Source organism: Oncorhynchus tshawytscha, linkage group LG22, assembly GCF_018296145.1.
Source record: "Oncorhynchus tshawytscha isolate Ot180627B linkage group LG22, Otsh_v2.0, whole genome shotgun sequence".
In the NCBI taxonomy this organism is placed as follows: Eukaryota; Metazoa; Chordata; class Actinopteri; order Salmoniformes; family Salmonidae; genus Oncorhynchus; species Oncorhynchus tshawytscha.
Window position 1 is genome coordinate 39,564,739 of NC_056450.1, and position 72,089 is coordinate 39,636,827.

Genomic DNA, 72,089 nt, shown 5'->3' on the forward strand with positions numbered 1-72,089 from the left:
CTCCCCATAGAAATACATTGCCTGCTCCTCTAAAGTCAACCTGAAGCCTATGTGGGTTATGAATGCCTTATGAACCTGTCTTCGATGACAGTCCATCAAGCCACTATGAGGTCTACCTGTGTTGATTCTAAGCTTCCTGGAGCAACCGGAAGTGGTTAAAATCACCCTAAAAGTGTTTTTCCATACCCAAAAATTGTGCATTCAACCCTGTGTAAATCAGTCAGTTCTTAACGTAAAGACTTAAAACTCAGGATTCTGTAAAAGCATACCCCAATGAGGATATGTCTTTACTTTTTGGTTCCTGTGCCAACCGGAAGTGCCATAATTGGTGTCACAGGGGCTGTTTCGAATGGGTTAAAGAAGTCAGATCTTTCCAACACTTCTAATGTGCGTTTAGGCAACCCTCAGGAACTGTAAATCAGTCATGTCTCCCATAAAATTTCCAAGAAAAACTAAATCACACACACACACACAGCTTGGAAGGAGGGACACATTGGGGTGTGTAGAGAGAGACCGTGCTTGCAATAGTTAACTTTGTTCGAACTATTAAAGAACCGTCAGACCTAGAGTTCTGAAACTTTAGAAACCTGTTCTAGAGCTCAGGTCGATAGTGTGTGGTGAATTATGTGGCTCTAGAAGGTTCTCGGACTGAGAAACAGCCTTGTACATTTGCAATAACTTAAATTCATTTTTACATCATGAAAATGCCGACATTTAGAAATGTCCCAGAGTCGTATATGGACCGTCTCGGCCCATATAGACGGACCCCAACGTTTCTGTCCGATAGCTCATTCAAGGACCCCGTAGCAAGTCATGGAAAAAAGTGGATTTTCAGCACCAATTAAGGTCTTGCTCAGGCACCAAATGACCTATCGAGTCGAAACTTGGGATTCGGGGTTTACGTTTTTATTATGGTTTGAACAGAAGGCGTTGTAAATTTTGGGCCAGCTCTGAAGTATGTGATAGTTGGCTTATAAACAAGTTGAAAAAGTGGGTGTGGTGTCAGTTTGTATCAGTTTGGTGTCAGAATGATATCTAATTGACTGATGGACGGTGACTTGCTGGGGACTTTTGTCCATTTGCAATATGTTTAAACAGTGAGTTACCATCACCAAAGTGACATTCTGAAATCAACCCCAACGAGCAATGGAGAGGAACCAGAATCACTGCCCAGCCATCAGGCCAGTTCATCGGGCCAGTCAATATCGCATTCCTGCAGTATTTTTGAGCATGACAAATTTGTGATGGTAAATACCCATTGAAACATTTTGCAAATGCATTTGCAATATGATTCAACAGTGAAAAAACATTACCAAATGGACATGATGAAATCAACACAACGAGTGATGGAGAGGAACCACTATCACTGCCCGGCCATCCCGAGTTCATCAGGCCAGTCAATGTTGCATCTCTGCTGTTGGAGGTCCTGACGAACCATGACCAGCTAAAGCGTCCGGAGTAAAAAGTTGAATGAAAAAAAAAAGTTGAGGGAAAAACCCAAAATATAAACTGTTATTAGAAAGTAAAAACCATAAAGTTGTCAGGTAGCAAAGTAAGGTTGTCAACAAAACGCACAGCAACACTTAAACAGTCTGCAATTTGTGACAGGAAATGGCGTCACACATAACATCCTGATTTGGCATTTTTAAATCTTTCATATTGCATTTGGACATTTTTTATGGCATTTGGCCCCCAAAAAAGTGACTTTTGACTTCCTATGAAATCATATTGCAAATGGACAAAACATATGCCTTATGCACAAGTTTAAAAAAAAAAAATAATAATAAAAATGATAATAAAATTGGATAAAAGTATATTCATACAGTTCTTACACATGTGTAATTGACAAAAAAAGAGAATTTCGAAAAAAAAGAAGCACTTTAAGGGGGTGATAAGTTTTTGAAAAAAAATTCAGTTTTTAAAATTTTACTTTTGGATGTTGACTTGTGTTATATTTGCAATATGAAAACCACGGTGGAGCGCACTCGCCATCTGTAGGATTTTTAAAGTGTTACACTTGGCATTTGCCATATGGCATTTGCTATCAACTTTGAATGAAATGACGCCGAATTGAGTGGTATTGGACACCGTGTATATGGTTTGTCCAGTGCCAATGACTTCCCATTCATTTTTGTATATTTCAGGGGGGTGTTCCCTTACACTCAGTTAGTATTTGGTAGCATTGCCTTTAAATTGTTGAAATTCGGTCAAATGTTTCGGGTAGCCATCCACAAGCTTCCCACAATAAGTTGGGTGAATTTTGGCCCATTCCTCCCGACAGAGCTGGTGTAACTGAGTCAGGTTTGTAGGCCTCCTTGCTCGCACATGTTTTTTTCAGTTCTGCCCAGAAATTCTCTATGGGATTGAGGTCAGAGCTTTGTGATGGCCACTCCAATACCTTGACTTTGTTGTACTTAAGCCATTTTGCAACAACTTTGGAAGTATGCTTGGGGTCATTGTCCATTTGGAAGACCCATTTGCGACCAAGCTTTAACTTCCTGACTGATGTCTTGAGACGTTGCTTTAATATATCCACATAATTTTCCTACCTCATGATGCCATCTATTTTGTGAAGTGCACTAGTCCCTCCTGTCCTGCAGCAAAGCACCCCCACAACATGATGATGCCACCCCCGTGCTTCACGGTTGGGATGGTGTTCTTTGGCTTGCAAGCCTCCCCCTTTTTCCTCCAAACATAACGATGGTCATTATGGCCAAACAGTTCTATTTTTGTTTCATCAGACAAGAGGACTTTAATAGAATGTGCAGTTGCAAACCGTAAACTGTTTTTTTTTGGAGCAGTGGCTTCTTCTTTGCTTATCGGCCTTTCAGGTTATGTTGATATAGGACTCGTTTTACTGTGGATATAGATACTTTTGTACCTGGATCCTCCAGCATCTTCACAAGGTCCTTTGCTGTTGTTCTGGGATTGATTTGCACTTTTCACACCAAAGTACATTCATCTCTAGGAGACGCGTCTCCTTCCTGAGTGGTATGATGGCTGCGTGGTCCCATGGTGTTCATACTTGCATACTATTGTTTGAACAGCTGAATGTGGTGCGTCTGGAAATTGCTCCCAAGGATGAACCAGACTTGTCGATGTCTACATTTTTTATTCTGAGGTCTTGGCTGATTTCTTTTGATTTTCCCATGATGTCCTCAAAAGAGGCACTGAGTTTGAAGATAGGCCTTGAAATACATCCACAGGCACACCTCCAATTGACTCAAATTGATCTCTGCATGTATGGTTCCCACTGTGAAGCACGGAGGTGTGAATGTGTGATGGTGCTTTGCTGGTGACACTGTCAGTGATTTATTTTGAATTGAAGGCACATTTAGGCAGGGTAGCCTAGTGGTTGGAGTGTTGGACTAGTAACCGGAAGGTTGCAAGTTTGAATCCCCGAGCTGACAAGGTACGAATCTGTCGTTCTACCCCTGAACAAGGCATTTATTAATAGGCCGTCATTGAAAATAAGAATTTGTTCTTAACTGACTTGCATAGTTAAATAATGGTAAAAGCTTGTTGAGAGAATGCCAAGAGTGTGCAAAGCTATCATTTAGGCGAAGAGTGGCTACTTTGAAAAATAAAAGCTATTTCTTGATTTTGGTTACTACATGATTCCATGTGTTATTTCATAGCTTTGATGTCTTCCCTATTATTGTAGAAAATAGTAAAAATACAGAAAACCCTTGAATGAGTAGGTGTGTCCAACCTTTTGACTGGTTCTGTATAAATCTGTATGTTGCCTGTTTTGCATGTTGTTTTGACATTTATACGTGTCACATCAGTTTACAAACAATGTAAAAATAGAAGAAATCATTGAGATAAGAACTTACTCTTTTTGCTTTCTTGGGTAGACAGCTCCAAAATGCAGGTGTTTCAGGCTAGCTCAGTGCTTTCTGTGGTGTTGAGGCAGTGCAGCTCTGCTGTTGGGACAGATTTAAATAGGCCCTAATAGTTTGTGGGCACCGTTTGTCACCTTTATAGTGCTATTAATGTATTGTTTAGTGTTGTGTTGTTGTGTAGTGGCTTTGCTGGCATGCATCTAAAACATTTTGTGGGAGTTTCCCCCATCAAGATTTACATGCTAAACCTCCACTGTTCAAAATACTCTACACTGGCGAGTTTCTCTATAACTAGCCAACTCTGGTATTTAGCCAGCTTGTCCACGTCAGTGCAGCAGCATGCTTGACTAGGCCAATATCTCCCCTCACACACATGCCCTGGTAGTTCACTGTGATGATACAGTGGATAGTAATCTGTGCTGTGAACACGTCCCAGTGTCAGGTTGGTTAGCCCATCATTGCGTCTCTACACTTTAAATGCCCTGGTAGCTCTCCATGATCGTGTAGTGGTCAGTACTCTGCATTGTGTCTGCAGAAACCCTGGTTTGAATCCGTGTCACGGTATTGCGCTACAAAATGTAATGGCAAAATGACCGTAGTTTGAACGAGTTAAAACTTAAAACGTCCTTTGTAAGCCAAGAAAACTCTGCCTTTTTCCTCCAGCTCATGGTAGAATTAGATTAATCGATTCATCTGCTAGTTAGTCATTCGAGGGTGTCAGTATGGATTCTAATATTAGGAAAAACAAGTTATATTTTATTTTGATGTACAGAGATATGGGTTAAATAAATCATTTGATTCAAAACATAAGGGACACATTCTGCCCCTGTTACGGTTCTCTTGTGGTGAAGGATAGTCGGACCAAAATGCAGCGTGTAGATTGCAATCCATGTTTAATCAAACAAACGTAACACGAATACACACAACACTACAAAACAATAAACGTAATGAAAACCGAAACAGCCTATACTTGTGTCAACTAACACAGCGACAGGAACAAAGACACTAAGGACAATCACCCACGACAAACTCAAAGAATATGGCTGCCTAAATATGGTTCCCAATCAGAGACAACGATAAACACCTGCCTCTGATTGAGAACCACTCCAGACAGCCATAGACTTTGCTAGATAACCCCACAAGCTACAATCCCAATACACACACACCAAAACCCCAAGACAAAACACACCACTATACAAAAACCCCATGCCACACCCTGGCCTGACCCAATACATGAAGAAAAACACAAAATACTTAGACCAGGGCGTGACAGCCCCCAGCTGTGCCCTGGACACCATATGTGAATTGATTTCCCCCCATCTAATGTCAGAGCTCGTACTGTTATGTGACCTAAACTGGGACATCCTTAACACCCCGGCCGTCCTACAATCTAAGCTAGATGCCCTCAATCTCACACATATTATCAAGGAACCTACCAGGTACAACCCCAAATCCGTAAACACGGGTAATCTCAAAGATACCAACCTAACAAACCTGCCATCCAAACACATATCGGCTGTCTTCAACCAGGATCTCAGCAATTACTGCCTCATTGTCTGCATCAATAATGGGTCTGCGGTTAAATGACCACCCATCATCACTGTCAAATGCTCCCTAAAACACTTCAGCGAGCAGGCCTTTCTAATCGACCTCGCTCGGGTATCCTGGAAGGATATTGACCTCGTTCCGTCAGTAGAGGATGCCTGGTTGCTCTTTAAAAGTGCTTTCTTCACCATCATTAAATAAGCATTCCCCATTCAAAAAATGTAGAACCAGGAACAGATATAGCCCGTGGTTCACTCCAGACCTGACTGCCCTTGACCAGCACAAAAACATCCTGTGGCGTGCTGCATTAGCATCGAATAGCCCCCGCAATGTAGAACTTTTCAGGGAAGTAAGGAACCAATATACACAGGCAGTTAGCAAAGCAAAGGCTAGCTTTATCAAACAGAAATTTGCATCCTGCAGCACAAACTCCAAAAAATTCTGGGACACTGTAAATTCCATGGAGAATAATAGAACCACCTCCCAGCTGCCCACTTCACTGAGGCTAGGAAACACTGTCACCACCGATAAATCCAAGATAATTGAGAATTTCAATAAGCATTTTTCTACGGCTGGTCATGCTTTCCATCTGGCCACCCCTACCCCGGTCAACAGCCTCTCTTTTGTATCGTCTGAGATCCCCAAAGATTGGAAAGCTGCCGCGGTCATCCCCCTCTTCAAAGGGGGTGACAGTCGACGCAAACTGTTAAAGACCTATATCTATCCTACCCTGCCTTTCTAAAGTCTTCGAAAGCCAAGTTAACAAACAGATCATTGACCATTTCGAATCCCACCGGACCTTCTCCGCTATGCTACCTGGTTTCCGAGCTGGTCATGGGTGCACCTCAGCCATGCTCAAGGTCCTAAATGAAATCATAACCGCCATCGATAAGAGACAAAGCTGTGCAGCTGTATTCATCGACCTGGCCAAGGCATTTGACTCTGTCAATCACCGTATTCTTATTGGCAGACTCAACAGCCTTGGTTTCTCAAATGACTGCCTCGCCTGGTTCACCAACTACTTTGCAGACAGAGTTCAGTGTGTCAAATCGGAGGGCCTGTTGTCCGGACCTCTGGCAGTCTCTATGGGGGTACCACAGGGTTAAATTCTCGGGCCGACTCTTTTCTCTGTATACATCAACGATGTCTCTCTTGCTGCTGGTGATTCTCTGATCCACCTCTATGCAGATGACACCATTCTGTATACATCTGGCCCCTTCTTTGGTCACTGTGTTAACTAACCTCCAAACGAGCTTCAATGCCATATAACACACCTTCCATGGCATCCAACTGTTCTTAAACGCTAGAAAAACCAAATGCATGCTTTTCAACCATTCGCTGCCCACAGCCGCCCGCCCGACTAGCATCACTACTCTGGACGGTTCTGACCTAGAATATGTGGACAACTACAAATACCTAGGTGTCTGGCTAGACTGTAAACTCTCCTTCCAGACTCATATCAACCATATCCACTCCAAAATCAAATCTAGAATCGGCTTTCTATTCACCACAAAGCCTCCTTCACTCACGCCACCAAACTTACCCTAGTAAAACTGACTATTCTACCGATCCTCGACTTCGGCTATGTCATCTACAAAACAGCTTCCAATACTGGATGCAGTCTATCACAGTGCCATCCGTTTTGTTAACAAAGCCCCTTATACCACCCAACACTGCGACCTGTATGCTCTAGTCTGCTGGCCCTCGCTAAGTAATTCGTCTCGAGACCCGCTGGCTCCTGGTCATCTAAGTCTATGCTAGGTAAAGCTCTGCCTTATCTCAGCTCACTGGTCACGATAACAACACCCACCTGTAGTATGTGTTCCAGCAGGTATATCTCACTGGTCATCCCGAAGGCAAAAACCTGCGTTGGCCGCCTTTCCTTCCAGTTCTCTGCTGCCAGTGACTGGAACGAATTGCTAAAATCGCTGAAGCTGGAGACTTACATTTCCCTCACTAATTTTAAACATCAGCTATCTGAGCAGCTAACTGATCACTGCAGCTGTACATAGTCCACCCAATCTACCTACCTCATCCCCATATTGGTTTTCTTTACTTTTCTGCTCTTTTGCACACCAGTATCACTACTTGCACATCATCATCTGCTCATCTATCACTCCAGTGTTAATCTGCTATAATATAATTAATTCACTACTATGGCCTATTTATTGCCTTACCTCCTCACACCATTTGCACATACTGTATATAGACTATCTTTTTTCTATTGTGTTATTGACTGTACGCTCGTTTATTCCATGTGTAACTCTGTGTTGTTGTTTGTGTCACGCTGCTTTGTTTTATCTTGGCCAGGTCGCAGGTGTAAATGAGAACTTGTTCTCAACTTGCTTACCTGGATAAATAAAGGTGAAAGAAATTTAATTAAAAAAGAGAGGGCACAACACTGTGATCATAGATATTCATATTTAGGGTCTTAAAGCACATAGTTCAAGAATAGGGCAATACAAATCATGACTACACTACCAATGATGCAGCTGTTGCATTGCTTGCACAGTACAGAGTAGCATCTCATGTAAGTAAAATAAAACCCTTGTATCTACATTCAATAATGAAGTTTGAATGATTCAGGTTTTAGGTGTTACTTGACTAAATCTGAGTGTTAGTTTTAATTGGACACTTGATAAAGTTAACAGACCCTGTTCTATATTAGACAGTGTCATAATATATTAATACATACCTGTAAATACTAAAGCCTGTCTGAAAGAATATTAGACTATATTATAATATATTAGTACATACCTGTGAATAGTGCAGCCTGTCTTAAAGAATATTGTTATATATTAATTCATTTCAATCTTTATTCTTTCAGATATTTCAAAGCAGCAACTTTGTTTGGAGAGATTAGTTTTAGCACCATAAACAACCTCATATTCTGATGTAGCATCTATTACATTCATACTCATCATTAAAGGGAAGGTTATCATATTCTAATGTAGCATCTGTAACATTCATACACAACAATATGTTTCATTACACATAAGTCACCAAGTTGATCAGGAAGAAACAGCAGGAGGTAGAGTGGGAGGTGCTGGGAGTAGGAGAGGGACTCCATGGTGTTGATCAGGAAGAAACAGCAGGAGGTAGAGTGAGAGGTGCTGGGAGTAGGAGAGGGACTCCATGGTGTTGATCAGGAAGAAACAGCAGGATGTAGAGTGGGAGGTGCTGGGAGTAGGAGAGGGACTCCATGGTGTTGATCAGGAAGAAACAGCAGGAGGTGGAGTGGGGAGGTCCTGGGAGTGGGAAAGGGACTCCATGGTGACTGAGGTTCCTAGCTGTGGAGGAAGGAATGGGTGTGACAGATTCCAGGCGAATAAAGATGGAAAGATCAGAGGAGGGTGGAGGACAAGGAGGAGTTAGGAGCAATTCAAGAATGCTTCATTCTCAGTGACCTGAGGATTGTGGAGCGATTTGGTCGCCCTAGACCAGAGCTACCGTCCTCTATTTTTTTCATTCCAATCCCAATCTAGTCCACCTGATTCTAATCCAATCAAATCAAATTTTATTTGTCACATAAACATGGTTAGCAGATGTTAATGCGAGTGTAGCGAATTGCTTGTGATTCTAGTTCCGACCATGCAGTAATATCTAACAATTAATCTAACAATTTCACAACACCTACCTGATACACACACAAGTGTAAAGGAATGAATAAGTACATATATGTACTTATGAATATGTACATAAAAATATATATGGATGATATATGGATGAGCGATGGCTGAACGGCATAGGCAAGATGCAGTAGATGGTATAATCAGGTTAGTTACAACTGGGGCTGGAGTGAAAACCAACAGGAGGGTAGCTCTCCAGGAACAGCGTTGAAGAGCCCTGCCTTAGACTGATGTGTTGCTCGATCTCTAGTTCCTACCATGAATCATTATATCCCTTAGTTATTGTTTGATCCTTTTATCTTGTTCTTTAATTTCCTGTTGGTGATTTGAATGTCTGAATCAGATCTGAGTTTGAGTTGGAGGTTTCTTAAATTTATCTGTACAAATTTGTATTTCAGGTGACGTACACACACACTTAACATGGCAACCAGACTGCAGTTGATTGGTGGTGGAGGAGGCAGTTCATTTGAATTCCATGGCATGGACAACGGTGCAACCCTCAAGAGGATCGGAGTGGCGGTGGAAGGCTGGCGGGTCAAAGCTGTGCGGGCGGAGCTAGTGGACAGGCGTGTTGCGACCTTTGGAAATTCACACACTTTCAATGAGTTTGAGTTCAAACTCGGTGAGTGCATCACCAAGCTGTCTCTGTGGGGTAACGGTGTCGGCACACGTCTGGGTGCCATCAAGTTCACGACGAGTCAGAACCGTCAGTTCTTTGAAAAAATTACCAGCTGGCCACTGAAGACTGAGTACACCATAGATGTCGAGTCTGGAATCTGCCTGGGACTGTAGGGCAGGTCTGGCTCAGACATCGACTGCATGGGCTTCCTCTTCATCAACACCATCAAGTCGTCCGTGATGACTGACATGAAGTATCCCACCCTGTCCCTCTTCAAACCCCAGGTGTGTGTAGACAGCTCAGGAAAACTCTACCGATGCTCTAACATTAAGGGGGCTGTCTACTTTAAAACATGTAATCCAATATGGGGGTTGACATTCATCAGGCATCTCATTTCTAGGACAGTCACACACACATACAGACACATTAGTTACTATTGTTGGCTTACTACAAATCAATTGATCAGTTCCTCACTGATGATTAGTTCTAAAATTGTCTTTGTCTTGTCTGAACAATTTGTATCTTTGTGTCTGTGTTGATTTTAGGTGACTCCAGAATATGTGAAATCCGTGTCCCACCACAATGACACCTCATTGGTTCAAGAAGAGTCCATTACATACAGCAAGACCCTGACCAAGACTTACTCCTGGTCTGTCAGCAACAAGATAGAATCCACCTTGAATGTGTCGGTCAAAGTGGGGATCCCATATCTGGTCGAGGTGTCATCAGGGTTCAGCTTGACCGTGGGAGTGGAGCAATCCACCAGCCTGCAGAAGACAGAGACCATAACAGAATCAGGGACCATCAACGTGAAGATCCCACCAGGGAAGACCATGGATGTTGAGATCACAATGGTGAAAGCAAATTTCGACCTTGACTACAGGGCCATAGTGAAAGTCACCTGCATGAATGGCAGTCAGCTGTTCTTCCCATCCACTGGTGTGACTTACACTTCAGTGAGGATATCCACAAAGGAGACATGATACCAGTGCATGACATCATGAAGAGTATGCACAGTGATAGAACGTGACACCATTACTGATTATTTGTGTGCCTTCTCTGTTATTATGATCATCTTTGAGTCATTCTAATTGAACCATGTTGACTCAGCTCTTTATTTCTGTCTCAGCAGAGGGTATAACAACAGGTGGGTCATTCCTACAATCCGGTGCCTTTTGTGTAAATTATTGAGCAACATTCACTACGAAATATTTTCTTACATGCTTAGACCCCATTTACCATGAAAAATAATGTTATGTAACTGTAATACATTTAATTTGTCTTGTGTGTCAGTAACCTTTCGCCATATCCCCAGTTAAGTTTATTCAACTTCCATTGGATATACTATTCATAAAACTCACAAATATTGTAATTATCATTACATTGAGTTGTTTCTCTTTCTAACTAATTTTTAATCATGATTAATTTATTATTTAATATAAGAATCATCTAATATGTTTGTTAGTACACATGCAGTCACTCTCACACGCACATAGTTTTTTTCTCTGGCTGCACATTTAACATGCTGGTTGAAATGAAGTAAAATGGATTTAAGTTATCCTGCATTGAAGTCCTCGGCCACTTGGAGCGCCGCCTCTGGATGAGTGTTTTCCTGTTTGCTTATGGCCCTATACAGCTCATTGAGTGCGGTGTTAGTTCCAGCATCGGTCTGTGGTGGTAAATAGACAGCTCTAGGCGAGGAGGGAAGGCTTGAGAGCTATAGAGCCTTTCTACCAGTGTCAAGAAGAGACGGAACATTTAGAAAACGCTGACGTCATTTTCAGTTTATAACCTGTGGTAAAATGTGTATGAACTCAGTACTCTCTTGAATAAAGGCTGTTACTTGACTTTTAAGACCGGACTCTGTATATTCCTATAAAATAAGGGTCTTAGAAATTCTTATGAATTGACAGAGTGTTTAATTTTAATTGGGTATTAAAACAGAGGAATTCAATTCCTTCAACAATGCTACATCAGAATATGAGGTTGTTTATGGTGCTGAAACTCACCTCCCCAAACAAAGTCGCTGCTTTGAAATATCTAAAAGAATAAAGATTGAAGTGAATTAATATACAACAATATTCTTTAAGACAGGCTGAACTATTTCCATGTATGTACTAATATATTATATTATAGGGCAATATTCTTTAAGACAGGCTAAAGTATTCACAGGTATGCATTCATATATTATAACGTAGAACAATATTCTTTAAGACAGGCTGCAGTATCCAGAGGTATGCATTCATATATTATAACATAGGACAATATTCTTTAAGACAGGCAGCAGTATTCACAGGTATGTATTAATTTATTATGACACTGTCTAATATAGAACAGGGTCTGTCAACCTTAAAGTGTCTGTCCAATTAAATCTTCTACTCAGATTTAGTCAAGTAACACCTAAAACCTGAATCATTCAAACTTCATTATTGAATGTAGATACAAACTTTACCTCGATTTCAAATGTTTTCAGAAAAGTAAAGTATTTTCTTTTACCTAAATGTGATGATACTGTGAGATGCTAGGGTTAGGGGAGAGGGTATGATGTTGCTACCTAGGGTTAGGGGGAGAGGGTATGATGTGAGATGCTACTCTGTAGTGTGCTAGGGTTAGGGGAGAGGGTATGATGTGAGATGCTACTCTGTAGTGTGCTAGGGTTAGGGGAGAGGGTATGATGTGAGATGCTACTCTGTAGTGTGCTAGGGTTAGGGGAGAGGGTATGATGTGAGATGCTACTCTGTATTGTGCTAGCAATGCAACAGCTGCATCATTGGTAGTGTAGTCATGATCTGAATTGCTCTATTCTTGAACTATGTGCTTTATGACCCTAAATAGGAATATCTATGATCACAAGGTTGTGCATGCTCTTTTTTTATTTGATTTATTTCACCTTTATTTAACCAGGAAAGCTAGTTGAGAGCAAGTTCTCATTTACAACTGCAACCTGGCCAAGATAAAGCAAAGCAGTGCGACATGAACAACAACACAGAGTTACACATGGAATAAACAAGCATAAAGTCAATAACACAATAGAAAAAATAAAGTCTATATAAAGTTTGTGCAAATGGCGTGAGGAGGTAAGGCAATAAAAAGCCCATAGTAGCGAAGTAATTACAATTTAGCAGATTAACACTGGAGTGATCGATGAGCAGATGACAATGTGCAAGTAGTGATATGGGTGGGAAAAAGAGCAGAAGAGTAAATAAAAACAATATGAGGATGAGGTAGGTAGATTGGGTGGACTATGTACAGCTGCAGCGATCGGTTAGCTGCTCAGATAGCTGATATCTAAAGCTAGTTAGCGAGATATGAGTCTCCAGCTCCAGCGATTTTTACAATTCATTCCAGTCACTGGCAGGCAAGGCGGCCAAAAGAGGTGTTGGCTTTGGGGATGACCAGTGAGATATACCTGCTGAAGCGCGTGCTACTGGTGGGTGGTTTTATCGTGACCAGTGAGCTGAGATAAGGCGGTAAGGCTTTACCTAGGATAGACTTATAGATGACCTGGAGCCAGCGGGTCTGGCGACGAATATGTAGCGAGGGCCAGCCGACTAGAGCATGCAAGTCACAGTGGTGGGTGGTATAGGGGGCTTTGGTGACAAAATGGATGGCACTGTGATAGACTGCATCCAGCTTGCTGAGTAGAGTATTGGAAGGTATTTTGTAGATGACATCGCCGAAGTCGAGGTTCGGTAGGATAGTCAGTTTTACGAGGGTAAGTTTGGCGGCGTGAGTGAAGGAGGCTTTGTTGCAAAATAGAATGCTGATTCTAGATTTGATTTTGGATTGGAGATGTTTGATATGTGAGTCTGAAAGGAGAGTTTACAGTCTTGCCAGACAACTAGGTATTTGTAGATGTCCACATATTGTAGGTCAGAACAGTCCAGAGTAGTGATGCTAGTCGGGCGGGCGGGTGCTGGCAGTGAAAAGGAAAGCTTGGTATAAAGCACTAGACTCAACAGTCTACTATATAGGAACAACTAAACATCATACTGTCATACCACATCTGCATATCTGAGTCAAATTAATCCCTGTGATATTATGGTATAAATACAACATGAACACGCAACAATAAATATGAATAGCTAGAGAAACCTGTGTTTAGTCACTGACCTGAACACATATTACACAGGATCAGCAGAGCTAGCTAGAGAAACCTGTGTTTAGTCACTCACCTGAACACATATTACACAGGATCAGCAGAGTTAGCTAGAGAAACCTGTGTTTAGTCACTCACTTGAACACATATTACACAGGATCAGCAGAGCTATCTAGAGAAACCTGTGTTTAGTCACTCACCTGAACACATATTACACAGGATCAGCAGAGCTAGCTAGAGAAACCTGTGTTTAGTCACTCACCTGAACACATATTACACAGGATCAGCAGAGCTAGCTAGAGAAACCTGTGTTTAGTCACTCACCTGAACACAACACATTACACAGGATCAGCAGAGTTAGCTAGAGAAACCTGTGTTTAGTCACTCACCTGAACACATATTACACAGGATCAGCAGAGCTAGCAGAAACCTGTGTTTAGTCACTCACCTGAACACATTACACAGGATCAGCAGAGTTAGCTAGAGAAACCTGTGTTGAGTCACTCACCTGAACACATTACACAGTATCAGCAGGGCAGGTCAACGTCCACCACGTGAAAACAAAAACAATAGCAGGCCAAAGTGAACAATGTGAATACAAAACACCATGTCATATATACCGATCAACTACAAATAATGACCAGTAAGTCAACATCATTTAGGAACCGCTTGTTCCATGAAATGTGCAGTTTATCAGTAATAACATTGTTCAACATTCTTTTTTACACTTAGCAAGATGAGTAGTTTAAGATTTGATTTTACTAACATACAACGCTAATGCCGGCCTCAGATTCAAAGATGGAAATAGATTATCTAATTTAAGTAAGCTTTCATGTTAAAGCTGCATTAGGTAAGATTTTTTTTAAACATTTGGTGAAATTGTCATCACGCATTGTCAGCTATCAGTATGTAAAATATTTTGAGAGAAGATCCAGCACCGGCCTTCAAGCCATCGCTGGTCCACTTTTCATTTTCCATTTGTTTTGTCTTTGTCCTACACATCGGCAGGGTAGACTAGTGGTTAGAGTGTCGGACTAGTAACCGAAAGGTTGCAAGTTTGAATCCCCGAGCTGACAAGGTACAAATTTGTTGTTCTGCCCCTGAATAGGCAGTTAACCCACTGTTCCTAGGCTGTCATTGATTATGAGAATTTGTTCTTAACTGACTTGCCTCGTAAAATAAAGGTATATTTAAAATTACATTAAACATCAGGTTTCAATCCCCCAATTACTTGTTCATTATTTAACTCTCCTTTCCCAGTAGTATGTATGTTTATATGTAGTAACGTCCGTTAATGTGGGCTCTCTTTATTGTATCGCATTTGTATATTTTGAGTAAAGTACCTTAATTTACTCATATCTGCTGTCCTGCGCAATACTCCCCTACACCAGCTACACACAGACCGTATTACACTGCCCCTCGCTCTGCAATCACTCTGAAAAAGTGTTCCATCCAATCGTGTCCCTACTAGAGATGTACCTAATGTGCACAAATATTTCGATTTAAACAGATACATGTATGTGATGAATTACATCAACTTCATTATTTGGGATTCATTAACAGTTATAACAGTTATGTCTGCAAGTGAGAGAGTTGAGTCCCTCCCCTCCTGTTCAGCTGCGGCAGGGTCTATCTCTGACACCAGAGGAGCAGATGTTGGAGACAGATAAATGTTTGTTTGTTGGTAACATGCCTGTTTATGCATTCACTATACATTATGGAAAATAAAGTTGGTTAAGTGACTGAACAAAGCCTGTTATTTGCCCGAGATAGCAACAGTCACCTACTTTGAACATTTCAGAACTCAACGCTAGATGTGTCAATCAGTGTATTCAAGGTTAAGAGACAGCTTGATGTAAAGCACTACATCCAACAGTCTACTCACCTCACATTAAATCAAATTAAATCAAATCAAATTTATTTATATAGCCCTTCGTACATCAGCTGATATCTCAAAGTGCTGTACAGAAACCCAGCCTAAAACCCCAAACAGCAAGCAATGCAGGTGTAAATTAAACATCATACTAACATCATACTTTTGAATTCAAAACAGTATAATAGGAGGCCAATGTCAACCATGTGAAAACAAGGCAATTGTAAACATGTTGTCCCCCACGAATAATGCAATACCCCTAGTTATTTGACGATGGCCCCGGAGGGGAGGGCTGCCGTCTTATCGGCTTTCAAAACACCATGCTGTTTTGTTTGTTTTTACATTATGTTGCTGCTCTTATTTGTTATTATTATCTCTTACTTTCTTTTTTTTACATATTTTCTTACAACTGCACTGTTGGTTAAGGGCGCGTGAGTAAGAATTTCACTATAAGGTCTACTACACCTGTTGTATCGGCGCATCTGACAAATAACATTTGATTTGATATGGGACAATTTAGATATTGCGTGTGACTAACAAATTGCAGTTAATTGCTATAGCTCCCACCTTGGACCAATCAGTGTAATTTTGTAAATGATGGATCTCTATGGCAATAAGGATCATTCACCTAAGTTTTGTCACAATCAGCCCAGTGCTCTCAGAGATATCTTGCTTTACTAACGTACAAAGAGACATACGAACGGACAGACAGAGAATGATCTGTAATCCCCTCCCCAATTTCCTTGTGGGGGACAACAAACCCACACCATGCTTGTTTAACTAGACTTTTTAACTGATGTAGCAACTGTTTCAGAATATAGGAAGCATTTGTCACCTGAAGTGTTTTGTTAATTAGTTGGTTAAAATAAAAATGTAGCTCTCAAATATTCCTCATGTAGCAAGTATAATTATTAGCATAAAAATTATTCAGGGACATTGTGTACTTACATACAATGATATGCAGGCCTCAGTGTTAAGGATGACTATAGAAGATCTTGATGGAAGAAAACTGATTGGTTCTGAGATTCCGAGTGAAGTTCAATTGTTTAACACCAAAAGATGCAACAGCTGAATACGTGTCTCTGGAGTAGAGAAGCACTCTCTTATATAGCAGCAAAACTCCCCTCAAGCTAATACAATGATGTGCGTCAGTAGTTTTCTGTTGAATTTACACAAAACCTTTCACTTTGATGAAGACATTGTATAATCATGACCAACGTGTATCAACAGTTTAACCACTCTTGGCAACACCTCCTCTTCTTGCTGCCACCTATTTTGGGGGTTTCCAGTCACTTGCCAAAGCAATCTCATTTGCAACAACACCTTTCTATACTCATACTATACACTATACAGTATAAGAAGAGTGATATCTAGAACCTAAAATGGTTATTTTGCTGTCCCCATAGGAGAACCCTCTGAAGAACCCTTTTTGGTTCCAGGTAGAACCCTTTTGAGTTCCAATTAGTTCTGCAAGGAACCCAAAAGAGTTCAACCTGAAACCACAAAGAGATATATTTGGAACCAAAAATGGTTATCTTATGGGGAGAGCCTGATAACCATTTTGGATTATTTTTTTCTGAGACTGTATTTTTTTCATCAAAACATCCTATATTGTCTGTTTATCATGGTTTGTGCAGGTGACTGGGTAAATACACAAAGGGACACAGTCATAACCTCACCCTCAGACCAATTGTCAGAATGCCCAGAATATGCTCTGGAAGTTAACAGTTGTTTTGAGCGCGGCACAAATCATGCTTCATTGACAGCATGGCCAATGCTGAATGTTTATCATTTTAAAATTGGAAATTAATCCCAGATTTGTGACCACACAGACACACCACTGAATAGCAGGCTAGTGATTGCTTTGCAATAATTGCAGTTAGCCACTGTCACTGATTCCTTCCTAACAACTCCTTGTTGATTTTACGATTTCCAACTTGTTGTGTAATGTTTATGTCCAATGGCCAATGAGAAACAATACGTCTCTAAACCCATTGGTAAGAAAACCCGAGTGCCCTCCCCTCTGACCTTCTCCACCAATGTGAACAATAAAAAAAGGTACTGCTGAGATTTGAACTCAGGATCTCCTGTTTACTAGACAGGCACTTTAACCAACTAAGCCACAGCACCCATAAAAGTCAAATATGTTGCAGATGTGAACACCCACACCTATTTGAATCAAACCAGTCTCATTAATTTAACCCACATCTCTGTGTAGCAAAATCGCATCACAAAAGAGATGTCTTTTACTAATATTGGAAACGATACAGACACCTTCAATTCTCTAGCAACAGTGTTTCTTAAGCTACGTTTTGGGACGCAAAGTGGGCCTGAGCAGGTCAGAGGCAGTGTTGCCAAATCCTCAGGAAGGAAAGTAGCTATTGGTGGTCCTAAAAGTAGCTAGAAGTCGCTAAATGACGTCATCACATAATTTTCATAATTGGCCAAGTGGATGTAATTGTGATTGACGCTGTAGGAGAGAGGAATAACGTCGCGGGAGAGACAAAAAGTGAGTAAAAAACACCCTAAGTATGTTTAGAACTAAAATTGAACTTTCTTCTGTCGATTCTTGTCTTTTTTCTGAATACTCACTAAATATAGCGACAAAGTCGCTAAGTTGGCAACACTGGTGAGAGGTGGGTAGCGAGATATCAGTAATCAATTGTAATCACATACTATTTCTTCTTAATTATGGTCATTCGAGGACAGTACATTTTTCATTTGGGTCTCGAGATGAATAAACTCAAGAACCTCTGACATGGATTCTTAAACTTTGATTTGGGACCCAAAGCGGTTATTAACATGTCATAGGTGGGTCGCGAGATATGAGTAAACATTCAGAATCATACACTATTTCTTCATAATATTGGTCGTTCGAGGACACTGCATTTCTCATTTGGCTCTCGAGCTTAAAAATGGTAAAAACGTCTGAAACAGCATAGTAAGTCTTAACTCGTTCAAAAAACAACCCTTCTAAATTTACATTGCAGTGCCGTGACCCGGATTCGAACCGGGGTTGCTGCGACCACAACGCAGAGTACTAACCACTATACAATCACGGCTGGCTTCAAGAGCTGGCTTTGTAAAGCCTACATAGGCTGTGAAAGTGATGTGCACAAGCTGGCTAAACTCTTTTCATTTTGGTCTCGATAATGAATAAACTGAAGAAACGGTGGAGCTTTACACAGTCGGTAGGTTTTTTCTCATTCAAAAAGTGCCCTTTTTCCGTGACATTGGAATATCTCAATTGCATCCTCCTCACGTCATCTCTAATTCTCTAAACCCATTGGTGAGAAAACCTGAGTGCCCTCCCCTCTGACCTTCTCCACCAATGTGTACAATAAAATACTTGAATGGGAACTGCTGAGATTTGAACTCAGGATCTCCTGTTTACTAGACAGGTACTTTAAACAACTAAGCCACAGCACCCATGAAAGAGATATATTTTGCAGATGTGAACACCCACACCTATTTGAATCAAACCAGTCTCATTAATTTAACCCACATCTCTGTCTAGCAAAATCACATCACAAAAGAGATTTCTTTGACTAATATTGGTCTTTCGAGGACAGTACATTTTTCATTTGGGTCTCGAGATCAATAAACTCAAGAACCTCTGACATGGATTCTTAAACTATGATAATGAATAAAGTGAAGAAACAGCCGAGCTTTATATGCTGACTTTGGTCGTCATGAGAACGGTGTTTCCTCTGACAAATTGGTGTGGCTGGCTTCCAGGTTAAACACCTGGAAAGGAGTGTGGTTTGGTAGATCATGTTTCGGAGGACGCATGACTCGAACTTTGCCTCACCTAAGCCCGTTGGGGAGTTGCAGCAATGAGACAAGATTGTGATTGGATATTATGAAATTGGGGAGAGAAACAGGGTTAAAAAAACAGGAAGTAAAAGCTTTTCACCACGAGAGTTCTGTGACAGTCTATAGTTCTGTGCTCGTGATGGACAGAGGAGCTAAGTGGCTTCAGCTACTTTACCATTCAAAGGTTTGGTCACATCTACTCATTCCATGGTTTTTCTTTATTTGTACTATTTTCTACATTGTAGAATAATAGTGAAGACATCAAAACTACGAAATAACACATATGGAATCATGTAGCAACCGAAAAAGTGTTGGATTGTTGAGGAGCAGCACTTGGGGATCTTGGAGGGCTGTGGTGCCCTGGTAGTTGGGAGCTCTGGTAAGTAGCTGATTGGTCACTGGTTCGGGTCCCTGTTTTTGACCTTGTGGGAGATCTGTCGTCGACGTGCCCTTGAGCAGGGCGTTGACCCTGGTTTCTTCTGTGGGTTGCTCTGGATGGGAGTCTGTTAGATCACTGAATGTAATGGAAATGATCCACTAACTCAAATTGTCCACTAGATGTCAATATACGACAGGAAAATGTCTCATGTTCCTGTAAAACAGTCCATGGCAATGGAAAACACTACAATATCACCTCCCCCTATAGCAGCTGTGTGAAGATACATCCCCTGACAATTATCTCTCTCTCTCTCTCTCTCTCTCTCTCTCTCTCTCTCTCTCTCTCTCTCACTCACACACACACACACACACAACAGCTTCTAGCCATAAGACTGCTAAATAGCTAACAGAATGGCTAAATGGACTATCTGAGTTGACTCGGGGCTCCCGAGTGGTGCTGCAGTCTAAGGCACAGCATCTCAGTGCAAGAGGCATCACTACAATCCCTGATTTGAATCAAGGCTGTATCACATTGGGAGTCCTGTAGGACAGTCCACAGTTGGTCTAGAGTCATCTGGGGGTAGGCTGTCATTGTTAAAAAATAATTTGTTCTTGACTGACTTGCCTAGTTAAATGTAAAAAAAAAAAAAATTAACCACTGACACTCCAACATGCACACACATTTACTCTGTTTATCATGTATCCTGATGCCTAGTCAGCTGACCCATATACATATCTACCTCGATCACTCCAGGATCCCTGGACGGTTTAAATATGGTATTGGAACTGACCCTGTACAGCTTTTCTTACTTTCTTATTTTTATTTCTCAGTGTGTTTGCTCTACCTTATGTTATGTTTAGTACTACATTGATATTGATTGCTGCATTGTTGGGTTTGGAGCTGGCAAGCAGCTGGCGCTGTCAAGCAGCTGGCTCTGTCAAGATTTCACTGTACACTGCAAGTGATATTAAAAATCAAGAAACACACACACCCACACAAACAGGATGTTCCGGACCCATAGCAATCATTAAGAAGTATAATATTCCTAGTGACACACCTATTGCTTTGCTCAGCCTAGGCAGTATTTAACACGTTCCAACTGACCAGAACTAGACCCTGACTGCCAGGCCACATTCAGCATGACACAGTGAAATGTTGAGACAGAAATATATTATGCAAAACAAACATGCTTCTCTGACATTTTAAGTAAGGAATCACATCTATTGATGATATTTCTGTCTGCAACGTTTCATAACGCTTCCCTACCGAACGTGCCTCAGGATACAAGTAATGTTGACTGTGTTTTCTGACCTCAACACTTGCCCTTGTGTCTCCGTGTATACAATTAACACAATAGTGGGCTTAGCATACTACCAAATATGGTATAGTATGAAGATAGCCTAAAACTGCTTCTCCAATAGAAATCCCTAATCACATTTGTAGGCGATGTCATGGCGATATTGGCTAGCAAAGATCGTAGGAACTGTACAGTGTACATTCCTAGGCAGAGCTCATGCGTAGAAACATGTCATCGGGTGTAATATTCATCTCAAGCCGAACCGTACATGTGTAGGCCTTCAAATGCGCTCCTTTGATATAAAGTTGTTTTTGACAAAAATGAAAATGTGTCAGTAACATGGTGAACTACTTAACCCTTGTGTGGTGTTCATGTTTTTGTTATTCACCCAATGTTCGCGGGTCTAATGGACCAACAACGTTATTTGTTTTTTAAAACAATACAGCCATATCAATTTACGAAAAAATACTTCATACTTAGAAGTTGACTTATATCAATTACAAGAAATATAGACAGCATACATGGTTAGTATTTGCCATTTACCACTGCTAGATCACATTTATCAATAAAGGTGGTATTTTCAAAAAAATATATATATAAAATTTTTATGAACAAAAATCCATTTTTTTTTATTTACATTTTTTATTTATTTCACCTTTATTTAGCCAGGTAGGCAAGTTGAGAACAAGTTCTCATTTACAACTGCGACCTGGCCAAGAATGAAGCAAAGCAGTTCGACACATACAACAACACAGAGTTACACATGGAATAAACAAAACATATAGTCAATAATACAGTTGAAGAAAATCTATATACAGTGTGTACAAATAAGGTAAGAAAAGGGAGGTAAGGCAATAAATAGGCCGCAGTGGTGAAGTAATTACAATATACCAATTAGACACTAGAGTGATTGATGTGCAGAAGATGAATGTGCAAGTAGAGATACAGGGGTGCAAAGGAGCAAGATAAATAAATACAGCATGGGGATGAGGTAGTTGGATGGGCTTTTATGTACACTATTTTATGGAAATGATAAATGAGCCAAATTGAACACAAATTAAGGCTGGTCTACACACCACATGAGGGACAGAGTTTTACTGGGTGTGTGTTGCAAATGTATTTCTTGCACTTGATCCATGTGTACTGTGTCTTCCTGTCCTTCTTGGGTCCACACACATCGCAACTCTTCTTCTTGTTGCTACCGGCTACAATCTAGAATGATTGAAACAGTTAGTTCAGGAATTTTACTAACATGTCACTCACTCACTCACTCACATATATAGTTACAGCAGGCCAAGGTAGGAGAGTCAGACACACATGCAACAACATCACTCACACTTAGTTCCGGTATTGAAGTTGTTGGTTCTGTGGTTTCTGGCGAATGGGGCACCAGCATCCTCCTCCTGATTCCTCCTTACAATGGCTGCAGAAGCTGGGGTCCTTGGGATATGTTTGCCTCCTCTTTCCAATGCCTTACCCAGCTCCTCGAGAAAGAGCTGTCTCCTCTGGAGCTTCCCTCTGTTCCAATCTGGGTTCAGCGCCATCCAGATGACAAACACGTTATACACCAAGATGTCCAAGATGTTGAAGCATATCACAAGTGGCCAGCGTAGGGTTCTTATTTTGCAGCTGTAGTCAGTCACCAGCTTGTCTAAATTGTCTACCCTTTCTTTTGTGGAATTGTAATCCATTACGATTTCTGGTTTTTGATATTCCTGGCTACAGATTCCCCAGTCTCTATTCAGCCTACTCATTTGCTATTTTCTTTGGAAAGTAGGACATTAGGGACGTGTTGGCCATGAACAAACTTAAAGGAATTGATAGGCCTGTTCCTTGTATTTTTTATATATATTTTTAACTAGCCTTTATTTAAGTAAGGAAGTCAGTTAAGAGCTCATTCTTATTTACAATGACGGCCTACCACAGCCAAACACAGACAACGCTGGGCCAATTGTGAGCTGCCCCATGGGACTCGCCATCACAGCCGGATGTGATACAGCCTGGAATCAAAGCAGGGACTGTGGTGACACCTCTTACACTGAGATGCAGTGCCTTAGACCCCTGCACCACTCGGGAGCCTCAGGAGCCCCCAATATTCAACTGCTGAGGTGGGGAGCTCTGGCTTGTTTTTTCGTACTGTTCCTACCATCGTCAACTTCCCCTTGAGGAGCTCCTGTCCCAGCTTGTGCAAAGTAAAAAAGTTATTGCATGTGATGTTGTGGCCACGGAGTCCCTGTGTCACATCCAGGACAACCTGCATCTGTTGGTCCTTCTCAGGAGCTCCTCCATCTGGCTTCCCCGTATACACTTGCAAGTTCCATGAATATAATGAAGCAGCATCACAGGCAGCCAAGATCTTGATTCCATATTTTGTGGGTTTAGACGGTATGTATTGCCTGAAGGGGCAAAGGCCCTTGGCATAAGCTGCTCATCAACAGTAACTTTGGGCACGGGGTTGTAAAACACGGGAAGGCGGTCCACCCACTTGTCACACACTAACCTGATTGCAGCTAGCTTGTCTCTCTGCACTGACCTGATTGCAGCTAGCTTGTCTCTCTGCCGCCGAGCTGGTCTGGTGTCTCGGTTATCGAAGTGGATAATCCTGGAGACATTGTTGCATGTTTCATTTTTACTTGTTTTCACCTACACACAAACACACTTTTCCACACTTTTATTACCTTCGGGTCCAGCGGACCTGAAACACACATATGTAATATAAATGTATATGTAATATATATGTACAGTGAAAATGAAAATGTGTTATTTTACATGTTCTTCACAGAAAATGAGCCAAGGCTAACGAGTGAGTCTCAGGTTGAATTTCTTTTTTCATTTTTCTGTTAGTAAACATTGAAAATGGGTCCCACAGAACCAAACACCACAAGAGGTTTAAGATATTGGCTCAAATCTAGTTTGAGCCTTTTTAGATTTTGAGAAATTTAATTTACTTGTTGAACCCCAAACCCAATAAAAATATCCTGTAAGTCTGCAGTTTTAAAGTAAAATACTTTATGCCTATTATTTCTCAGTAGTTTTTGTGAAGCATTTAATGTTGACAAGGTATCGGTCAACTTTGTCACACTTTGATAATGTGTTCAATTAATTTGTTTTACAGACATTCATATTTCAACTAAATGTAATACATTTCACACAGTATTTGAAATAAAGTGTTTGAACTAAAACAACCAATAGCGGCCTGCGTTTCAAGTTCCTGCTACTGCGCTAATATGTCTTCACTACACTCTCTCAGAGTAGAAGAAAAATATTTCTTAAAGATAAAGATATAACAGGCCATTAAATATTGATGTCGCCCTGATTTTGTATGGCACTGCAGTGAATAATTGATTGTTTTGGGGTACGTGGGAAATACGTATTTTCAGCATCCAACTGTTCCCTTTATTGGAGAACAGATTCACATGCTGCTTTGACTGTCATCCAATCTGTCGTTGTTTCACAAGTGTCCCGCCACTGAATAGAACAGAAATTATATTAGGCTATCAAATCAAATCAAATTTTACTTGTCACATACACATGGTTAGCAGATGTTAGTGCGAGTGTAGCGAAATGCTTGTGCTTCTAGTTCCGACAATGCAGTAATAACCAACAAGTAATCTAGCTAACAATTCCAAAACTACTACCTTATAGACACAAGTGTAAGGGGATAAAGAACATGTACATAAAGATATATGAATGAGTGATGGTACAGAGCGGCATAGGCAAGATACAGTAGATGGTATTGAGTGCAGTATATACATATGAGATGAGTATGTAAACAAAGTGGCATAGTTAAAGTGGCTAGTGATACATGTATTACATAAGGATGCAGTAGATGATAGAGTACACTATATACATATACATATGAGATGAATAATGTAGGGAACATTATATTAGGTAGCATTGTTTAAAGTGGCTAGTGATATATTTTACATCATTTCCCATCAATTCCCATTATTAAAGTGGCTGGAGTTGAGTCAGTGTGTTGGCAGCAGCTACTCAATGTTAGTGGTGGCTGTTTAACAGTCTGATGGCCTTGAGATAGAAGCTGTTTTTCAGTCTCTCGGTCCCAGCTTTGATGCACCTGTACTGACCTCGCCTTCTGGATGATAGCGGGGTGAACAGGCAGTGGCTCGGGTGGTTGCTGTCCTTGATGATCTTTATGACCTTCCTGTGACATCGGGTGGTGTAGGTGTCCTGGAGGGCAGGTAGTTTGCCCCCGGTGATGCGTTGTGCAGACCTCACTACCCTCTGGAGAGCCTTACGGTTGTGGGCGGAGCAGTTGCCGTACCAGGCGGTGATACAGCCCGACAGGATGCTCTCGATTGTGCATCTGTAGAAGTTTGTGAGTGCTTTTGGTGATAAGCCGAATATCTTCAGCCTCCTGAGGTTGAAGAGGCGCTGCTGCGCCTTCTTCACGATGCTGTCTGTGTGGGTGGATCAATTCAGTTTGTCTGTGATGTGTACGCCGAGGAACTTAAAACTTACTACCCTCTCCACTACTGTCCCATCGATGTGGATAGGGGGGTGTTCCCTCTGCTGTTTCCTGAAGTCCACAATCATCTCCTTAGTTTTGTTGACGTTGAGTGTGAGGTTATTTTCCTGACACCACACTCCGAGGGCCCTCACCTCCTCCCTGTAGGCCGTCTCGTCGTTGTTGGTAATCAAACCTACCACTGTTGTGTCGTCCGCAAACTTGATGATTGAGTTGGAGGCGTGCACGGCCACGCAGTCGTGGGTGAACAGGGAGTACAGGAGAGGGCTCAGAACGCACCCTTGTGGGGCCCCAGTGTTGAGGATCAGCGGGGTGGAGATGTTGTTGCCTACCCTCACCACCTGGGGGCGGCCCGTCAGGAAGTCCAGTACCCAGTTGCACAGGGCGGGGTCGAGACCCAGGGACTCGAGCTTGATGACGAGCTTGGAGGGCACTATGGTGTTAAATGCCGAGCTGTAGTCGATGAACAGCATTCTCACATAGGTATTCCTCTTGTCCAGATGGGTTAGGGCAGTGTGCAGTGTGGTTGAGATTGCATCGTCTGTCGACCTATTTGGGCGGTAAGCAAATTGGAGTGGGTCTAGGGTGTCAGGTAGGGTCGAGGTGATATGGTCCTTGGCTAGTCTCTCAAAGCACTTCATGATGACGGAAGTGAGTGCTACGGGGCGGTAGTCGTTTAGCTCAGTTACCTTAGCTTTCTTGGAAACAGGAACAATGGTGGCCCTCTTGAAGCATGTGGGAACAACAGACTGGGATAGGGATTGAATGAATATGTCCGTAAACACATTAGCCAGCTGGTCTGCGCATGCTCTGAGGGCGCGGCTGGGGATGCCGCCTGGGCCTGCAGCCTTGCGAGAGTTGACACGTTTAAATGTTTTCCTCACGTCGGCTGCAGTGAAGGAGAGTCCGCATGTTTTAGTTGCGGGCAGTGTCAGTGGCACTGTATTGTCCTCAAAGCGGGCAAAAAAGTTATTTAGTCTGCCTGGGAGCAAGACATCCTGGTCCGTGACGGTGCTGGTTTTCATTTTGTAATCCGTGATTGACTGTAGACCCTGCCACATACCTCTTGTGTCTGAGCCGTTGACTTGAGATTCTACTTTGTCTCTATACTGATGCTTAGCTTGTTTGATTGCCTTGCGGAGGGAATAGTTACACTGTTTGTATTCGGTCATGTTTCCAGTCACCTTGCCCTGATTAAAAGCAGTGGTTCGCGTTTTCAGTTTCACGCGAATGCTGCCATCAATCCACGGTTTCTGGTTTGGGAATGTTTTAATCGTTGCTATGGGAACGACATCTTCAACGCACGTTCTAATGAACTCGCACACCGAATCAGCGTATTCGTCAATGTTGTCGTCTGACGCAATACGGAACATATCCCAATCCACGTGATGGAAGCAGTCTTGGAGTGTGGAATCAGATTGGTCGGACCATCATTGAACAGACCTCAGCGCGGGAGCTTCTTGTTTTAGTTTCTGTCTGTAGGCAGGGATCAACAAAATGGAGTCGTGGTCAGCTTTTCCGAAAGGAGGGCGGGGCAGGGCCTTTTATGCGTCGCGGAAGTTGGAATAGCAATGATCCAAGGTTTTTTAACCCTGGTTGCGCAATTGATATGCTGATAAAATTTAGGGAGTCTTGTTTTCAGATTAGCCTTGTTAAAATCCCCAGCTACAATGAATGCAGCTTCCGGATATATGGATTCCAGTTTGCAAAGAGTCAAATAAAGTTCGTTCAGAGCCATCGATGTGTCTGCTTGGGGGGGAATATACACGGCTGTGATTATAATCGAAGAGAATTCCCTTGGTAGATAATGCGGTCTACATTTGATTGTGAGGAATTCTAAATCAGGTGAACAGAAGGACTTGAGTTCCTGTATGTTGTTTTGGCCACACCACGTCACGTTAACCATAAAGCATACACCCCCGCCCCTCTTCTTACCAGAAAGATGTTTGTTTCTGTCCGCGCGATGCATGGAGAAACCAGCTGGCTGTACCGTCTCCGATAGCGTCTCTCCAGTGAGCCATGTTTCCGTGAAGCAAAGAACGTTACAGTCTCTGATGTCCCTCTGGAATGCTACCAGAGGCTATGACATGTATCATATTGTATCTCTATGGCCTTTGCTTATATGTTTGCTGGACCCCAGGAAGAGTAGCTACTGCCTTGGCAGGAACTAATGGGGATCATTAATAAACCCCAGGAAGAGTATCTGCTGCCTTGGCATGAACTATTGACGATCCTTAATAAACCCCAGGAAGAGTAGCTGCTGCCTTGTCAGGAACTAATGGGGATCCTTAATAAACCCCAGGAAGAGTAGCTGCTGCCTTGGCAGGAACTATTGACGATTCTTAATAAACCCCAGGAAGAGTAGCTGCTGCCTTGGCAGGAACTATTGACGATCCTTAATAAACCCCAGGAAGAGTAGCTGCTGCCTTGGCAGGAACTATTGAGGAGACATAATGAATTGAATTTGTTCAACTCCTGCGTCCTCTGTCTTCCATCATCTCTCGCCTCCTTTTGAAAAAGGTCAAGGTGGCGAGGAGCGGGAACGTGGACGAAAAAGCACTAATATGAAATGAGAGTCTCCATCTCCACTCGAGCATTATCAGGCAAATCACATTTATAGGGGTGGATCCCAAAAAATGTGTAAAGTTATAAAAACAAATTAAGTTAGCTGTGCGAGACGTTTTATAGATTAAAAAAGATAAGTAACATTATTGTTTTTAAATCTGTGCATTCCTTTCTCCGCCGACAAAACAAACGCTGATTCAAAGAGGGTGTGACAGTTTTCCAAACGCTTCCACAAAGGATGAAAGGACAGGAGGACACTCTTCCGTTCACCTACTAACAAAATGACATCTCCTCAACTACTTATCGGTTTCCAGGTCCTAGAGGAGAGAGGAAGGACTTTTTTCCCAGATTAGAAAAGGCCTATGGGTTCAACAACAATTACAAGAGGCTTGAAATGTTGACTGTTGCTTATTATGAGGATCGTCAATCAGCCCATGTAAAAAAAGATTACTTTAACAGATGTTTAGATTTTTTTCCACACACACACACAACAAATACAAAGAATCACAAATGCGACCCTGTTCCCTATTGCACTACTGTTGAATAGAGCCATATGTGTTATGGTGTACACTTGGTTGGCTGATTACCTTGCTTTTTTGTGCTCTGTTGGACTTCTTCTGTTTAGCAGCTGTGAATTTGTGTGTGTGCATGTGTGGAAAAGAGTGAATATGTCAATGTGCTCTATTCAACACTTCACATTTCTCTGTCTCTCTCTCTCTCTCTGTCAGTGAGGCTATCATGTATTTTTGGTAAAGCAGTTCTAGACCAAACCGGTACTGTCCTATGGAGATGAGGTTAGGGCCCAGCAGTGTTTCCTGTGGCTGAAGCAGCAGGGGCAGAATATATACACACACACACACACACACACACACACACACACAAACACCTGGGTCAGGACACGCTCTATGCTTTATTTATGACTCCTCCGGACCAAATCAAAGGCCTTACTGAGGTAGATCAGACAAGCTCCTAAACCAATTTAGTGGTGCATTAATATCATAGCATGAATTTTCACTTCATCCTGCCCAGCTCAAGGCATATTATCCTGGTAGGATGAAGGGGTGGATGGAGGGATGTTGGATCTCCTTCAAATGGGCAGGGATGAAGGGAATTGTAAAGCAAGGAGGGATGGAGGTTGGAGCTCCTTCAAAGGGAAGACATATTGATCCGAATCATATGACAGGCCAGGGAAGTTGAAAGACAAACTTAAAAGAGAGCTCTTACCACAGGCAAGGTATTCATCCCATAATGCTGTAAGTGAGGATATAAATATTATTATTATTGTATTAGCAGCAGCATACCACCCTGCATACCACTGCTTGCTTGCTTCTGAAGCTAAGCAGGGTTGGTCCTGGTCAGTCCCTGGATAGGAGACCAGATGCTGCTGGAAGTGGTGTTGGAGGGCCAGTAGAGGGCACTCTTTCCTCTGGTATAAAAAAAATGCCATTGGGCACCCTACACTGCCCTGTGTAGGGTGCTGTCTTTCACATGGGATGTTAAACGGGTGTCCTGACTCTCTGAGGTCATTAAAGATCCCATGGCACTTATCGTAAGTGTAGGGGTGTTAACCGCGTTGTCCAGGCTAAATTCCCAATCTGGCCCTCAAACCATCACAGTCACCTAATAATCCCCAGTTTACAATTGGCTCATTCATCCCTCTCCCCTGTAACTATTCCCCAGGTTGTTGCTGTAAATGAGAATGTGTTCTCAGTCAACTTACCTGGTAAAAAATAAGAAAATTTGTATTATTTTAAAGCTGATATGTTTTGTGTGTCAGAGTGAACAAAAGCTCAGGAATCATCGCACTGTCGTGAGCAATGCCGAAGCCCAAAATAACACAACGACAATTATGTAACTGTTTAGTTTGACATGAAGAGTGAGGTGAGTACAGCCTTTTCCTTGGTGTTTAGCAACTAAAACAACAAAATGGTAGAAAAGACACAGACAAAGGTTATTTAGGTGTGCAGGTCTGAAGGCCATTGACTTTGACCTGACAGCACTACAGATCCATTGACTTTGACATGACAGCGCTACAGATCCATTGACTGACATGACATGGCGCGTTATGTTCAGAAATCAACAGGCTCGAGCGGTCACGACATCGCAGACGAAAATTCCAAATAGTATCCGTAATGTTCATAGAAACATTTCAAACGTTTTTTATAATCAATCCTCAGGTTGTTTTTACAATATATAAGTCATTAATATATAAACCGGGAATGTAGCTTCTTCAATAGGAGAGAGAGAGAAAATGGCTGCTCCAAGCTGTTGCGCATACAAAACGCTGCTGACACCCGGCTGTACAATGACGCGATGTGATCTTTCTCTCTCATTTTTCAAAATAAAGAATGTTCACACCATGGGGAAGGCATAGGAAAGGGAATCTGGTTGATATCCCTTTAAATGGAGCGAAGGCAGACTATGGAACATGGAGCTTTCAATATAGTGGCCACTTCCTGGTTTGATTTTCCTCAGGTTTTCGCCTACAATATCAGTTCTGTTGTACTAACAGACAATATTTTGACAGTTTTGGAAACTTTAGAGTGTTTTCTATCCTAATCTGACAATTATATGCATATTCTAGATTGTGGGCCTGAGAAATAGGCAGTTTAATTTGGGTACGTTTTTCATCCAAACATCAAAATTACTGCCCCCTACAATCCAAAAGGGGTAGGCAAGAGATGTTCATGGACAGACAAAAGGTCATAACCAGTTCAGAGTCCAGGAGGTACAGAGTGGCAGGCAGGCTCGAGGTCAAGGCAGGCAGAAAGGTCAGGCAGGTGGGTACGGAGTCAAGAAAACAGGCAAGGGTCAAAAACCAGGAGGACTAGCAAAAAGAGAATAGAAGCAGGAGTATGGGAAAAACACGCTGGTTGACTTGAAAAGCATACAAGACGAACTGGCACAGAGAGACAGGAAACACAGGGATATATACACCAGGGATAATAAGCGACACCTGGAGGGGGAGAAGACAGTCACAAGACAGGTGAAACAGATCAGGGTGTGACAATGAGTTTGAAGTGCAAACTGTCAGCTTCAATACATTATTTATCATTCATTTCTATTGGGCACAAAATAATCTGAAACACAAGCAAAACAAACAGCAAATGCATCCAACAAATCCGTAACGTCACAATCTTGATGTAATCATTACATGCTAGGAATATGGGACCAAATACTAAACTTTTGACTGACTACTTTAATATGCATAAAAGTGAATTTTTCCCAATAATTTTGGTCTCCTAAAATGGTTGGACTATGTCCAAAATGTTCTGTAATTTCTAAATGGTTCATAGATGACGAAACCCTAAAATTAAAGCTGACAGTCTGCACTTTAACCTCATAGTCATTGTATCGTTTCAAATCCTAAGTGAAGGAGTACAGAGCCAAAACAACAACAAAGTGTCACCAATACTGTTGGAGCTGTACATTATCTCTGTATATGTCTCACTGTATTTCTGTCCATACTGTATCTTTATATATATCTGCCTGTTTTTTGACTGCTCCAACACCTGTTTACCACGACGTCGTAATTAAAAAATAAATAATCCTGGGTAAGATATTGTTGGATTCCTGTCATTGTTGTTGAGCACCCCTCATTTTGAGCACTTTCTGTTGTTTGCCAGAGCACGACGGCCTACCTGAACTCAATTTTCTCTTGTGTTTACATGCTTTAACGCTTCAATGCTTTGAACACTGAGGAAGTAGCTGAAAACTTTATCCTGTTGAAAATCATGCTCACTGGTGGGATGATGAATAGACTGTTTTGCAACTCTTGTTCATATTTTGTAATTACTCTTCCCCTTCATAAATTAGAACAATTGGACCCATCATGGTTTTATTCTTCAGCTGCTATCACCTCTTATTGATCCTCAGTGAACTGTGGGTAATGTGAAATATGACTTTCTCTCTCTCCCTCTCTCTGTGGGAGGGAGCTATACATAATTCATGGAGAGGAAGTCATTAGGATGTGTGAAATGCATTATTCCTGCTAGGGTTGGATGTGTACGTGGAGAAAGCACAGAGGATGATTAATACACAGTGATGTGATGTATGTTCAGTACCAGTCAAAAGTTTGGACAGGAATTTTATTTATTTTTACTCCTTTTCTACATTGTAGAATAATAGTGAAGACATCAAAACTATGAATAACACATTTGGAATCATGTAGTAACTGAAAAAGTGTTCAACAAATCAAAATATATTTTATATTTGAGATTCTTCAAATAGCCACCTTTTGCCTGGATGACATCAGTGGTACCAGCAGGTTACTATCTAATACCTGTGTTGACACTAACATAGCCTTGACCTTGTGGAATGCCTGCTCCTGTGGGTCGCCCCACATCCACTCTGGCTCTTTTTTTCAACAGCTCAGTGATGGGATGTCGCACTGATGACAGAACCGGCAAGAATTTGCCCAAGTAGTTCAGCAGTCAGTGATGTTAGTTGTACTGGGCATCAGAGACGGCTTTCACTTTGCTGTCCTCCGGCTTTATCCCATCCGCTCCGATCACATGACCGAAGTACTGGATCTCCGACTTCCCAAAGTGACACTTGTCTTTGTTCAGCTTTAGTCGTGACTCTTTGATGGTCTGTAGCACTTTGCTCAGATTCCTGTTGGGTTCTTCCTTATTTGCACCGTAGACCAGTATGTCAACCATCACAACGACTGTGCCCTTATGTCCTCTCAGGAGCTTGCTCATCTCCCTCTGAAAGATTCTCTGGCACGCTGATTATTCCAGAAGCAGAATCTTACCACAGCAATAATGAAAGTTGTCAGTTCTCTGCAGTTCTGTTCAAGCGGTATCTGCTAAAAACCGCTAGATGCATCGAATGGGGTGAAGACACTCGCCCCGGATAGGTTTGGTGCTATATCCTCCAAGGTAGGTAAAATAAACCTATCCTGTTTTGGTGCTTCGTTGAGTCGTTTTAAGTCTACACATGTTCTCACTTTGCCACCAGCATCATGGGAGCACTCCGGTCTGTAGGCTTGGTTACTCCCTCGATGAGGCAATTTCTTTCCATTCTGTCCAGTTCTTCCTCCGTTTTTGGAAAGAGTGGAAAAGGAATTCTGCGTGGTGAAGTCAGAGAATAGGGGACTGCATCAGGCCTAAGCTCAATCTTGACTGGTTCAGTAGCCCTATCTCTCCAAACACATCTGTGCTGATCTCATCTGCTCTGAGGACCAAACCCATATTTCATGCAACGGTTCTGCTAAGTAGGCTATTAGCATATACTTTTCTCCTTTTCTTTTACTTGTGGCTAGGAATTTCCCCATATAATCAATCCTGCCACCTTGACTATGAACGTCAGTGTCAATGTTAACCAGCAGGCGGCGCTGTGGAAACTCTGGTAAGTGCTCTGAAACGTCACTATACGTCACTATATTCACTGGGAGCTCAACATGCCACTCTTCTTCAGAATCAGACTGCTTAGTGACTATCCTCGGGCCTGATTGGTGTCACAGTTTTGCTCCAGGTCCAGCTAACACATCTGACTCCATTAATCAACTAATCATGATCTTCCGTTTAGAGTACAATTTGATTAATCAGCTGTTTTTACTAGGGATGGAGAAAAAGTGTGAGACCAATCAGGCCCTGGAAGACTGGAGATGCCCACCCCTGTGTGGAACACTAATGTTACAGTTGAAAAAGCAGCAGGTTAAAGTGGTTAAAGTCTGTTGGATCTGTACAACAATGTTTTCTCAAAGGCTGGTTTTGATAACTTTTTTTTATTTTTAGGGTAGATAAAAGATCCAATCAAATCAAGTAGTATTTGTCATACGCACCGAATTCAACAGGTGTAGTAGACCTTACCGTGAAATGCTTACTTTACAAGCCCTAAAAAACAACAATGCAGTTTTAAGAAAAATAAACTAAAGTTCAAAAAGTAACACAATAAAATAACAATAACGAGGCTATATAGAGGGGATACCGGTACCGACTCAAAGTGCGGGGGTACAGGTTAGACGAGGTAATTGAGGTAATGGACTGAGAGTCTAATGAGGAATCTAACGATCACACAGTGACAAGACAGTTTGTTTTACCCCTGCCTTCTGTTCCCCTCCCCTGCATCTCAGCCTGTGATGAATGTAACGTTGGCCACAATGACTAATGTCTCTCTCTTACTTTACCAATGGTGTTTAGAGAGTTTTCAGACATTGTCCAATAGATGTGGAGGTTAGTAATAATAATGCAACAACAGTCTCAGCATTTCCTCTAAGCAGGTCGTTTTTTTCAAGAGTAGCAAGCACCTATAAATAATGGGGCCAATGAGATCAACATTTCAAAATGTTTTGAAACGAAAAAGGATTTTCATGCAGTTCCACATAAAAGTTAATATATGAAAATTGACTCATAACTACACCTATACAACACCATGGCATATATTTTTTAAACAGGGTTTTTGCATACATTGGCAGGTCAAATTCAAGCACTTAATAGTCATTTTCAATTACCTCAATGTTATACAATTGTATAATATATATAAATTATATATTGCCACTTTAAGAATAGTAAAAATGTTTGGCCTTGCCAATGCACTGATATTTTCTTACATTCTATAATATGTGAGAGTAATGTGGCCATTACAAAATAGATTGGATACATGCATTAATCTCACCATTTTAATCTCACTGTCACTGTTTTTATAATGAGAAAGTGACCAAAAAACAGGTTCCTTTTTTTAACTGAAGGGTTTCTTATGGAAAGCCAAGTTGAAGCCATAATTAGATGTCGCGGTCCTCGTAATAACCGAATATGGATTTACTGCAACAACCATTTACAAATGGATAAAACACTTAATCACAGATAATTATAAGGGAGTAGGAGAACTTATAAATTGGCTAAAATAATTGCAAGGACTTTTCAAGCACCATTAAAGAAATGTATTTTTCAAGGTCTATTCCAGTACTCTAAATTCATGATCAAGTATGCTACTTTAAGATCCTTGAATTGTATAACATTTGTCATCTTATTTCATTACCAGATCATATTGATAAGCCCACTAGACTATGTAATTTCATTAAATCCAGAATAATTCATAGAAATAGCATGGGTGTTGCGCAATAGTCTATCCTACACAATTGCGCACAGTGGACTCGGTGTCCAATACGAGGCACAAAAACATAGGAAAACATGAACTCATTACCAAATCAAATTTGATTGATTAGCAGATGTTATTGCAGGTGTAGAGAAATGCTTATGCTTCTTGCTCTGACAGTGCAGTAATATCTAACAAGTAATATCTAACAAATTACACAACATACTGTAAACCCAATACACACAAATCTAAGTAGGAATGAATTAAGACTATATACATATGGACGAGCGATGTCAGAGTGGAACGGACTAAGATACCATAGAATAGTATAGAATACAGTATATATATATATATATGAGATGAGTAATACATAGACTAAGATACAGTAGAATAGTATAGAATACAGTACATACATTTGAGATGAGTAATGTAAGATATGTAAACATTATTAAGTGACTAAGATACAGTAGAATAGGATAGAGTACAGTTTATACATATGAGATGAGTAATGCCAGATATGTAAACATTATTAAAGTGACTAGTGTTCCATTCCTTAAAGTGGCCAGTGATTCCTAGTCTATGCCTATAGGCAGCAGCCTCTAATGTCCTAGTGGTGGCTGTTTAACAGTCTGATGGCCTTGAGATAGAAGCTGTTTCCCAGCTTTGATGCACTTATACTGACTTCGCCTTCTGGATGATAACGTGGTGAACAGGCAGTGGCTCAGGTGGTTGATGTCCTGGATGATCTTTTTGGACTTCCTGTGACATCAGGTGCTGTCGGTGTCCTGGAGGGTGGATAGTTTGCCCCTGGTAATGCGTTGGGCAGACCGCACCACCCTCTGGAGACCTTTGCTCTTGCAGATGGTGCAGTTGCCGTACCAGGCGGTGATACAGCCCGACAGCATGCTTTCAATTGTGCATCTGTAAAAGATTGTGAGGGTCTTAGGTGAATTTATTTAGCCTCCTGAGGTTGAAGAGGCTCTGTTGTGCCTTCTTCACCACACTGTCTGTGTTGGTGGTGCATTTAATTTTATTCAGTGATGTGTAACCAAGTAACTTGAAGCTTTCCACCTTCTCCTCTGTGGTCCTGTCGGTGTAGATAGGGGAGTGCACCCTCTGCTGTTTACTGAAGTCCACAATCATCTCCTTTGTTTTGTTGAGTGAGAGGTTGTTTTCGAGGCACCACACTCCCAGAGCCCTCACCTCCTCCCTGTAGGCTGCCTTGTCATCTTTGGTAATCAAGCCTACTACTGTTGTGTCATCTGCAAACTTGATGATTGAGTTGGAGGCGTGCATGGCCACGCAGTCATGGGTGAACAGGGAGTACAGGAAGGGGCTGAGAAAGCACACTTGTGGGGCACCAGTGTTGAGGATCAGCAGAGTGGAGGTGATGTTTTCTACCTTCACCACCTGGGGGCGGCCCGTCCGGAAGTCCAGGACCCAGTTGCACAGGGCGGGGTTCAGACCCAGGGCTTGATCTTAATGATGAGCTTGGAGGGCACTATGGTGTTGAATTCTGAGCTATAGTCAATAAGCAGCATTCTTACATAGGTATTCCTCTTGTTCAGATGGGATAGGGCAGTGTGCAGAGTGATGGCGATTGCATCGTCTGTGGATCTATTGGGGCGGTAAGCATATTGAAGTGGACCTTAATGCTTTCTCTGTTAAATCTAACAAGACTCTGCTGTAAATCAAGCAGACAACAACAGAAGATCGACCTCAATTCACTAGGGGGATCCCGATTGGCGCAGCGGTCCAAGGCACTGCATCTCAGTGCTAGAAGGTATCACTATAGACCCTGGTTGATTTCCAGGCTGTATCACAACCAGCCATGATTGGGAGTCCCATAGGACGGAGCACAATTGGCCCAGCGTCATCCGGTTTAGGGTTTGGCCGGGGTAGGCTGTCATTGTAAATCGGAATTTGTTCTAAACTGACTTGTCTGGTTAAATAAAAGGGATATTATATCCAATGTGAATACAGGCACAACAGTCTTCACCAGTGTCACAAATGAGACGGCAAAGAATATCCAGAATATTTTGGTAACAACTTTTTTCCCAGCACTTGGGCTATTGTTTTATTGCATGCGTTATCACAAAAGATGTCATTCAGAAAATTATTTCCTGGATCAGATGATGATTTGTGAAAATATCACAGCGTAACTAATCAGCTGGACACCAAATGCGCAAAATTGTTAAAGAACCACTAAGTATCCAGGTAAGGTGACTATTTCGGTTAGAAGCATTCGATTGCGCAATTGCATTTATTATTTTGGATTTGTGTGCCCATAAAAACTTTTTTCACCACGTAACATAATGAGACACAAAATGTTACATATGCAAAAAACTGTTCAACAGATCCATGATTCTTACAGGGTTCAATTTCAATTTCTAATTTAACTGAATAACGCTTAATATAAAGTCACACGATTTTGGACAAATCCGTCAAGACACCAACCACGAGAAAGGGTTAACCTTTTACTGTAGTGGGGTAAATCAGGGTCACACAGTGTTTCTTGGTAGTCTTAAACAAATCTACTAGGAAACAAAAGTATACACCTCACACACATGGGCTTAAGACAAGAAGACACCTGTACCATGTCAGATATAGAGTTTAAATGTATTCCATCACAGAAGATAGGTTCCTTTCCCAGGCAGTATTGTATCTGTTGTTCATGTCTACGTTGTATTGTTCTATATGATTTGTTATATTAAACTTACCACCTGCACTTGCTTCTCCAGCGTCTACTTTACATTGTTACATTACAGCCTAAAATGTATTGAAGATTTGTTTCCCTCAGCAATCTACACGCAATACCTCATAATGACAAAGCAACATTTTAGTAAATGTATAAAAAAATAGAAACCACAATACCTTAATTATTGTAAGTATTCAGACCCTTTTCTATGAGACTCGAAATTGAGCTCAGATGCATCCTGTTTCCATGGATCATCCTTGAGATGTTTCTACCACTTGATTGGAGTCCACCTGTGGTAAATTCAATTCATTGGACATGATTTGGAAAGGTACACACGTGTCTATATAAGGTCCCACAGTTGCATGTCAGAGCAAAAACCAAGCCATGAAGTCGAAGTAATTGTCTGTAGAGCTCCGATACAGGATTGTGTCGAGGCACAGATCTGGGTACGGGTACCAAAACATTTCTGCAGCATTGAAGGTCCCCAAGAACACAGTGTCCTCCATCATTCTCAAATGAAATAAGTTTGGAACCAACAAGACTCTTCCTAGAGCTGGCCCATGGGTAAAAACTTGGGGGAGAAGTGAGGTGACCAAGAACCCGATTGTCACTCTGACAGAGTTCTAGTGTTCCTCTGTGGAGATGGGAGAACCTTCCAGAAGAGCCACCATCTCTGCAGCACTCTACCAATCAGGCCTTTATGGTAGAGTGGCTAGATGGAAGCCACGCCTCAGTAAAAGGTACATGACAGCCCGCTTGGAGTTTGTCAAAAGGTACCTAAAGACTCTCAGACCATGAGAAACCAGATTCTCTGGTCTGATGAAACCAAGATTGAACTCTTTGGCCTGAATGCCAAGCCTCAGGTCTGGAAGAAACCTGGAACCATCCCTACGGTGAAGCATGGTGGTGGTAGTATTATGCTGTAGGAATGTTTTTCAGTAGCAGGGACTGGGAGACTAGTCAGTATCGAAGCAAAGATGAATGAAGCAATGTACAGAGAGATCCTTGATGAAAAACTGCTCCAGAGCGCTCAGGACCACAGACTGGGGCTAAGGTTCACCTTCCAACAGGACAACGACCCTAAGCACACAGCGAAGAGAAAGCAAGAGTGGTTTCTGAATGTCCTTGAGTGACCCAGCCAGAGCCCACATTTGAACCTAATCGAACATCTCTGGAGAGACCTGAAAATAGCTGTGCAGCAACGCTCCCCATCCTAACTGACAGAGCTTGAGAGGATCTGCGGAGAAGAATGGGAGAAACTCCCCGAATACAGGTGTGCCAAGCTTGTTGCGTTCTGTCCAAGAAGACTCGAGGATGTAATCAGTGCAAAAGGTGCTTTGACAAAGTACAGGGTCTTATGCAAATGTGATGTTTCAGTTTTTTATTTTTAATACATTTGCAAAAATGTCTAAAAACCTGTTTTTGCTTTGTCATTATGGGGTATTGTGTGTAGATTGATGAAGAAAAAAACAATTACATCCATTTTAGAATAAGGCTGTAACGTAACAAAATGTGGAAAAATCAAGGGGTCTGAAAACTTTCCTAATGCACTGTAGCTATGATCCCCCCCTAATATCTTAATGTAATGACATGACTTTTTTTTGCAGATTATTATCAATGACTTCTCAACAGCTGTCCAGTGTAGTAAATCCTCACTGGTACCCTAGTTTATAGAAATACCCATATACAGGTTATCTTCTATTGGTTCACAGTGCTTCTACATCTGCATTGCTTGCTGTTTGGGGTTTTAGGCTGGGTTTCTGTACAGCACTTTGTGACATCGGCTGATGTAAAAAGGGCTTTATAAATACATTTCATTGATTGATTGATTGGTTACCAGGATAAGAGACTTAGCAGCATGGGGTCGAACAAACATGCATGTGTAATCACTTACATGTAATCAGATTTAAAAATAAAAAAAACTATTGAGTTACCAGCAAAAAAATATTGTAATCAGATTACAAATACTTTTGAAAAACCAGATTACTTATTGGATTACTTTTAACTTCAGAAAGGATGTTTGTGAAAAAAAATACATTGATACCTTTCTGTTTTCACAATGGGATTCAATTCAGCATTGAACACAGGCGCAAGTTTAAGTTCGTTCCACCTGAGCGAGTCTGACCACAAGTCAGAGACCACTATGATGACACACCAAATGATGACCACCAATTAGAGACCACTATGATGACACACCAAATGAGTTTGATGGATCCTTTTTGTCTTCTTCTAACGCCTCTTAAAGCAAAAGTAATCCAAAAGAAACAAAAAAAGTAATCAGACTACTTTACTGAGTTTGTGTTATCCAAAAGTTACATTACTGATTACAATTTTAGACAGGCAACTAGTAACTATAACAGATTAGATTTAGAAAGTGACCGAGCCAAACCTGAGCTGAGGCATCAGACAACAATCCTGTTACTGTTACAGTATGACTGTTTCCAACTGACACAGTACGGGTGACTGATTTCTTAATCTAACCACTTCTCGTCAGAAACATGAACTTCTGCGTTCATTCATCTTGAGCGGGTTCAAATGATTAATCTTCAGAGGGTTCAAGGGAAATAATAACTTTATGTATGAGAACTCACTTTGAGTGTAATACTCTTCCCACATAGGGTATCACTTATCTGGGATACATAGCTGTACATTGCTTTGGTCGATTTTCTTTGTTCGGGTACCGAAGACATTTTCTCTGGTGACACACACACACACACTGCTGTAAGGTTATCTATGGATAACAGTAGTACGAGGCTGGATCTCTCCGAAGCAGCTGTCCAACACAGATCTCCTAATCTGAGAATAATGCGGTAATCTGTTGTTGGTGAGATATCTGATGAGAGCGAATCAGATTTGGTCTGGTCACGTCTGGATTATGTCATCTGTCTCGGTCCTCAGATCCTGCCCATGATAAACTCATTGCGTAATGACAGACTTGAATCAAATTCATCTGGGGTTTCCGGACTCCATAATCTTATATTCACTCAATTCAAATGGGATGGCTGGAATCAAGTAAATATCACAGATTTTCTTTAAATATTGTTATGCTGACAATGTTTATTTTCTGCTGAGCTCATGGGAACATTTCTAGAACATATTTACACACCATCCACACTGATGATAACCACTATTCCACTACTACTTATACTGTAGTACTACAGTCATATAACATATAGGTATAGTGTTACCCTGTTGATAGATGCAGGAGGATGGCACCCACACTGCCGACAATAATATCTCTTAGACTCCCACCAGTCATCGCCAAGGTTTCCTATACAATCCATTTGAATCATTCCCATTGTATAAGTGAAACAGGAGACAAGTGGAACTGAAATACTAGCTCTCATGCATACCAACCAATCAATGGTCACCCATAAAGTTGTCCTTCTATTGCCTCATCAAAAAATCTTAAAGCAACTGCATGGTGCAGGGCATGTTTTGGATAATTTGACTGATCTTCTGACCAATGTACATACTTTTTACTTTATGATCACGGATTATGATGTTCATGTGCTTCTACTGATAGGGTGGCAGGTAGCCTAGTGGCTAAAGCGTTGGGCCAGTAACCGAATGGTTGCTGGTTTGAATACCCAAGGTGAAAAATCTGTCAAAGTGCCTTTGATCAAGACACCTAACCCTAATTTGCTCCAGCTGACCCTGTTAAACAACACATTTCACTGCACCTATCATACTATTATCAAGACACAAGGCGATTCCCAAATGCAGACACAGGAGGCAGATGGTTGGAGTCTCACAATGTTTATTAATCCAAAGGGGTAGGCAAGAGAATGGTCATGGACAGGCAAAAAGGTCAAAACCAGATCAGAGCCCAGGAGGTACAGAGTGACAGACAGGCTCATGGTCAAGGCAGGCAGAATGGTCAGGCAGACAGGTACGCAGTCCAGAAAACAGGCAAGGGTCAAAAACCGGGAGGACTGGCAAAAGAGAATAGAAGCAGGAGTACGGGAAAAACACTGGTTGACTTGAAAGACAGACAAGACGAACTGGCACAGAGAGACAGGAAACTCAGGGATAAATACACTGGGGAAAATAAGCGACACCTGGAGGGGGTGGAGACAATCACAAGGACAGGTGAAACAGATCAGGGCGTGACAACTATGGCTGACAATGTTAAACAACACATTTCACTGCACCTATCATACTAATATGGCTGACAATGTTAAACAACACATTTCACTGCACCTATCATACTACTATGGCTGACAATGTTAAACAACACATTTCACTGCACCTATCATACTACTATGGCTGACAATGTTAAACAACACATTTCACTGCACCTATCATACTAATATGGCTGACAATGTTAAACAACACATTTCACTGCACCTATCATACTACTATGGCTGACAATGTTAAACAACACATTTCACTGCACCTATCATACTACTATGGCTGACAATGTTAAACAACACATTTCACTGCACCTATCTGGTGTATGTGGCAATAATTCAGTGTTTTGTGCTACAAATAGACAAGCAAATGTCACATAAATGTTATTATCATTAAATGTTATTATTACAATGTTATTATTATTATTGTTGTTATTATTATGTTATTATGTTATCAGTATTATTATTATTATTATTATTATTATGATAGTATTATTGTTGTTGTTGTCATTATTCATTTTGATATTATTATTATTATGATGCTATTATTATTATTATTGTTGTTATTATCATGTTATTGTTGTTATTATAATGCTAAGATTATTATTATTATTATTATTATTATTATTATTATTGTGTGTGAAGAGGAGACAAGAGAGCACACAAATCTACCATGATGCTCAACAAACTATCCCTAAATAATTTGGACAACTTGAAGTGCATGAAGGCATTCTTAATTGAGGGGGTAGAAAGAAAGGCAGAGATAGAGAGATGGAGGGGGAGTTATTTTAGAGAGTGTGAGAGAGACTTAAGAGACAGAGAGAGAGAAAGGCAGAGAGAGAGAGAGTATGGGAGAAGAGAGAAAAAGATGGAGGGAGAGTTATTCTAGAGAGCGTGAGAGAGAGACAGAGTGAGAGTGAAAGTGAGAAAGATACATATTTTGAGAGAGGAGGTAACAGCGGGATAGAGATACATTTTTAATCACAATGTGTCACTCTGATAAGGAGGGAGTAAGAGAGCGAGGGAGCAGAGGAGAGGAGATGTACGCCTGTCTTCTTCCTCTGCGGCGCGTGTGTGCACCTTTAAAGATTAACCACTGGGCGCAGACGTCAGTTCAAAGTCTCATTTTGATTTACATTTGGTTGAATTGAATTGAAGTCCCTTTCTCTAGCCTTGATCTCTGTGTCTCACTCCAACTGTCTGTCATGCTGCCTGTCTGTGTCAGTCTCGTTCTCTCTCTCTCTTTCGCTCCTTTTCTGTCCCTAATATATCTTCTCCCTCCATCTCTCTTCAGACACATTCCTGCAGCCTAAGCTTTAACATGACCCTGTGATATGAGTGTTATTAACTTCTTGGTGACAGGGGGCAGTATTTTCACGTCCGGATGAAATGCATGCCCAAATTCAACTGCCTGCTACTCATCCCCAGAAGATAAGATATGCATATTATTAGTAGATTTTGATAGAAAACACTCTGAAGTTTCTAAAACTGTTTGAATCATGTCTGTGAGTATAACATAACTTATTTAGCAGGCAAAACCCTGAGGACAAACATTTACTTTTTTTTTTTTAGGTCACTCTTTTCAATGGGTTTTCATTGGGAATCCAGATTTCTAAGGGAACTTCTTGCAGTTCCTATCGCTTCCACTGGATGTCAACAGTCTTTAGAAATTGGTTGAGGTTATTCCTTTGTGTAATGAAGAAGTAAGGCCGTCTTGAATGAAGGTCAATTGAAGTGTACTGTTAGATAGAGGCGTGACCAGAAAGCTAGCTCCAGTTTGTTTTCCTCCTGTATTGAACACAGATCATCCAGTCTTCAATTTTACTGATTATTTAGGTTAAAAAATACCTAAAGTTGTATTACAAAAGTAGTTTGAAATGTTTTGCCAAAGTTTACAGGTAACTTTTGAGATATGTTGTAGTCACGTTGCGCAAGTTGGAACCAGTGTTTTTCTGGATCAAACGCGCCAAATAAATGGACATTTTGGATATATATCAACGGATTTAATCGAACAAAAGGACCATTTGTGATGTTAATGGGACATATTGGAGTGCCATCAAAAGAAGCTCACCAAAGGTAAGGCATGAATTATATTTTTATTTCTGCGTTGTGTGTCACAGGGTGCAGGGTTGAAATTTGGTTTCTCTCTTTGTTTACAGAGGTGCTATCCTCAGATAATAGCATTGTTTGCTTTTGCCGAAAAGCCTTTTTGAAATCTGACATGTTGGCTGGATTCACAACAAGTGTATCTTTAATTTGCTATCTTGCATGTGTAATTTAATGAAAGTTTGATTTTTATTGTAATTTATTTGAATTTGCCGCTCTGAATTTTCCCTGGCTTTTGGCCAGGCGTCCCACATATCCCAGAGGTTAATTAGGCTGAAGGCCACTGAGACACAGGCTGCTGGGTCTGAAATTACACCCTATTCTCACATGGTCTCAGGTCAAAAGTAGTGCACTATAAAGGACATAGGGTTCCATAAGGCTCAGGTAAAAAGTAGTGCACTATATAGGGTATATTGTGTCATTTCAGACACAACCACTGAGTAGAACAGTGACTATTATTCTTACTGAGAAACAAAAAAGTAATTACAATCTCAAAGCAAATGAGAACAAGAGGTTCTCCATAGTCCCTGCCCCCACCCAGTCATACGGTCGCACAATTTGAAGTTAATGCTGACGCTGAGATTTATCTTCTTCATATTTCTTTGGAATTATCCCAGCATGCCGTAGTCAGTTTGTTTGTTTGCTTGTCTTACCATGAGTGGGTCTGGTGATAGCTGTCAGACAATGTAGGCTGACATTATTCCATTCTAACTCAGTGAGATTTACAGAGAAGCAGCAGCATTTCTAACTGGCAGTGTTCGTCAGACTCTGGCCCCTCGCTTCCTTCCATCCTACCTTCGTTCATGTAATCACGGATCTATAAATGTGTTGACAGGGTAAAACACGATTTCCACCCCATTGCTTCCACCAATCAATCCTTGTCTGATCAGCAATTTCCTCATAGATGGATGGGAAGGAAGGGGCGTGTTTAAAGTATTCCTCAGAGACCCTGTCCTGGCTGTCTAAGACCCTTCAGTTCCAGCTCTCTGAGGTGCCTGCCTGCCTGCTGACTGGCTATCTACAGCGATTGTCTCACATGCAGGGAGAAACCAAGTGTTAAAAACCAGCAAGCTCTAGGGCGAGAGAGATATGACATCTCAGATGTGGTTGAAAAATTACAGAAGGCAATAATCGCGTCTAGCGACTTGCATGGGCCAAGGCCCAGCGTGATGACTCAATTACGATATAGGACATTGTTTGGATGGCTGAACATATGTGAGCTGTCACAAGAGTCAAACACACCTTATCTATGGCTTTCTCCGGGGCGTGACGTTCCCACAGAATCCTTGGAGCACGGATACCGTAGGAGATGTGAAGACTGAGGAAACATGAACCGACAAAATTCATATAACTGTCACGGCTGATTAAAGGAGCGGACCAAGGTGCAGCGTGGTCAGCGTGCATGTTCTCTAATTAAGAAAAGACACCGAACAAAACAATGCACACTACAAAACAAAACCGTGAAGCTTAAGGCTAAGTGACATAAAGAAAATCAACTTCCCACAAAACACAGGTGGGGAAAAAGGTTATGGCTCCCAATCAGAGACAACGATAGACAGCTGTCCCTGATTGAGAACCATACCCGGCCAAAACATAGAGATAGAAAATCATAGAAACACAAAATATAGAAATGCCCACCCCAACTCACGCCCTGACCAAACCAAAACAGAGACATAAAAAGGATATCCAAGGTCAGGGCGTGACAATTACTTTGAATTAAATTGTCCTGTTTGGATTGTTTCAAGAGTTCATAAAGAGCTGCAAAATGTTGACATGTCTTATTGCATTGTATGTTTTCTGGTTGATTGTATGTTTTCTGGTTCATTGTATGTTTTCTGTATTTCAAAGTGACTGAATTGAAATGAAATGTTTTGTTGACGGGTTATCATTCCTGTTGTCCAGTCATTCAAATTGAGTTGATTAGATTGGAATCTGAGTGTGTTGTTCTTGACTTTTTGTTTTCACTAGCAAAGTGAGTTCCCGTTTGAATTTGGTTTAAAGGGCAGTGAATTCGCTCATACTTTGAGGACTTGTTAGAAAACATTTGTTTTTTCTTTTAGAGATGATTCTGATCTGAAGACACGTGTAAACATGTTAAGTCTTAGTTAGTTGATAGTCATTTACTCTGTATTATTCTGTAGTATGTCATGTATTTCATATACATTGAAACTGTTTTGAGTGTCAAATGTTTTGAGACTAATAAATGCTATTAATTGAATTGAGTTAAATGCATTCTTAGTTTTAAATAATAATTATTTGATTTACTATACATTCATAATTTAGTCAGTTGGACAATATTATTGTCATGTTTTAATTGTGTTAATTGTTTCTTTTAGTTGGTCAGGACATGAGTTGGGTGGGCATTCTATGTTTTGTGTTTCTAGGTTGGTTTTCTGTGTTCGGCCTATATGGTTCTCAATCAGAGACAGGTGTCGTTAGTTGTCTCTGATTGAGAATCATACTTAGGTAGCCTGGGTTTCACTCTTGTTTTGTTGGTGATTGTTTCCATGTCTGTGTTTTACACCACATGGTACTGTTTTCGGTTATTCATGTTATGTTTTGTATGGAGTGTTCAGTTTGTGTTTAAATAAACAACCATTGACACTTACCACGCTGCATATTGGTCCCCCGATCCTTCTCTCCTCTCCTCTTCAGACGAAGAGGAGGATAACCATTACAATTATTCACACTACACATATCATATATGACTTGATTCGGTCTTTCAGGAGTTTGAGAAATCTGTGTGTAAAACCAGTTGAATGTACAGGGAACCCAGATAAATTATGGAAAGCTGTTAAATCACTGAAGGGTTTGTGTCTCCTCTTCTCTCCCCATAAATTAATGCAGATTCTGGCCCTATTACTGACTAAATTAATATAATTAATGTATTTAATCACCCTTTTATCTCTGCAGGCTTTATATTTGAATGTATTTCAAAGCCAACTCTTGAAAAGGGTAGATTGGATGTAGATGGTTAAAATCTATTGAATTATACTGAAAATGCTGGTCAGGAGTTTTCTTTTTGGAAATTCACTGATAAAGAAGTCCTGGATGCTTTGTTAACATTAGACAAAAAAAATCAGTGTGCAGCACCCATTAATGCTGGCTCAGTAGCCCACATTTTTTATTTCACATTGTTATCAGTAAGTATTCCAAAAGCCTGGAAATCTGCGTATGTGCTTGTCTCAGGATGGTAAGTTGGTGGTTGAAGATATCCCTCTAGTGGTGTGGGGGCTGTGCTTTGGCAAAATGTGTGGGGTTATATCCTTCCTGTTTGGCCCTGTCCAGGGGTATCATCGGATGGGGCTACAGTGTCTCCTGACCCCTCCTGTCTCAGCCTCCCGTATTTATGCTGCAGTAGTTTATGTGTCGGTGGGCTAGGGTCAGTTTGTTATATCTGGAGTACCTCTCCTGTCTTGTCTGGTGTCCTGTGTGAATTTAAGTATGCTCTCTCTAATTCTCTCTTTCTTTCTCTCTCAGAGGACCTGAGCCCTAGGACCATGCCTCAGGACTACCTGGCATGATGACTCCTTGCTGTCCCCAGTCCACCTGGCCATGCTGCTGCTCCAGTTTCAACTGTTCTGCCTGCGGCTATGGAATCCTGACCTGTTCACCGGACGTGCTACCTGTCCCAGACCTCAAATCTCTAGAGACAGCAGGAGTGGTAGAGATACTCTTAATGATCGGCTATGAAAAGCCAACTGACATTTACTCCTGAGGTGCTGACTTGCTGCACCCTTGACAACTACTGTGATTATTATTATCTGACCATGCTGGTAATTTATGAACATTAGAACATCTTGGCCATGTTCTGTTATAACCTCCACCCGGCACAACCAGAAGAGTACTGGCCACCCCTCATAGCCTGGTTCCTCTCTAGGTTTCTTCCCAGGTTTTGGCCTTTCTAGGGAGTTTTCCCTAGCCACCGTGCTTCTACACCTGCATTGCTTGCTGTTTGGGGTTTTAGGCTGGGTTTCTGCACAGCACTTTGAGATATGAGCTGATGTACGAAGGGCTCTATAAATACATTTGATTTGATGTGCTGCCACTCCATAAGGTTGGGGATACAAATGGTCTTGACAACTATCGCTCCATTTCAAGACTAGCGTTCAGAGCCACACTGGACCCCCTTTGCCGAGGAGTAGGGTTGATCCGAGTGTTCCGTCCTAACAGCAGTCAAGCATCCAAGCTAACTGGCCAATGTTGGCTACCTTTGCTAGCTACTTCCAAGCACAAATGAGAGAACAGCTCACTCTGACCATTTTACTCGCCATAGCAGAGCTGGTTACACTGTTTTTATGTTATACAGAGCATTGGTGACTTCAACTGTGCTGCTGGCAACAATTTAATTACGTTTATTTTTCCAAAGTTTACTTACACCGGCCATATTCAACGGGCGAGGAGGGTAAGTAAATTCATCAGTTATTCTGCGCTCTGGCTTAGACCAGAGCGCTCTGAAATAGGAGTGGATTGCCAGAGTGAATTTACCAGTTAAGTCTATCGACAGTTGTCGCAGTCACATCATAAACATTCTACTGAAATAGTTTGTTGCATAGTGGAGTATTTTGTTTAGACATGTAGTTACCTAGCTAAACAATGAACCATAATCTCAAGGTTACAACCCTGCATGAATCTGCAGGTAGCTAACCAAGCAGGTTCAATGTTAGCTAGCCAACATTAGGCTATAACTAGCAATGCAAAGGGCTCTGAGATACAAATAATATTACTACACATATCATACATGCAATGTTAGCTAGCTAGCCAGCCAGCTAATGTTAGCTAGCTAGCTCACAGTACATTTTAACTTGAAATGAAAACAACTTTCTGACAAAATTAGAAATGTGTTATATCTAAAAATGTAGCTAGCTAGACTATGGTACCCGTACATGAAAGGATGCTTCTCCCTCTCTGTCACAGATGCCATGGTTGTCCTTAGTTATAAGATGTAATCCGGAGACAGGTGTTTTATACACAACAGCCTTCTGTGTGTTCTCTTTTCAATTCTGTCTGCATATTTGCAGTCAAACGCCTGAATTTTCTCCATCTCCTTAGCTATCATACTCTAATTCCACTGATTTCATAACTCGGTCCTTCAGAAAGTGGAAAGCAACACTTATGCAGTTCTACTACAGGATATCTTTCAAAACATCTGTGTTAGTAAGGATTACCTACACATACTGACCAGCTCATATTATAGACCGAAGCGTGCTATATGGCAGACCTATCCGAACTCAACTCTCGGCATGTCCAGCCCACTCATTATCTCAGACAATCATGGCTAGTCCTTTTCTGTGGCTAAACCAACTTGGCTCGTAATTTAACAATTTCATGAACATTTACAGATTACAAGTTTGTTATTAAGGCACATGAAAGTTTACATTCCAGAAGGCATTTCTGCCAAAAGACACATTTTGATTTTTTTTAAAGCATACGTTCAAAATAGCTTTCCTGTGAAGTAGTGACGCACGACATATGCCTAGTTTCCTGAAACGAGTCCCATGTACACTGCCTTCGGAAAGTATTCAGACCCCTTGATTTTTTCCATATTTTATTGCGTTACAGCCTTATTCTAAAATAGGCTAAATATTTACAAGCTGATTGCTAAAATATGTACATTTACAGTAAGTAAAATGAATTGGGTAGTGTATTTATGGTTTGTGTTATGGGGTTACATGTGGTTAGACGTAGCCTAGGGCCCCAGAGTACCTTCCAGACCATGTCATCAATTTAGTTTACCCCTCTTTTCTTTTTGTACAACTCAGGTTATCTGGAGTCATTCCACAGTGCCCTGCTGAAAAATACTCCAAAGCTGGGGCATTTTGGGTACACAAACATGAGGGAGCCTTGCGGTTATGGAGCACAACAAGATTGTCAGACAGAAACCAGCAAAGTACACTGAAAGTTATAAAATCAAGACTACGACCGTAATGACACAACCAACTCATTCTTCTCTCTGCAGATTCAATACTAATAAATACCCCTGTAAAGGGATAATAGCGACAAGAATGATCTGTCAAAGTCAATGGGCTGGGGGAGGTTTACAGACAATTACTTGGAGGTAAGGAGTTTTTTTGTGGTTGTGCAGGGTTGTGCTTGGAAAGTAAATGTATTGTTGTGCATGAGATCGATTGAGATGACATTTCTCCTCAATCTCCCATACACAACATTTCATGCTGTGCAAGAACTGCCTTCCTAAGACTTTTTGCAGCGTCTTTAGAGCCCCAGGCCATTCACTTTGTTGACAGCCCTCTCAAAAGCAGCTCCCAATGTCCCCTCATTGGATCTAAACAATACGCTAGCCGGTCCAATTCGGTTGATATCTTTACCAACAAAGGCATGTTGCTCTATGTCCCAGCAAATCTTCTGCAAAAAGACCAAACAGTTGGTGGTTAATAAGCCCTACACCACTTTCGGCAGAGTCTCATCCAGCTTATCCAGACAGGACAAGTCCATCGCCTTAAGCACAAAGAGTCTCAGATTCCCCAGCCCACCTTGCTGAACACAATTGCCAGTGTACCGAAGCGGTTGCAGTTGCATTAAAAGCTAGGGGACAGAATTTTCAATTTTGGATAAATAGCGTGCCCAATTTCAACTTCCTGCTACTCATGTCAATAATATAAGATATGCATATTATTCATAGATTTTGATAGAAAACACACTGAAGTTTCTAAAACTGTTTGAATCGTGTCTGTGAGTATAACAGAACTAGCAAACCATGCACTAATCTGAGACGGCGCTCAGAAATATAATCAAATTATCCGCCATTTTGGATCAACATAAACCAGAAATTACATGATAAATATTCCCTTACCTTTGATGATCTTCATCAGAATGCACTCCCAGGAATCCCAGGTCCACAATAAATGCTTGATTTGTTGGATAATGTCCATTATTTATGTCCAATTAGCTACTTTTGTTAGCGCGTTTGGTACACCTATCCAAACGCTGGTGCTGGTCAACCATTTCTTCGGACAAAAACTTCAAAAAGTCGTATTACAGGTCGAAGAAACATTTCAAACTAAGTACAGAATCAATCATTAGGATGTTTCTATCATAAATCTTCCAACCGGAGAATTCCTTTGTGTCTTGAGGAGGGATGGAATGCAGGAAGATATCATGTGGTATGCACCTGACCAGGACCTGGCTCTCTGCCAGTAAGCTGACTCATTCCCCTCTTATTCAGTCCCACAACACAGTAGAAGCCTCATTCAAGTTTCTATAGACAGCTGACATCTAGTGGAAGCCCTAGGAAGTGAATCTTCATTCATATCCCAATGGGATTTCAATAGGGAGTGGGTTGAAAATATGCCAACCTCAGATTTCTCACTTCCTGTCTGGATTTTTTTCTCAGGTTTTTGCCTGCCATATGAGTTCTGTTATACTCACAGACATAATTCAAACAGTTTTGAAACTTCAGAGTGTTTTCCATCCAATACTACTAATAACATGCATACATTAGCAACTGAGACTGAGGAGCAGGCCGTTTACTCTAGGCACCTCTGGGCACCTTTCATCCAAGCTACTCAATAGTGCCCCTGCAGCCATAAGAAGTTAAGCTGTTTTCTAGTGATATTTATTTAGATACATCCATAACAATGAGCTAATGTGGCACGATTTTGCCTGGCATAGATATGTGCTCACTCGTCAGGACACTGTTGTTCAGAGGAGCTAGCCAACAACACAGCTAACACGATCCCTTCAAACTGAAGCTGAAAAGACTGCAAACTACCTGCAATTCGTTTTGTTGACCTTTTCTCAATTGAATTTTTTTTGTATATATATCCATAAAAATGATGCCAGCTGATGCATAATTTTGACTGCCTAAGAAATGCTGCCTGCCTCTCTCTCATCCCGACTCCCAACAGGTTCATTAATGGAGATTGAATTTTAATATTGAAACAACGTTGCAAAGGTCGGAGAGACAGAAAGCAAGGTTTATACAAATCTCCACTGTTGAAAACACAATGCTAGTCTAAAAAAAATGTGATATAATGTCTAGATGCTTTTTATAGTGGAGATCAAGTTTATAAATTGCCTGGCTGGGCTGACGAGACAGTGGATTTTGCAGTCAGATGGAACAGAGTAAATAGGCATTTTAACGTCATATATTTAGCCAGTGGTAACTTGTGGAATAGACACTGGCTGGAAGGCTGTTTTAACTGATCAGCATTCAGAATTAGACCCACCCATTGGGTAAAGATGAATAATGAATGCATTCAGAATTAGACCCACCCATTGTGTAAAGATGAATAATGCCATGGTCACCGTCAATGTTTTCAGTCTGGGCCGAGGGGAGGATGGGGGACATTACTGAATATCAAGTTGCGTCTTTCATTCCCACGATCAATAGTTGAAGAGAGATCAGATGCTTATCATTTCACTCAAGGAATCTATACAAAGCACAAAATTAAAAGGATCTTCAAGGTTATTGTGGTTATGGGCAATCTCAGGTCTAGTCCCATTGTCTGACCTCTGTGTATGTTTCGACAGCAATTTGAAACCAGAAAGTTACACATGGAAGCCTGGTTTTAGCCAAGAGCAAAGTGCTTGGCTATGGGAACTGAAGTAGCTTTAATCAGCTGGCAGACAGACACATTTAATTTACCTTATTATACCTTGAGGGCTATTAGAGACAGAATCGAAAGAAAGCTCTAGCAAAGAAAGTCTTAGCAAATTGCTTGGCTGTGAGAGCACTTATCTTAAGCAGAGAGACAGGTGTATTTAATATACCTTATTAGGTCTACCTAGAGGGCCATTAGACAGCATGTGTCCAGTCTGGCCTGAAGGAAAACATTACAGTCAAAGTAGAGCTGTGATTAGACTAAGGGCTCGATTCAATCTGTATCGCTGAAGTTCAGAGTTGCAGCGTAATCATAATTTAAAGGCAATGTTCCCGCGTTAGTGGAGACTGCATTCACGGAAAACGCTGCACATGTTGTCTCATCAGAAATTACCATTACATTTAGATTGCTAAATCTGTAACGCTACAGCAATACAATAAAGACGGAGCAGAGCCCTACAAGAAGCTGAGTCATTCGTGGTGGACTGATTCATGACGCACACGCACGCGCACACACACACACACACACACACAGCTCTCCTCCCTGGTGGACTGACTTCTCACAGACCTTAATTACAGAGTCACTCTTATATTGGTTCAATGTGTGTGTGTGTGTGTGTGTGTGTGTGTGTGTGTGTATGTGTGTGTGTGTGTGTGTGTGTGTGTGTGTGTGTGTGTGTGTGTGTGTGTGTGTGTGTGTGTGTGTGTGTGTGTGTGTGTGTGTTATATCTGACTGACATTGGTAAACCAAAGAGAGCGGAACGTTCAGCACCACTCAGCCACAGAGTGAGATTTATCTCTGCTGCATATTTGAATAAGTTGCCCCGGAGCTTTCACACAACAGTCTCTACAAATACAAAGTCATCTCTGTTTCCCTGTTTGCTTCCAGCTCCTCACTTTTACTTGTCTGTTGGAATAAACCATAGTTGTGCTTCTGTAGCCTTGGTATTCTAGTTAGCAAGCACTAATCAGACCACTGCTGGCCATATGATGCAACTCACCATTCGGCTAGCTGATATCAGACCAGTGTCTGCAGACGATGTGGTGGTATTTCGGCAGCAGTCCAACAGGGGACCGACAATGGCAGTCCAACAGTCGGTATGCTGCTTTCGTGTCGCCCCACAGCTGTTATCCACTCTAAAGCCAATGAGACAAATGAGAAGTGGGGTGCTGTCTTTACTGATGATGGGCCGGTGCTAGCTTGCTATCAGGGTTTTGGACACCGGGGGAGATAATGGTTACATCTGTTGATAAGCATTACTGATGTCATAGGTTCTCTTTCTCACATCCCCATTTTATACCCAGTCCTCCAAGTGGCCTGGTCTTATACTATGATTGGTTTTAGAGCTCATTTTCTTTACTTTCACATTGTTTTCGATTTTCCTGTTTAAAATCGATAGAAACCAAATCTGTTTTGTGAAAGTGTCTTTTTTTTTGTAGATTAAGAACGAGAACCCAATGTGTTACTGCTTTATGCTAGAGTGCAAGGTGCAATGCATCTATTTTGTATGCATTTGGAAAACATTTAACCTTTATTTATACAGAAGTTTTTCTCGTTGACAAAAAATATCTTTGCAAGACAGACGTAGCTGCTCAAGACTGCAGACAGACATGTTTGAGTGAAAAGCTGGACTTTAAACTGTCAAAACTGCCCAGCAACAAAGATAGTCCTCTCAGTCTTTATGCCCTGGACATCCAGGTGTCCAAACTTTACATTCCCATTCTGTTAGTTATGTCACAAAGCTTATGCAAGCACTTTAGTTAGTGTTGAAGCCTCAGAGATTTTGAGTGATGATGTCACACTCTGTCCTCCCGTCTTAGCGGGGAAAAAAAGATCCATCTGTGGCTAACTGACATTTAAAGAAGTGTCCAAACAGCATTCTCTCAGCCATCCATTCTCCAATCACAGCTCTCTCAGTCCTCCACTGTCCAATCAGAAATCTCTCTTAGGCCTCCACTGGGGGCTGGCATTTGCATTCCTTCACCTTACTGTGTGCTGTAATTAGGGCAGAGTACAGGAGGACATCTCTGTGCTTTAAATTTGGGCAGCATCTGCCGCATGGCCCCCACCATGGTTGTCTGTCACGCACTCTGAGGCTGAATTTCAAACCAAATACTTTGAGCACTCAATCACTTGATATGCGCATTCACAAATCAATCGAGTCAATCTCAAACTCTAGTTGTCGAGTCATCAAGGGCTCCACTGCGCCCTTCGGAAGCCTCTTTATTGAGTGGACATTCTATGCTGACTCGGCACCCTTGGCAGAAATTTCTCTCCAAGTGGGCTGTCATGTGCCTTTTACTGAGGAGTGGGGATTCCTATGATTCCTGAAGATTCACCGGAGTCTTAGCATGTTACCTAGCAACAACAGTCACTACTACTGTACGTCGCCCTCAAAAATAGTTAGACTAAATCAAGATGAATAAATAAAAAATCTTTAATTAATGTGAATTATTTATGACTTATTAATAGGCGGGCCTGGAAGCAAGTGTCCCCACTTTAAATCTTTGACATAATTCATTATTTTGCATGCAAACTCCTCTTACTCTTGTGGTTAAAACTCTAGACCGGTCCGGATAAAAAAATCCTGTGTACAACTTTTTTATATCTTTTATACTTTTTAAACTACTAAACGTTTTGTCCTTCTTTTTGTACTCCATCCACTTGCAAGGGATTTCCTCAACATTCTAAAAGGCCCGATTTGGATATCATCAATATCTTAATCCGATAAAGTTACAGCTGTTTTAGAAACCATATCAACATTTTCAGTAACTTTTTATAAACAAATAACATTTTGACCACTTTCCCAACCAGTTAAACAAACAGTTAGCGTTTATGAAATCTTCCTCTACTTCTTTGCTTTTCAAATCTAAAAGAGGATTAGGAATAGCTTCTACCAATCAATAAAAGATAACGTCACAAAAACGATGCGCACGCTTCAATGGGGCAGAAGTCCGTGAGTTGTTGTGATTCTGGATGGCCAGACAGCTACCAACAATGACAAGAAACTGCCATGTGGGGAAGTGTGACTCGTTTAAGCTAGTTTCATCTGGTTCTTGATACCATGTCTTGTGTTGAGGTGTTTTGACTTATTTCATGTCAATGCTAATATGTATACAATTTGCTAGCTAGCTAACCAACAACTGTAGCGATGTATTTGAGAGACAACAAGTGCTCATTGCGCTAATTTATTTATGTTTTCAGTAAACATTGGAGATTAAATATAGTTTACGGTGTCAACATTCTAAGCCAACGCCGTCTGTTTTGCCCAAAAGTTGAGCACACGTCTGTTTTGTTGCTAAACAGCCAACCCATCTATAGGTAGAGCTGTTCTAGTAACCAATCAACTGCTCCCATTATAGATGCAAGAAGTCATGTCAGAAGCTAGCAGATTCATTATTTATGCAAATTCCAATAAAACCACATCACGTTTTGAAGTTTACTTTACTTGCTTTGTCTAACAACACCATCATGTGTTGTGGTTCAGAGCACAGTATTTATTTATTTGTAGTTTCATAGCACAAACATTTGTTAGTATGCATTAGCCATGGAGGGAGCAGGCCTGCTAAGGCAACTGTTGCCAAGCATCACGTGCCTCAGAGGAGTCTTCATAGCGCGATAAATTCCCATGATTTGTGAATCTGTTTCGGACCGAAAAGCTAGCACTAACATTTGTAATGCTTCCCCAGTCTTGACAATCTGGAATGATACAGAGAAGATTTTGAATGCTCACTAGCTTCGTCCTCCTTCTCAGGATTGTGCCCAGTGCTCTAAATAACTCAACTGGTTAGTTTGCCTGTCTGTAAAGAGATGGGCGGGCTGTACGTTGATCCTGCTGCTCTGATTGGATAGTGTGAAACTGTCTCCGTTCACTCCCTTCGTATTTCACCCTGTCACTTCTCATCACACTTCTTTCACTTTTCACACGCAACAACTGTATACTGACACTGACCACAACCACAACTATTGACCACACAACTACTGACCATGACACACAACTACTGACCACAATTACTGACCACAACCACATAAGTACTGACCACAATCATACAACTACTTACCTCACAACTACTGACCACAACAACACAACTGCAGACCATATCTACTGACCACGAACACACAACTACTGACCACAACCACTAAACTACTGATCACCGCTACTGAACACACAACTATTAAAACACACAACTACTGACCACAACCCCACAATTACTGACCACACAACTACTGACCACAACTACTGACCAAGACAAATGACAAAAATGTGCATCAAATAACTCACCAACAATAACTCTTGAACCGTTCAAGCTGGAGACACCAAACCAACTTCCACATATTCAGGCTATCCTATCCTATCCTATCCTATCCTATCCTATCCTATCCTATCCTATCCTATCCTATCCTATCCTATCCTATCCTATCCTAACCTATCCTATCCTATCCTATCCTATCCTATCCTATCCTATCCTATCCTATCCTATCCTATCCTATCCTATATCCTATCCTAACCTATCCTATCCTAACCCTATCCTATCCTATCCTATCCTATCCTATCCTATCCTATCCTATCCTATCCTATCCTAATCCTATCCTATCCTATCCTATCTAACCTATCCTATCCTATCCTATCCTATCCTATCCTATCCTATCCTATCCTATCCTATCCTATCCTATCCTATCCTATCCTATCCTATCCCTATCCTATCCTAACCTATCCTATCCTATCCTATCCTATCCTATCCTATCCTATCCTATCCTATCCTATCCTATCCGCTGCCACAGAAATACTTTCAAAGAGCGGAAACAAGTCATTCAATTTCAAAATAAATAAATAAATTAAATACAGTAGGGAAAGAGGTAGTTGTTTGGGCTAAATTATAGGTGGGCTATGTACAGGTGCAGTAATCTGTGAGCTGCTCTGACAGTTGGTGCTTAAAGCTAGTGAGGGAGATAAGTGTTTCCAGTTTCAGAGATTTTTGTAGTTTGTTCCAGTCATTGGCAGCAGAAAACTGGAAGGAGAGGCGACCAAAGTAAGAATTGGTTCTGGGGGTGACTAGAGAGATATACCTGCTGGAGCGTGTGCTACAGGTGGGAGATGCTATGGTGACCAGCTAGCTGAGATAAGGGGGGACTTTACCTAGCAGGGTCTTGTAGATGACATGGAGCCAGTGGGTTTGGCGACGAGTATGAAGTGAGGGCCAGCCAACGAGAGTGTACAGGTCGCAATGGTGGGTAGTATATGGGGCTTTGGTGACAAAACGGATTGCACTGTGATAGACTGCATCCAATTTGTTGAGTAGGGTATTGGAGGCTATTTTATAAATGACATCGCCAAAGTCGAGGATTGGTAGGATGGTCAGTTTTACAAGGGTATGTTTGGCAGCATGAGTGAAGGATGCTTTGTTGCGAAATAGGAAGCCAATTCTAGATTTAACTTTGGATTGGAGATGTTTGATATGGGTCTGAAAGGAGAGTTTACAGTCTCACCAGACAACTAAGTATTTGTAGTTGTCCACATATTCTAAGTCAGAGCCGTCCAGAGTAGTGATGTTGGACAGGCGGGTAGGTGCAGGTAGCGATCGGTTGAAGAGCATGCATTTAGTTTTACTTGTATTTAAGAGCAATTGGAGGCCACGGAAGGAGAGTTGTATGGCATTGAAGCTTGCCTGGAGGGTTGTTAACACAGTGTCCAAAGAAGGGCCAGAAGTATACAGAATGGTGTCGTCTGCGTAGAGGTGGATCAGAGACTCACCAGCAGCAAGAGCGACCTCATTGATGTATACAGAGAAGAGAGTCGGTCCAAGAATTGAACCCTGTGGCACCCCCATAGAGACTGCCAGAGGTCCGGACAGCAGACCCTCCGATTTGACACACTGAACTCTATCAGAGAAGTAGTTGGCGAACCAGGCGAGGCAATCATTTGAGAAACCAAGGCTGTCGAGTCTGCCGATGAGGATGTGGTGATTGAGAGAGTCAAAAGCCTTGGCCAGATCAATGAATACGGCTGCACAGTAATGTTTCTTATCGATGGCGGTTAAGATATCGTTTAGGACCTTGAGTGTGGCTGAGGTGCACCCATGACCAGCTCTGAAACCAGATTGCATAGCAGAGAAGGTATGGTGAGATTCGAAATGGTCGGTAATCTGTTTGTTGACTTGGCTTTCGAAGATCTTAGAAAGGCATGGTAGGATAGATATAGGTCGGTAGCAGTTTGGGTCAAGACTGTCCCCCCCCTTTGAAGAGGGGGATGACCGCAGCTGCTTTCCAATCTTTGGGAATCTCAGACGACACAAAAGAGAGGTTGAACAGGCTAGTAATAGGGGTGGCAACAATTTCGGCAAATAATTTTAGAAAGAAAGGGTCCAGATTGTCTAGCCCGGCTGATTTGTAGGGGTCCAGATTTTGCAGCTCTTTCAGAACATCAGATGAACGGATTTGGGAGAAGGAGAAATGGGGAAGGCTTGGGCGAGTTGCTGTGGGGGGTGCAGTGCTGTTGATGTTGTTTTCAAATGTATTATTTGCACTGGCAGCTAAACTTATCAACACTAAATATATAACATTACTTTTTAACTATATCTGTCACAATTCCAGATGTAACAATGCAGTCTTTTCTGGCAATTGATTTGTTCACTTTACATGCTTCGCTTTGAAGCACTTGAGCCAGTCACTTCATATGAAACCAAAGAGCAGCTATCCAACCGGTCACTTCATATGAAACCAAAGAGCAGCTATCCAACCAGTCACTTCATATGAAACCAAAGAGCAGCTATCCAACCAGTCACTTCATATGAAACCAAAGAGCAGCTATCCAACCAGTCACTTCATATGAAACCAAAGAGCAGCTATCCAACCAGTCACTTCATATGAAACCAAAGAGCTAACCAACTAGCTAGTGCAACACTAAATGCAGTGCTCGATCCCATAAGCAAGCTACATAGTTAGCTAGCTACTGTAGTAAAATTATTTTATCACAATGAACAAGTTTTAATTAAACAACAAACTGCCTGCTCTGACCCGAGTCAGTACAGTATTGAGTCTGCTGCTGCGTGTTTAGCTTACCCAACATTACAATGTAGCAATTGGTGCTCTGGAAACATGCTGATTTACACACTGACGGATGATCGGAAGGTCTACAACTTAATCAGCAAACTGTCAAACTATATAAGTGACAAGCTACAAACTGTCAATCAATGCAGTGCCCAACATACTTAGCTAGCGCTAGCTAAAATTTCCTCTCTGTGTTTTGTTCAGTGAAGATAGCTAGCAGCAGGCAGGCAACAGCTTAAATCTTATGAAGTGTTCGCTTTGAAATTCAGCTTGACTCTCGGCTAACGGGACGAACACATGAAGAGAGAGAAGAGACAGGAGGCAGAGATTATTAAAGAGCATACTTCATGAACAAACGCCTCTCTCTTCTCTTCACTGGCAAACTCATCCGTTGTGTGATTTTTTAAAAGCTTTGTATCTTACTGTTAGCTAGTAAATGTATGCAGCTTGTTTGTTTCTCCCTGACACTTTTTTACTTACTTGCAATAATATTATTTTGAGCACAAGTTTATAGGAAAAATAAGCAAACAAACAAACAAACAGATGGGTCTTCTTCATGGAAGCTAGCTAAGGCAGAGATACACTATATATACTTTTTGTATGTGGACACCCCTTCAAATGAGTGGATTCGGCTATTTCAGCCACAGCAGTTTCTGACAGGTGTATAAAATTCAGCACATAGCTATGCAATCTCCATAGACAAACATTGGCAGTAGAATAGCCTCACTGAAGAGCTGTGCCTTTCAATTCGTCAAGTTTATGCCCTGGTAGAGCTGCCATGGTCCACTGTAAGTGCTGTTATTGTGAATTGGAAAGGTCTAGGAGCAACAACGGCTCAGCTGCAAATTGGTAGGCCACACAAGCTCACAGAATAGGACTGGCGAGTGCTGAAGTGCATAGCGCGTTAAAATCGTCTGTCCTCGGTTGCAACACTCACTACCTAGTTCCAAACTGCATCTGGAAGCAACGTCGGCAAAATAACTGTTCATCGGGAGCTTCATGAAATGGTTTTCAATGGCATTGGACTCTGGAGCAGTGGAAACGCGTTCTCTGGCGTGATGAATCAGCTTCACCATATGGCAGTCAGACAGACGATTCTGGGTTTGGTGGATGCCAGGTGAAAGCTACCTACCCAAATGCATAGTGCCAACTGTAAAGTTTGGTGGATGAGGAATAATGGTCTGGGACTGTTTTTCCTGGATTGGGCTAGGCCACTTAGTTCCAGTGAATGGAAATCTTAACACTACACCATATAATTGTACATTCTAGACGATTCTGTGCTTCCAACTTTGTGGCAATATTTTGGGGAACGCCTTTTCCTGTTTCAGCATGACAATACCCCTGTGCACAAAGTGAGGTCCACACATAAATGGTTTGTTGAGATCAGTGTGGAAGAAATTCACTGGGCCTGCACAGAGCCATGACCTCAACCCCATCGAACGCCTTTGGGATGAATTGTAACGCCGACTGTGAGCCAGGCCTAATCGCCCAACATCAGTTCCAACCTCACTAATGCGCTTGTGGCTGAATGAAAGCACGTCTCCGCAGCAATGTTGCATCATCCAGTGGGAAAATCTTCCCAGACGAGTGGAGGCTGTTATAGCAGTAAATCGAGTGTCCACATACTATTCTTCTTGTACTGTAGATACTCTGAGGAGTTTGGACCAGTTATTTGTATAGTAGGTTACTTGGTATCCAGGAAGCGTTTCTGTGTTTGTTGCCTCGGTGGAACACACGCATGTAAAGAAACATCATTGCTTGTTTTTGTTTTTTTGACATTCTCACTTTTGACAGTGATATGTTGAATTCAGTTCTAGTCAGCTATGCTATTTGAAGCTATTGTGTGCTGAAACACTATGGTGTCAGAGTGATCCGAGAGAACACTGTCAGGAGTGTTAAAATGCTTTAATTCAGTTCTTGTCACTTATGCTATTTTATGTTATGCTGGATTGTCCCAGATCTGCAGAGTAGAGATTCAAAGCAGTCTTTCATGTGAATAACTGTCGTTACCAGACAACTGAAGGGCATTTCAAAACAACCGGGGAACGAAAGAGGGAAAGGTCCTGAGATGAAAGAGAGATGGAGAGAAAAGTGGAGAGATGCCATGAAATGTGTCTTTCATGTTGACCCAGCTGGAAACATGTAGAGGAACAATACAACTCAGAGAATAACAACCATTATAAAGAGACCATCATTATATTGTTTGGAATCCACTTTTTTTTTTTACATTACTTATGGAACTATGTAGACAACTCTACAACTTTGCAGATATGAGACCCCCCCAGGCTACAGACCTGTGCAAAGGTATCTTCTGATGCCTCACCATTCCAAATAGCATTCTCATTACTCATAATACCCTGGGTACAATTACCCACCCATATCAACAGCAATACAGTATGATTGCAACAGCTTTAAATAATACATAGGCTACTGTCATGACTGTCTTGATCAGGTCAGGTTACAGGAGACCACAACCCTACAGATTATCTCTCAACCACAACAGAGGAGGAGAGATCTGTGGGTCTGAAGACGTGGGGGGGGGGTTTATTGCCCCCACGCCCCTTGTAAATCTCAGGCCACAGACAAATTCCTTTGTCCTGTCACTATGGAGAACCAACCTCAGAACATTAAACATGAAATAAAGGGACTGGTTTCCCGTCAGCCACAATGGTGGTCATGACGATAGATGGACTATGAAAATTTAAAATAAAGTGGTGGTCCTAAATGACCTAAAACAGGGCATTTTTTACTCAGATTAAATGTCAGGAATTGAGTTTAAAGGTATTTGGCTAAGGTGTATGTAAACTTCCGACTTCAACTGTGTGTGGGTACACTGTATATTCTGGACTCTGACAGTGATCTTTCTGATATTTCTTCATTTTTACCCTTTGTATTATGTGTGCATTGTTTTGTATTACTACAATGTTGGAGATAGAAACACAAGCATTTCGCTGCACCTGCGACCAATAAACTTTTGGTTGGGGTATGTGTGGATAGTTATGGTGGGTACAACATCATCAACACATTTCCAAATTTTCCTCATTCCTCCCTCTGTCCTCTTCTGCCTGCCTTCCCCTCTTCTTCCTCCCTCTCTCCTCTCTTTCCTCTCCTGCCTGATGCTTGCCTCCCCTGCTCCTCTCCTTCCTCTCTCTTTCCTCTCCTGCCTGATGCTTGCCTCCCCTTCTCCTCTCCTTCCTCTCCTGCCTCATGCTTGCCTCCCCTTCTCCTCTCCTCCCTCTCTTTCCTCTCCTGCCTGATTCTTTCCTCTCCTGCCTGATGCTTGTCTCCCCTTCTCTCCTCCCTCCTCTCCACTCCTGCCTGCCTGCTTCTCTCCTCTCGGTCCTCCCTCTCTCCTCTCCTGCATCCCCTCCTCCCCATATCTACATTTTTGTCATTTAGCAGATGCCCTTATCCAGGGAGACTTCCAGTTTATTGCGTTCATCTTAGCTAGGTGAGACAACCACATATTTCCTGCCTGCCTCCCCCTCTCCTCTCCTGCCTGTCTGCCTCCCCCTCTCCTCTCCTGCCTGTCTGCCTCCTCCTCTTCTCTCCTGCCTGTCTGCCTCCTCCTCTCCTGCCTGTCTGCCTCCCCCTCTCCTCTCCTGCCTGTCTGCCTCCCCTCTCCTCTCCTGCCTGTCTGCCTCCCCCTCTCCTCTCCTGCCTGTCTGCCTCCTCCTCTCCTCTCCTGTCTGTCTGCCTCCTACTCTCCTGCCTGTCTGACTCCCCATCTCCTCTCTTGTCTGTCTGTCTGCCTTCCCCTCTCCTTTCCTCTCCTGCCTGTCTGACTCCCCATTCCTCTCCTGCCTGTCTGCCTCCCCCTCTCCTCTCCTGCCTGTCTGCCTCCTCCTCTCCTCTCCTGCCTGTCTGCCTCCTCCTCTCCTGTCTGTCTGACTCCCCATCTCCTCTCCTGCCTGTCTGACTCCCCCTCTCCTCTCCTGCCTGTCTGCCTCCTACTCTCCTGCCTGTCTGACTCCCCATCTCCTCTCTTGTCTGTGTGCCTCTCTCTCTTCTCTCCTGCCTGTCTGACTCCCCCCATTCCTCTCCTCTCCTCTCCTCTCCTCTCCCTCTCCTCTCCTCTCCTCTCCTCTCCTCTCCTCTCCTCTCCTCTCCTCTCCTCTCCTCTCTTCTCCTCTCCTCTCCTCTCCTGCCTGTCTGCCTCCTCCTCTCTTGTCTGTCTGCCTCCTCCTCTCCTCTCCTCTCTCCTCTCCTCTCCTCTCCTCTCCTCTCCTCTCCCTCCTCTCCTCTCCTCTCCTCTCCTCTCCTCTCCTCTCCTCTCCTCTCCTCTCTCCTCTCCTCTCTTCTCTGTCTGCCTCCCCCTCTCCTCTCCTCTCCTGTTTGTCTGCCTCCCCTCTCCTCTCCTCTCCTGTTTGTCTGCCTCCCCCTCTCCTCTCCTCTCCTCTCTCTCTCCTGTCTGCCTCTCCTCTCCTCTCCTCTCCTCTCCTCTCCTCTCCTCTCCTCTCCTCTCCTCCCTCTCCTCTCCTCTCCTCTCCTCTCCTCTCCTCTCCTCTCCTCTCCTCTCCTCTCCTCTCCTCTCCTCTCCTCTCCTCTCCTCTTTGTCTGCCTCTCCCTCTCCTCTCCTCTCCTCTCCTCTCCTCTCCTCTCCTCTCCTCTCCTCTCTCCTCTCCTCTCCTCTCCTCTCTCCTCTCCTCTCCTCTCCTCTCTTCTCTGTCTGCCTCCCCCTCTCCTCTCCTGTTTGTCTGCCTCCCCCTCTCCTCTCCTCTCCTCTCCTGTTTGTCTGCCTCCCCCTCTCCTCTCCTCTCCTCTCCTGTCTGTCTGCCTCTCCTCTCTCCCTCTCCTCTCTCCTCTCCTCTCCTCTCCTCTCCTCTCCTCTCCTCTCCCTCTCCTCTCCTCTCCCTCCTCTCCTCTCCTCTCCTCTCCTCTCCTCTCCTCCTCCCTCTCCTCTCCTCTCCTCTTTGTCTCCTCTCCTCTCCTCTCCTCTCTCCCCTCTCCTCTCCTCTCCTCTCCTCTCCTCTCCTCTCCTCTCCTCTCCTCTCCTCTCCTCTCCTCTCCTCTCCTCTCCTTGTCTGCCTCTCCTCTCCCTCTCCTCTCCTCTCCTCTCCTCCTCTCCCTCTCCTCTCCTCTCCTCTCCTCTCCCTCTCCTCTCCTCTTTGTCTGCCTCTCCTCTCCTCCTCTCCTCTCCTCTCCTCTCCTCTCCTCTCCTCTCCTCTCCTCTCCTCTCCTCTCCTCCTCTCCTGCCTGTCTGCCTCCTCCTCTCTTGTCTGTCTGTCTCCCCCTCTCCTCTCCTCTCCTCTCCTCTCCTCTCCTCTCCTCTCCTGCCTGTCTGACTCCCCATCTCCTCTCTTGTCTGTCTGCCTCCCCCTCTCCTCTCTCCCTCTCCTCTCCTCTCCTCTCCTCCTCTCCTCTCCTCTCCTCTCCTCTCCTCTCCTCTCCTCTCCTCTCCTCTCCTCTCCTCTCCTCTCCTCTCCTCTCCTCTCCTCTCTTCTCTGTCTGCCTCCCCCTCTCCTCTCCTCTCCTCTCCTGTTTGTCTGCCTCCCCTCTCCTCTCCTCTCCTGTTTGTCTGCCTCCCCCCTCTCCTCTCCTCTCCTGTCTGTCTGCCTCACCCTCTCCTCTCCTCTCCTCTCCTCTCCTCTCCTCTCCTCTCCTCTCCTCTCCTCTCCTCTCCTCTCCTCTCCTCTCTCCTCTCCTCTCCTCTCCTCTCCTCTCCTCTCCCCCTCTCCTCTTTGTCTCCTCTCCTCTCCTCTCCTCTCCTCTCCTCTCCTCTCCTCTCCCTCTCTCTCTCCTCTCTCCTCTCCTCTCCTCTCCTCTCCTCTCCTCTCCTCTCCTCTCTCTCCTCCTCCTCTCCTCTCCTCTCCTCTCCTCTCCTCTCCTCTCCTCTCCTCTCCTCTCCTGTCCTGACTGCTCCCTTGTGCTGCTGCGATCCATCCACTCATTATTTCCCAAATCTAATGAACTGAGCTAATCACATCAGATGAGGGGAAATCAAATGGAATTCTTAACACAGAGTATTCCGCTTCACATCATGGCCTGGAGCTGAAACCTATAAATATCTGCTCATCTATTTCTGGATGACACAAGGTGTTATATTATATTGATGGTGCTATAGTACACTGAAGAAAGTAAGGTTTAAAATGGTTCTTACTCAGCTTTTAAAAGGGAAACTTCAACACCCAACAGTATGTGGGGTGTTGTTCCAATCTTTCTTGGTTGGCTCTGTTGCTGCCTGGCTGTGCTATATTCCTGGCTAGGCAAGTCAGTTAAGAACACATTTTTATTTTTCAATGACGGCCTAGGAACAGTGGGTTAACTGCCTTGTCCAGGGGCAGAACGACAAATGTTTACCTCGTCAGCTCAGGGATTCAATCTTGCAGTCTGTCAGATACTAGTTCAACACTCTAACCACTAGCCTACCTGCCACTCATATTCATTGCCATAACTCTTCCTGCATATTGCTGTGTATCTCAGTCTCCAGAGCAAATCAACTTTGTCTTGAATACAAGCCATGTCTATTTGTTTGCTATATTGACAGACTAATCGATTGTTTTATTGCAACATGTTTACTTGCCAACAAATTCAAGTTTAAATGAAACACCAACTCCCTGCATCATTCGTGTTAGCAGTAAGACTGAATCTAGTTTATCCAAACACATGTAATGAATATCACAATGAATCAATCCAGAAGTTGAAGTCAACACTTGTCAATTGTCAGTACCTTTTGTAAAAAATATTATAAGTTAAACAACTCACCATTATATACATATGTACAACAGTTAGCAATATATATACCACAATGCAGTTGTGAGCATAGTAGGCATTTTATAGTATACTACTACAATATGACTGAATATGGATGTTGTGTTGGTTGAATGTTCCAGTCAGGTTCCAGAATGTTCTTCAGCTGGTGAACCTCTTCTTGTGTTGGATTATGGCAGCTGGTTTAGCAGGCTTTGGCACTGTGGTAATGTTGGCAGGGATGTTAGGTTTCGGGGGGGGCTGTAATACTTCGACATTCTGTGATTTGTAACGTTTAAGTTGCATGTATTTGAAACTATCTACATTGGTAAGTCCAAAATTACCTTTTAATTCTGTCATGGAAATAAAATAAATAAAATAAAAATAAATGTATTTCCTGTTACCAAGTTATTTACAGTTTCTATGCCTTTAGTTTTCCATGTGGACCAATTTATTGATGAATTCTGAAAAGCTATCCAAGGATTGTTCCATAAGGTTGTGTTTTTAGCGAGTGATATTGGTTCTCGTAGAATTACGTTACATTTTCTTCCATATTGTTATCAATACACACTCAAACAAGGTACTATATCCACCCACCCCACTCATGTCAATAGATCATGCATACTAACCTTCACAAACAATACCCACCCCCAACAGACACCAGTCAGTCACCCACACCATGCCCTCCTCACTAATACCACTAATACCTCATTTTCTCCAATTTAGAATTCAATTAACAATCAACTAAGCCTCCATAATACAGAGAACTGCAACAGAAGTTGTAGCCTACTTATGAACACACCAACCATGACAACAAGACACAGATCATGTTTATCCCTAGCACCAGTATATGTATTTGTTCATCATGGATTCATGTAAAGATTTAGTAGATCTTTTTAGTGACTTTTTGGTGACTTGTTGCTGGGCTTGATGTTAATGCCTCTGCAAATGCTGATGGGATGGGACTCTAAATAGAACAAACACATAGTCAAGTTAGCCTCTGCGGTAGTTAGTTAGCCGGTTGCTGTACATACAGTTGTATACACTCTTAGAAAAAAGTAGAACCATACACGTTTCTTCGGGAACCCTTTTTGGTGATGGATAGAACCCTTTGCAGAGGGATCTGGAACTCTCTACTGGATGTAGGGTTCTTTAAACCTAGAACCCTTTATGAAGGGTTCTACCTAGAACCCTCTATGAAGGGTTCTAACAAGAACCATTTTATCATCTAAAGGTTCTTCCTAGAACCGTCTATAAAGGGTTCTACTGAGAACCGTTATATATTTGAAGGGTTCTTCCTAGAACCCTCTGTGAACGGTTCCACCAGCCTTATTAGCCTTTAAAATGTAATTATTTATGACAGTACATTACATATATCATAAGGCCTTTCTTTGAGGGACTAGTTATACCCTGACACTAGTGGTGTTGGGAATCTCCTGGTTTACAGGCCCATCAGGCCTGTAAATCAAATTATGCTGGCTTGCAAAGTGATGTGTAATTCCTATTGGAATCCAGCCATAGTTAAGATATCCAACAAGTGGAATTGTTATTCGTTGAACACTGAGACTTCCTCAACCATCCCAGTAATGGGTGCAAAAAAATCAAATTTCAAACAGATTGGATATTGTTTACAAAAACGAATGTGTAGCATGAAACCAATCAACCAATCAATGTAAAACACAGATGTTACGGTAAAACAAAGAATTTAAAAAAATCTCCCTGCAATAGAGCATGCTGGAAAATATCATTTATGGTTCTATGCTGAAACCTTCTTGCCTTCCAAAGAATCATCAAAGGATGTTTAAGATTCTAGGTAGAACCCTTTGCCTTCCAAAGAATCATCAAAGGATGTTTAAGATTCTAGGTAGAACCCTTTGCCTTACAAAGTAACCTTGTCTTTCAAAAAGGGTTCTTCAGATCAAAACGGTTCTTGGTAGATGGCTACCCGGACTATTTGCATTGCGTGCCCCCCCATGGGCTATCTGCATTGTGTCCCGCCACCCACCACCCACCTCCCACCGACCCCTCTTTTACGCTACTGCTACTCTCTGTTCATCAATAATGCATAGTCACTTTAACCATATCTACATGTACATACTACCTCAATCAGCCTGACTAACCTGTGTCTGTATGTAGCCTCGCTACTTTTATAGCCTCGCTACTGCATATAGCCTGTCTTTTTACTGTTGTTTTATTTTTTTACTTACCTATTGTTCACCTAACAACTTTTTTGCACTATTGGTTAGAGCCTGTAAGTAAACATTTCACTCCAAGGTCTACACCTGTTGTATTTGGCACAAGTGACAAATAAACTTTGATTTGATTTAATTTAGAACCATATCCCTCCGCAAAGAACACTTTTTTTTTCAGAATGCAGGGGGACCCCCACACCAACATTAATGTCTCTCAGAGGGAGAGAGAGCATGAATTAGTCCTTAATTAAAACAATTTCAAACACTCTCTCTCCTTTCTCCCTCTCTGTCTCTGTCTCTCCCAATCTGAGACATTGATGTTGACAGTCTGAAAGGGTCCAGCTATATTTACATATTGCAGATGGTAATAATATTTACACTATTCTGTTGATTATTATTCTGATAGCGTGCAAGTGGGGGATATTACTGCATTCACAGGGCAGCAAACCCAATTTCCCTTTAATTTGACATGAAACAAGCTACAGCCAGGGAAATAAGAGATATCTGCAATTTCAAGCGATCCTTTTTCATGCTTGTGGGTTTCATGTTTTCATGGAAACCGAAGAGGGGAGGTCAAGAATATGAATGCCAGGGTATCAAGGGTAAGTGCAACTCTGAAATAGCATTGATACTATGAAATATACAACACACTTTCAATGTCAATGAAGGAAAAGTAATCCATTTCCTATGGTCTGTACGACTGGAGGAGTTGGTGCTAGGCCTTTCTGTTATGATTCTGTTCTCCTGTACTTCTGTACTGTACTGCTCCTGTACTGCTGTACTCCTGTACTGTACTGCTGTACTCCTGTACTGCTGCCCTACAATATTAAAGGCTGCCATTCTCTGTAATGATTCTGTTATTTTAATCAAAACAACAAAATAACAAAACTACAGCTCACATTCCCCAACAATCTCACACACACACACACACACACACACACACACACACACACACACACACACACACACACACACACACACACACACACACACACACACACACACACACACACAGATAATTATACACGCACGCACACATTCACACACACACTCAATAAAACATAACTTCAACACCTGGTCCCAAGGATCACCAACCTACACAACGTTAAACACAGCTTTAGAAATATGACTCAAAGCAGCACAACATCCCTTCTACGGGGTACCGCAGAAACAACATGTTTGACCTAGATTTCTCTCACACACACACGTACACACATACGCACACAGACACATGCACACACACTCCTACAAAATCACACACTTGTCCAAATTCCACTTTTTCTATGGAGCTTTTAGAAGTGGAATTGGGTCAAATGTTTGCACAGAAGGTTGACTAAAGGCTGATTTTAATATTATTATTTACTAGGAAAATAGGAAATGACTCAGGGACACAAGACAACGAGGGCCATGTCTAGTCAGACCTTCTTTATCAGTCATTCTGGAATTACAGTGCACACATGCCATTTTTCCCACCAGATTAAGATTCTGTGTTTTGTGGGTTTTGTCATCAGTTCTTTCCTCTCCTTCCATTCATCCCATTTGCCCCCCCCTCTCTCTCTCTCACTCTCTCACTCTTCTCTCTAATATGCTCCTCCACTAGGTTCCTCTGAACAGTAAGGCTACAGGGCTGTGGGAGCTCTCTGTTGTCTGGGAGGAGAGGAGGATGCTTTCAAAGAGAAACACCTGACTAGTTTTGAAACCATGGTAATAATTAAGGATGAATATTCTGACTGCATGTGTTCAGTGCACAGAGAATGTTGAGAATGTTCTAATTGTGTACGAGTCTTGCTTAAGTGTACCAATTGATCTAATTAGATAATAAGAGACATATATGTCACACTAATCTTATGTGAAATTGATGTTGCTTGATGCTCAGGTTCTACCTGGAAAACTGCACCAGGAGGCCCTTGGCAGGGATCTGACATTACTCTCCAATGGTCCTCTTCCAAATGTCTCTCTTTCACACACAAACACTACCCCCCCCACTCCCCCAACACACACATTTTAAATTTAACAAATTAAATTTAAAAAAATCACATTTACAGTCGAGAAGAATTCAAACATTTTCAAATGTCATGGATATATGGACACTTATAGATACAGAAAGCACCTTCTTCTTATCTCCAGCCTTCTACTAGCTACTGTAGCTGCTACTGTTGCACAACAGCCAAGTTGCACACAGCTTTAGAACTGAGATTCAGCTAAAAAGATGTGACCGTTGTCAGAAATGCTACAAAAAGGTAGCACATCGTTGGCAGAAATATGTAAGTGAGAAAGTTAAAGAAAAAAGAAAGCCAACACGTAAATTGAAGGCGTGGGAGCCCGACGAGCCGGCTGAGGCGTTAAATTGTAAATGTAATTAAAACTGTTGCAACAACAAACTTCTTCAGTCCAAATGAATCTAAGTCTAATAGTCACCTCATGGATAGTCCCCTCATGGATGCTGTAGCCTTGTTTTAATCCGAAGTCTAGGTTTGGGCCAAAAGAAATTAGGATGTTAATGACCCTGTCAAAAATATGGTGTAGCGGATCTCAGTAATGTTCAGAGGGATCTTGAGGAGAGGCGGGGAGTGTGTTGTGCATCTCCAATCAAGTTGATTTCCGAATGTTCATCTACATTGGTGTCATATTGGCTTACATACTGCATGTGAATTATACTGAGATTTGAATTTAACACTGAGCTTCAAATAATGGATAAGTGACTATAATGAACAAGGTCGCTGCAGTATGACAGGGTTTTCATCCTCTCCTAAGGCCAGGAGTTTTTCCAGGAGTTAAAAAAAACAAACATGTCACCTGATTAGAAAAACTGTTCCCATCATAGCCCATTCAAAACCTTTGAACAACTAATGAATCACTGTCATACACGAAAGGGTCTGGATTTATATCTGGTTAGGTTACAAAATCATGAAAAACTCTGTGCCTCAGCAAATAACATTTTTCCCCAACGCTCTAGGACCTATGATGCCTCCTCTTGATCTGTGGTGCCTCCTCTGGATCTGTGGTGCCACCTCAGACGTGTGGTGCCACCTCTGGATCTGTGGTGCCACCTCTAGACGTGTGGTGCCACCTCTGGACCTGTGGTGCCTCCTCTAGACGTGTGGTGCCACCTCTGGACCTGTGGTGCCTCCTCTGGATGTGTGGTGCAACCTCTGGATCTGTGCTCCAATACATGACTACAGAATCAATATATATAAAATATTTTTTTATTACATTATTATAATATTATACTATGGAGTTAGAAGATTAGATATTAGATAATAAAGAAATGTTTTAAGAGTATTGGTGATAAATCACAATCTGTAAAAAAAAATACAAATAAAATGACTCTTCTAGTAATCTAGCTACAGTACAATAGTTAGCCATTTTGTTAACTGTAGCAAATGGTACATTGCTATTATTAAAGTGAATGAGATTAAGGGTTATTTACTTGTGACCTTTAATTTGCATTAAGATGTGGCCATC

At 42.0% G+C, this 72,089-nt stretch overlaps 3 non-coding genes and 1 pseudogene across 3 annotated transcripts; 1 reads left to right on the forward strand and 3 right to left on the reverse strand.

Annotated features, from left to right (window-relative positions):
* Positions 1 to 9,190: 9,190 nt before the first annotated feature.
* Positions 9,191 to 11,318, forward strand: LOC112222441 (annotated as a pseudogene).
* A 6,348-nt stretch (positions 11,319 to 17,666) lies between these two features.
* trnat-agu lies at positions 17,667 to 17,740 on the reverse strand. Its single transcript has one exon. It is a non-coding gene; the product is annotated as a tRNA-Thr (tRNA).
* Positions 17,741 to 18,600: 860 nt separating this feature from the next.
* On the reverse strand, positions 18,601 to 18,672 carry trnah-gug. The gene has a single exon. It is a non-coding gene; the product is annotated as a tRNA-His (tRNA).
* A 293-nt stretch (positions 18,673 to 18,965) lies between these two features.
* Positions 18,966 to 19,039, reverse strand: trnat-agu. The gene has a single exon. It is a non-coding gene; the product is annotated as a tRNA-Thr (tRNA).
* Between the last annotated feature and the right edge of the window lie 53,050 nt (positions 19,040 to 72,089).